Source organism: Pan troglodytes, chromosome 5 (assembly GCF_028858775.2).
Source record: "Pan troglodytes isolate AG18354 chromosome 5, NHGRI_mPanTro3-v2.0_pri, whole genome shotgun sequence".
In the NCBI taxonomy this organism is placed as follows: Eukaryota; Metazoa; Chordata; class Mammalia; order Primates; family Hominidae; genus Pan; species Pan troglodytes.
Window position 1 is genome coordinate 144,556,328 of NC_072403.2, and position 62,115 is coordinate 144,618,442.

The window sequence follows — 62,115 nt, forward strand, 5'->3', positions numbered from 1 at the left end:
ATAAAAATAAAAGTGATACATTTGGAACATGCCCAGTACAACCACAGGACAGCGAAGCAGAGGAAATTCGAGGTATCGGCTTTCAGTATAAAATCAAAGTGATGTGTTTCAGAACAGATTTTGACGTTGACATGACTTTCTAGTTGACTTTTTTAGTATTCCTCTTGCTATTCAGAACATTGTGATTAAGAGTCAGTTTCTTTCACTTTTGTTATATACTTACATATTTATATATTTTTGATATATATTGTGTATAAAACAGATTATTAGGAAAAAAATCTTGGTTTCTTCAAAGAATCCAGTAAAGAGGGTGATGTTTTTAAGACCCTTTTTCCTAGTGGTTGCACTTCATGAATTAATAATTCTGGAACTTATGCTGTTTATTTTATGTTACCTTTTAATGTATGTTCCCCTACAAAGTAAGCTTCATAAAAATGAATGCAAAAGTCCCACGGGCCGGGCATGGTGGCTCACGCCTGTAATCCCAGCACTTTGGGAGGCCTAGATGGGTGGATCACCTGAGCTTGGGTTTTGAGACCAACCTGACCAACATGGAGAAACCCCATCTCTACTAAAAATACAAAATTAGGCAGGCATGGTGGCGCATGCCTGTAATCCCAGCCTGTAATCCTAGCTACATAGGAGGCTCTGGCAGGAGAATCGCTTAAACCCAGGAGACAGAGGTTGCAGTGAGCTGAGATCACGCCATCGCATTCCAGCCTGGGCAATAAGAGCAAAACTCCATCTCAAAAAAAAAAAAAAAAAGTCCCTTGTGTATATTAAAAGGAGATGGTTTTGCCACAAACTGTAGTTAAGGCAAACAGTTAACTTAAATTTACTATGGACCAAAAGTAGAGATTATTAGATTATTTAATTTAATTATTCAATGTATAGAAAGTTTTTTAGTGTAGTGCTTTTCAGACGTAACTATTGGGAGTGTATTTTGAAATACATATCACATATAGCAAAAAGAAAAGGAAAACAATCCTATTTTTTAAATTACATTGCAATATATACAGATATAAATATAAATACATATATTCACTGTGATAGCATCCAAAATGGCCCCCATGAAGTCCCACCTCCTGATATTCTCAACTCTGTTTGATTCTGTCCACGTTGTGCCTTGGTTGGTCCATGTGACCAACATCATGTGGAAGAAGAGATGTCACTTCTGTGATTAGGTTTTCAAAGACTGTGGCTTACATCTAAGTTCCCTCGCTCTTTCTCTCATGTGCTTTCTCTCTCAGTATCATTGCTCTAGGAGAAGCCAGATGACATTTTATGAAAGTTTTTCTAGCATCCTACAGAATCGAGGCCTGGCAACCACCGTGAGTGAGCTGAGAAGCAGATTTTCTCCAGCCCCACCCAAGCCTTGAGATGATGGCAGCCCTGGGGACAAGTTAACTACAACTTTCCAAAGGCCCTGATACAGAACAACTCCACTAAGCCAGTCCCAGATCCTGACCCTCAGAAATGCTATAAGATAATAAATGTTTGTTGTTTTAAGATAATAGTTTGGGGGCAATTCATTACACCACAGGGGAGACCTACTATAGTTGTCAATGTTGAGCAAAAAAGAAACACTTAGGATGTTTTTGAAGTTTTTAATAATTCAAGCCTATCACCAACACATCAATATGTTTTCTGTTTTACATTGAAATTATATGAGAATACGGAGACTTGCTCTGAGGATTCCTGTTTCTAAATACATTATGGGCTTTCTTATTTTCTATTAGGTCTTGAAAAAAAGCAAATGTCAGTTAATGTCACCCAAAAGAACAAGGGATTTTACTCAAATATTTCTTGGATGATATAGTACTTTTTAGGAAAAACATCTGCCACAAAAATGTTTGTCTCAAAATGATGTTTTGCTGGCATAGATCACTACTGCAAGTGCCTTGCTCTCCTGTGCAGAAGGGCATGCTTTGCACAGTGCATGGCTGTTATCGGTGCTATGTAATTGTCCATCATCACAGCACTATGATATTAGTGCTCAGAGTCTATCAATCAGTTGGGAGATATTTTGGCTTAAATGATGTTCTTTGTTTCACTGAGTTGTGTAATGTCAAGAGATTCTGCTGTTACTAAAATAGAACACATAATGCTATATTAAATATCTAATTTCTTAAAATGGGACTCTCTGGTTTTCTAATTCCAGAGGAATTCAATGATCTAATGGTTTCACTATCAATCCATCAGCAATCCTTCTCTAAGAGTGTCTATTGGAGTCTTGAGGACCCACACCAGCTGAATATTCTTATCAGGTAAGCCTTTTGTTGAAGCTTCAGATTACAGTAGAAAACAGTAGTGGTGGGGAGAGGAACAGGAATGGGTCTTTGATTCATTTGCCAGGGCTGCCTAACAAAGTACCATGGACTGGGTGACTTAAACAATAGAAATTTATTTCTCATAGTTTTGGAGGCTGGAAGTCCAAGATCAAGGTGTTGGCAGGGTTGGTTTCTTCTGAGGCCCTCTCTTCTTAGCTTGTAAAGAGTTGTCCTTCCTCTGTGTCTCCTTATGGTCTCCCTTTGTGCCTGTTGTGCCCTACTCACCTCTTCTTTTATGATCATCAGTCATATTGAATTAGGGTCCATCCTAATGACCTTATTTTACCTCTTTAAAGACCCTGTCTCCAAATACAATCACATTCTGAGGTGCTTCAACATGTAAATTTTGGGGAGACATTATCAACCCACAGGAGAATCAAAATGTATTGTTTAGGTAAAAAACTAGAAGAGCAAACAAATAAAATCATTGGAAATTTTCAGCAGAGCTGAATAAGTGATACGTAATATAATAAAAGTGGTAACAAGAGCAGCCTTCTTGTAAGTAAATTTTATGATAGTTCTTATATGTTTTTTACCTGTAGTTTTTATTTCTTCTGCGTAAAAGATTTGTGATACTTATTTGATATAATTAGCTCACTTCCAAGAAAGACCAATGTTCAAATATAGTTTTTTAAATAAAATCTACATTAACAGATAATTTATTAAGTTTATATTATCTGGTGTGTGTGTGTTTGTCTAAATAAAGAGAAACTAGTAATTCACTTATACTAGAGGATAATATTAACCCGGACCAATCTTTCTTTTCTCATCCATCGTTTTTTAAATTATCCCAAATAAAAAAGAGAAAAAGTCAATATTCTACCAACTTAATGAGCATACAATAGGTGCTATAACTATTAGCATTATTATTCTTGCTTGTGCTGTGAGGCCTGATGAAGCATTTGATGCCCAGTCCTTCTCATACAACCTCCCAAACAGAGTTACTGTTAAGACAGGTCCGGATGTTGGCTTCAGACTAAACAAGCGTCCGTCAGTTGACACCTGATTAAAACAAAAAAGTAGGCAAAGGCTACCTTCAAGTTTTACAATCCCATAAATCACTTTTAAAATTTACTATAACAGAATGAAGAAACAAAAATACTGGCCAAATTCCATTCTATCAGAAAAATTTGAAATGTTGCCAAGTACAAGAAAAATTGGAGCTATGAAACTGGCACTGATTCATTTATTAGTGAGATGCCCGTAATCAATGTCTTCTAATTTACTTACCTGTGGAAGCGCCATAAGAGTTAATAAACACAAACCAGTGGATTTGGCAGTATGCAGAAGAGAAACCTAGTCCTCTCAGACAAGATAAAGACTCCCCACAATGGCCCGAAGCAATTGACTAACAGGGATTTGAACTGAGCATCTGTCATCTCCTGTCTCTTGCTCACCACAACCTCCTCACCATTCCATTGTCCTCCCACACCCCAGCAGTGGTTTCTACCAGGAACGGGGAGTGGGAGGAGAACTTGCAGGAAGTCAGCGAAAGAATGTGGCTGGGCAGAGCAAATGTGAAGCAAGGGATTATTTCTGAACTTTAAAAAGTTTTTGCTTTTTTGCCAACATCCGCCACTGTCAAATTCTCTCTTCTTCAGCTTTTCCTTGTCTCTTTTCCTTCTACCATCACACAGAGCCTTGGCTCACTCGACGAGAGGGACTCCTTTCAACTTCCCTAGGCCATCACTCCCCAGTGATCCTAAGGGGCTCCAATGGCACTGGTTCTGAAACTACTCTCGTTGAATCTTCTTTCTACTTGGAAGACTTTAAACTCCCTATAATCCCCAAAATAAGATATATATTTTTTTATTCTCAAGGACACAGTAATTATTATGTTAAGAATTTCCAGACAAGAAATGCAGCCTGCTCAATGTCCTTCATGATCCCCAAGGATAATCTTACCCTTTCTAAATGGAAATTTGTATGATATTTGTAAGCACTTGAGCAGATTTTTATATCAAAAAGTGCTTCCTCTTACATGAAACTAATTGGCAATATTCGAAGATTCTTACCTGAAATTCTCCAGGTGCAAGCTGATTTTCACTCAGCAACACCTCAGGAAAGACATACTGGGTTCCGAAAGTGCCACTGAGGGAGAACATTTCAAACCTGGTAGAAGCTGTTTCAGCTGAGTCACCGCAAGTGTTTAAATTAGTCGTTTTACATTTCAACAGGGTACAAATCTAGGGAAGTCATGAAAACCAGTAAGTCATAAGAAAGTCATGTGGGATATGTGAATTTGCTTGATTTAATCATTTCACGGTGTGTACACATATCAAAACATCACATCATACACTGTAAAGATACACAATTTTCATTTGTTAATGACAATAAAGCTAGGATAAATTTTAAAGATAAAAAATAGAATAAAATAATTAAATAAACTGCTAGATGCTCTTAAAAAAAAACATGAGAAAGTCAACTGAAATACTCTCTTGATCTAGAAAAATGCCTATGCCACTTTATTTGGTAAAATAATGTTACTTCTTCATTAGAGTCATCCAGTTTATCACTGAATAATTAATACAACTAATAATAAAAATAAAGGGCTTTAAGCCCCAGTGCCTCCTGCAATTCACTGTCAAAAAGATTAGCCATGTAAAAGCAATCAGATCCTTGGCCTATAGCCATGAACAGCTATATCTTCATTGTTCTCAAGTTACTAATAATTTTAATTATCAAGAATTTAAAATGTGTTTAAAGGTTTAATTTAGGCACCTGTGTAAATCATATCTTATTGCCTGTTTCACACAATAAAAGAGCTTCAGAGTTGTAATGAGCCCTAGAGTTGACCTAGAGGCAACCCCTGTAATCTGGAAAAGTCATATCCTCTATACTGTGCAAGAACTGAAACACTTCTCCATTAAGTTTTTCTTCCACTATAGTACGTAGCTATTTGAATATAAAATCTAAGTATGTGAGTCACCTCACCATGCAGATGAAAAGTTTCCAAAAGGAGATCCATATTCATTTAATGCCATCTGTAGAGCATATTCCAAGTCACCTTCATCTCTTGCTTGACTAAAGCAGTAGCCGCTAACTGGTCTTATTGTTTCCACTTTGCAGGTGGAAAGTAATCACTTCAGTGCAAGTGTATTAAGATGGGATAGAAGTAACTTTCAGGTAAAGGTAGAATGAACATATGCTTCAATTTTATTTCCTACAATCCTTCAAAAGAACACTAATTTTTTTAACCCACAAAGGTAGGAAAATAGGAGGATAGACCACAACACAGTTTTAAAAACTAGGATGTTGATACAAAAAGTAGTAATTGATTTAGCAGACCCAAGAAAACCAGGTCCTAAACTAGCAGTAGAAGGAGCCAAGAATCCCTATCTACACTGCAAAGCACTCAAATTAATCACTGGGACTGCTCTATACCTAGAGCTAGGAGTAAAGTTGTGGCAGTCAAAGGAAAATAAATGAGCAGAAAGTTGTGAAGGATGCCTTGGATACTAAGTCCTCCAAAAAACCAGGTAACTGATCCTCCCCTACTCCAGTAAATAACGGAGCATGTTTCCAGAGAGGGTAAAGTGGATGGTCTTTAGATGAAAGTTTAAGAGACATAGTTGAAGGGGATTACCTGAATAAATAACACTGAATGTTGAAAACGTTCCCCCTCCACCCCCACCCACACCTTGCAAGGCCATTTTCCTCACTTGGATCCCTAATGCTGTCAGCAAGGATTTATCTTTCAGGAATAGGGTTGCCAGGTAAAACACAGGACAAGACTCCCAGTTAAATTTGAAGTTCAGATACACAACAAATAATTTTTTAGTATAAGCATGTCTTAAATATTGAATGGGACATAATTACACTTTTTAAAAAAAATGTTTATCTGGGCTGGGAGCAGTGGCTCCCACCTGTAATCCTAGCACTTTGGGAGGCCGAGGCAGGTGGATCACTTGAGGTCAGGAGTTCGAGACCAGCCTGGCCAACATGGGGAAACCCCATCTGTACCAAAAATATAAAAAATTAGCTGGGAGTGGTGGCATGAAACTGTAATCCCAGCTACTCGGGAGGCTGAGGCAGGAGAATTGCTTGAACCCGGGAGGCAGAGGTTGCAGTGAGCGGAGATCATGCCACTGCACTCCAGCCTTGGCAACAGAAAGAGACTCTCTAAAAAAAAACAAAGTTTATCTGAACTTCAAATTTACCTGGAGATCCTGTATTTTTATTTCCTAAATTAGGCAACTGATTCAAGAAGGAAATTAGAAGAATCTTGAAACCTGGGAGACCTGACCATCCCAAGAGGAAGTCTCCAAAGACACTTACCTCAGATTTCCCCACAGCAAAAGGTCCAGCTAGATCATTCTATCATGGAGCTCAAAATTGGCAAGTGTTACTCACATGGTCAGAATTTTCTATGAGTTTTTGGTAATCCCCAAGAGTTGCCAGACATGTGAGAAAAACTTATTGCATGAAAAAGCAAATAAAAAAGCAGATAAAAGCAACTTGAAGGAAGCAGGGGGGAGGAGCTTCAATAAAAAATTTCCTAAATAGCCTCAGAGAGAGAAGAAAAAATAATACATGCACAAAACAACAATAAGTGTTGAAACTCCAAAGACAAGAAAAAAGAGTTCTTGGAAATTAAGAACATGTTAACAAAAATAAAAGATTCAGTACAAGATTTGGAAGATCAAGAGGAGGAAATCTCTCAGAAAGTAGAGGAGAAAAATAAAGTAGTAAAAAATAGCCGAGAAAATGTCGGAAAATTAGAGCTCCAATCCAAGAGGCAGAAGATCCCAATAATAAGAGTTTCAGAAAAAGAGAAAAGAAAATAGAAAGGAAGAAATTCTGCTTGCATTCTGGGGAAGGTGTGGAATGAGGAATACACATACAAAGAATCAGGAATCAGGAATCAGAAGAACTTCAGAATTCTCAATAGCAACGTAAGATGGGAGGATATAATACATTCACAATCCTGAAGAAAAGTCATAACCACCTTTGAATTCCATGCTCAGGGAAATACTTAACTAAATTTAAGAGGAAAGGCAATTTCAGACCAGTGAGTCTCAAAAATCTTGCATCCCGATCACTCTCTTTCCGGAAACTGTTAACAACAAGAAAGAGGGCACAAGCCCAAAACAAGGAAGACGGGGAACAGAAAACAGGAAATCCACACAGGGAAGTGGTAAAGAAAAATCTTCACCATGAGGATAAAGGGAGATTCCAAGATGACTCCTATCGTATACAAGGCATGGAGAGCAGCCAGTTCAAATTAGAGCAATGTGACTAGACAGCGTTGACTACAACAGAACAAAGGAGCAAATAAAGGTAGAAGGAGAAAAACAGAGAACCTAAAACAAGGAAATAGCTAAGAGAGCATTCCTAGGATGACAGTAAAGGAAATCTCAATATGACAACTGTGCAGAATGACTAGAGGGAAACCAGTGCAGAGAAAGGTTATTATTTTTAGCTCAAGATAAACTTATGAAAATGATATTGTGGAAAAATTATTCTGAGATGCTGTTGGAAGATATGGGGTTTTAACAAAAAGTTAAAGAAAATTAACGAAATCTAAAAAAACAAGGCAATTAATAACTTTAGGAGAAACAAAGAAAAACTATAAAAGCAAAACTCTGAGTGATGTTTGCAATGACATACTGATATAAACAAAATTATGCATATTTGCTATAAAATGCTTGGAAAATCTGTGTGGCAAGATAGGGGTTTATTTCACTTTTACCTCCCTTTGTGTCTCTTCCCTTGGTTTGGAGGTAGCTTTTGGTGATAATCGAGATTTTTCAAGCATAATATATCATCACAGTTAGACTATGAAAAATTATAAATATAATATTATACCAAAATTCCTTATCTTCAATACCAAAATCCAAAATCTTCTGAAAATAAAGAATTTTTGTAACCCACTGGCACATTGGCATTAAGACCTAACTTCAATTAACATAAGGCTATAACATTTTTATTCAAGCTATTTAAGGTGAATAATCCCATGTTTTCCAATAGATATATTAATATGTTTGATTCTGGGTATTTTCCCAGACTCTGCTGGTAATATCAAGTAATATGTATTATTATCTTTAAATAGGAAGATTCCAAAACATATCTGGTACCAATCGTTTAGATGAAATATCACCGTCTAGCAAGATAAACAGAAAGCTTGGTTTTACTTGACAAAGCTAACCTACCTCACAACACTAAGAAAGAACTTCCCACAACTCTCTTTAGGTAGAGCCAAGACTCTGGAGGAGGTAAAAAGGTAGGAAAAGATTGAGGAGGCAGGAAGGAAAAGGAGGGAAGAAGAGCTAAGAGATTACTCTCTTGTTTTGTGACCAACTTTTTTTAACTTAAAAATAATACATCACAATTTATATTTTAATTTTAAAAATTTATATAGCAATATAATACCACATAAATGTCACATATATAAGGCTATATATGTTAATATACCATATGGTATATGGTAATAATTTTATGGCAATAAATGTTCTTCTACAATATAATTCATTTAATTTCCAGTTGTTGGACATTTTGTACCTGTGTTCATGATACTATTTTTCCCTCTTTCCTCCAGCACCTTGGAACACTGAGTAGGAGTAATGATTCCTTGTATATTTTATTTTATTTTGAGACAGAGTCTCACTCTGTTGCCTAGGCTGGAGTGCAGTGGCACAATTTCAGCTCACTGCAACCTCTATCTCCCAGGATCAAGCAATTCTCCTGTCTCAGCCTTCCAAGTAGCTGGGATTGCAGGCGCCTGCCACCATGCCTGGCTAATTTTTGTATTTTTAGTAGAGACAGGTTTCACCATGTTGGACAGGGGTCACAAACTCCTGATCTCAGATGATCTGCCCGCCTTGACCTCCCAAAGTACTGGGATTACAGGCCACTGCACTGGACCTGATTCCTCTCATATTTTATGTATTTTTTCCTTTTGTAGCTCTTTCTCTTAGACCTACAAAGGCAATCAAGGCTCTTTCGTTTGTTGAGAAACACACACACACACACACATACACACATACACACACATTTCTCCTGACCATGAGTCTCTGTTAAACCATTGTCTTGCTTCTCTTCTTCTTGTCTCAGATAAGATTTCTTGGGGAAAAAAATGCATTCACTTCCCTTTGACTTTTCAACCCAATATAATCTGCCCATCATCCTATCATTATGGGCTCAGAAAATTCTGCCAAATTATACTCAAAAATGCTAATAATGGTCAACGTATTGTGTTAATACACCTCATGATTTCTTTCTTCCAAGAGTCTCTACTTCCTTGGCATCTACCAGATGTTCTCTTTTTAAATTTTCCTTTATTTCTTAATTGTATTTGCAGGTTTCTTGTCCTCTGTCCTTTCCTGCCCCAAATACCAAAGCTCCCAAAGGTTCTACTTTGTCAATAGTTCTTTAATGTCAGTACAGTCTCCTTTGTCGTATCATTCACTGTTGTTTGCTTAATTGCCCCTTGTATCTTGCTGATTTTTGAAACAATATTTCTAATTCTAGTATCTCCCTTAAGCATCAAACCAAAGTATTCAACAGACAACTGACTGGGTCCAGCTGAATGTCTCATAACTACTTCAAAACCAGCACATCTATAACTGAACTCAGCCTCTACCCACCGTCAGTGAGTCTGCTCCTCTCTTGCCTCCTGATCTGTCAGATGCATCTCACCCACCCAGCCATTCTTGCCAGAAACCTGCCACATTCTGGACTCTCCATTCCGTTTTCCTGTTCCACATCAAATTGGCCACTGAGTTCCATTTTCTAAATATGTCTAGACTCCATGCCCTGCTTTTATTCCAACAAACACAACCTTGGTCCAGACCCTTAATAAGACTATTTTAATAATCTAGTCTTTTGGGTCTTTGCTCCATCATCTACAGAGTAGTAAAAATGATATATTCAAAGGTAGATCTGACCACATCATTCCTTCACTGGACCACTTCCACCAGCTGACCATCACCCACAGAATAAAGGCTGAATCTTAAGTGTGCTAGGTAAGATCCTGCAGGACAGGATGTTGCTTCCAGGCTTATTTCCCACCAAACCCAGCTTCGCAAGCCATGCCTCAGTTGCCTTAGTAGCACTGACCTGTTGCTGTTCCCTGCAGACCCTGCTCCTGCCTGCATCCACACCCTTGTTCATGCTCTTCACACCACAAAGAATCCCCTCCTACTCTTTTTCACCTGGATAATAGCATCAGCTCCAGAAACTTCCCTGCATTCCCAAATTAATCTAAGTGGAGCTCTTTAGTACTCCTCCAGCAAAATGTGCATTCTACGGACAATCACATGCCAACCTATGCTGAAATTATCTGTTCAAATGTCTTTCTCCATTACTAAAGACTGAATTCTTCAAGAGGAGGATCTATGCTTATTTATCTTCATATCATTAACACTAAATAAATACCTGGCATATAGTAGGCCTTCATTTGCTAAAACGAAAAAGTATTGTTAGAGTAGTTATCATAGAGCAAACAAAATACTGTGCAGTTGGCATAATTTCAGCACTCAAGGGGTTCTCAGTCTCAAATAAGTAAGTGAATACTATGACATAATATGTCTTTGATAAAGCTAAGCATAGGGTGTCCTGGGAGCACATAAAGGATGTACTTAACTCATCTGGAGAGGTAAGAGTAGCTCTGTGGGAAATATCCAGGAACCCCCCTTGGTGACGATAACACCGGAAAAGTGCTATGAAAGATTAGTAGGTGGGGCTCGCCACGGATAAAGGACCAAACAATCTGTGCAAACACCTTGAGGTTCTGCATATGCTAGCAAATAGGAGATGGGAAAATATTTCAATATTGCAGAAGCCCAGGATATATGTAAGTAGAAGTGAGATTAGAGGATAGAGAATAGGAAGGGACCACACATCTAGACTTTGTGTGTCTTTCATGTTAAGAAATTTGATTTGTCAATTAGAAGTCAGTGAAGAATTTTAAGCCAGACAGTATTATAATCAAAAACAACTTTTTGTGATTTCTGTAACTACAATATGGAGAACTGACTGGATGGAGCTGAGATTGTCAGACTGTCAATAGGAAGCCCTGTTAAGTGAGATAAGATGGGGTCCAGACCAAGGAAGAGAAGAGAAGAATGAGAGGACCATGGAGGCCACTTGCGAGCAATGAGAGTTTGGATCTTTGCAGCAGTAAACCATTCCATTGAACTATCTTGGTGGTCAACCCCATTCATATCCAGGATATACTTAGTGTCAAACTCTTTATAAAGCAAGACAGGCATTTGTGAACATATAAGGAAAATGGCTTAATTTGTTCAGGCAGGAAATAAAATGGGTTTTCAATGAACTCCTGTTATAATGATCTGTAATTTGAATATTTATTTTTAATACTGCTACTGCAAGTAAATGTCCTGCCTTTTCCCAATCAGCTTAAAATTGAACTGACATCTAAGATTTCAAGGTTTAGCAAATAGGCAGGGCACGGTGGCTCATGCCTATAATCTCAACACTTTGGGAGGCTGAGGTGGGCGGATCACCTGAGCTCGGGGAGTTTGAGACCACCCTGGCCAATATGGTGAAACTGTCTCTACTAAAATACAACAACAACAACAAAATTAGCCAGGCGTGGTGGCACTCACCTGTAGTCCCAGCTACTTGGGAGGCTGAGGCGTGAGAATTGCTTGGCCGAGGAGGCAGAGCTTGCAGTGAGCTGATGCACCACTGCACTCCAGCTTGGGCTACAGAGTGAGACTCTGTCTCAAAAAAAAAAAAAAAAAAAAAAAAAAGATTTAGCAAATAAATTTAGCCTGTATTTTTAGGCTTCCCAGCTAAAGTTGAATTTCAAATAAACAACAAAAGTTTTAGCATACATAAATCCCCAAAAGTGTGATATGCTTATACTAAAAAATCATTCATTATTTATCTAAACTGTATATTTAACTGAGTGTCTTTATTTTATCCAGTAACTCTTCTGACATCAAAACATTACCTGTAGATAATAGCGCCCTTCCACAGTGTGCAGTCCGTCAAATGCCCCTAGAGCGTACACTTCATTTGGTATGTTCTCAGACATTTTGTAGCTTAGATGACAGCAGAGATCTTTCTGACAAACTGTATAATTTCCTGCAACTCCTGTGAGCTTCACAAAAGTGAATTCATCGAAAAAGACAGTGCCTTTAAATTCCTTGTTTCCTGACGAGAGCGCTTCTATACTGCTGGCATAGGAAGTCCAGTTCACCACTGCAGAATGGGATGGGTGGGAATCCAGTTGCGAGAGGAGGAGTTTTCCCTCTTCTGTCTTCATATCATAATGAAATGCTCTTGAAGAATTGGGTGCATAGATGCCACTTCCTGGAAGTAATAAGTTGAAAACATCATTTGAAATTGGAAAGTAAAAAGGGATTTCATAATTGTTATTACTATTTTAACCTCATATTCACATTTTACTCTCTCTAAGTTATATGTTTTATTAATTTCAGTAAAACATGCTGATAAAGACAGAGAAGTGAGAGGAAATCAATTAAAGTATGAAACCAAGAAGCCAAGAAGGGAGAGTTGTATGTAAGAAGTCATATATTTTGGAAAAAAAATCAAGTTAAATAAAACCAAATAAATCTACAAAACAATTTAGACTGAGATTGATTCTATAGCATATTAACAGCTAGATGTTCAAAAATTAAGAGCTGGAAAACATTGTATTAAGGAGTATGCGTTAGCTAGAAAAACATGGGTTTTTTTCTTTTCTTTTCTGATTACATCAGCCTGCATATCTTTAAGATCACACATTACCTGTCATTTTCTTTGAGGGGTAATGTATGTTGGATGCAAGGAAATTGACCCTCATGCCCATAGCCCAAGCTGAGTGGAATTCAACAGCTGACAAATGTGGCAAAACATTCATCCAAGCTGTTGGGAATACTATGGTGTCCACGTGGAAATCTTTCACCAAGGTAACAGCAGGATCATGGAAGAGTATATCAAAGCATGTGAAAATGCCAAAACTTCCAAAGGTGGTATTGAAAGTCACAATCTCAGGCTCCTTGGGTACATTGAATTGATTTTCACCCATGAAAAGGTTTTGCTGCAATAAACAGAAGATAAAGAGAAAAAAATTATTTTACGAAGTTGATCTGGACATCACAGTGTGGGAAAAAGTACAAGCTCACATCTTAGTGCCAATTTCATCTATGATCAGTGTTTTCATGGGAAATGAGTTTGCTTTAGAGAATCAGAGGCCATTCTAGCTAAATTGGGCCTTTAGTTCAGTCTCCACATTACAAATATGTACATGGGTATCTTTATCTATAAAGACCCACTGGAATCTTATAAGACATAAAATAGATTACTTCTGTTTGCCAAGTATACTTAACTGTTTTCCTTAGAAAGGAACTTTGTTTGTTCCATTCTCCTCAAGACAGAGTCTATGTGGTAAGCAGTTTTTCATTCTAGCCTTGACCCATTGCCAGGGTATGCCTTTAAAAGGACAAAGTCCAAAAGGCAACATTAGGCAACATAATGCATGTGGCACTTTCTGACTGCTACACACTCCTGAAAACACACTCTTGTGTTCTTATATGTACACGGAACCCCTTAATCCTCTTTATATATAGGAGCTTTCCACACTTTATCATTACTTTCTATGCTTTGCCCCTGCTCGATTTCTAAAGTGTGCTTATCATTATCAATAACATATTTTTCTCCTTGCCCACTTTATTTCATTAGGCATTAACTAATTGGATTATTTGCAAATTAATTTTACCTTATGGTAGCGTGCCACCAGTTTTCCTTGAGAATCAAATACCACATCAGTGTTGTATTGGTAACGGCCATCAGGGGGACACTGAGGATCACTGGTATCGCATGGCTTCTTGTCCCCAATATTTGCCACAACATAGATAGAGTTGTTCTTGGCCAGGCAGCTGAGTCTTTCTTGTACTGGGGTCTGGCCAAATCTGATATATGTTTATTGGAGGAAAAAAATCTTTGTAAATCAATCTTAACTTTCAACAAAATCCTGAATGATAGTTGCCTAAACCTATTATTTGATATATGCAAAAATAAATTCTAAATAACAATAATTAGAAGAGAAGTATTAAGACAAGAAAGGAGTTCAGAGGAAGCCCATGCTTGAGTAAAATTGGTTGTAGAAACCTACTGTAGGATAAGATTCCAGACCACGTATTTTTTCTTCATAGCATTTATCGTAATCTATAGTCATATTTTCACTTACGTGTTTGTCTTATAATGTCTGCAGCATCCTGTGTATATCATAGGTCAATGACTTACATATCCTGTTTACTAAAATTATGTCTAACAAAAGAGAGGCATTAAAAAATATCTTGGGGTGGATGTGGTTGCTCATGCCTGTAATTCCAGCACTTTGGGAGTCCAAGGAGGGAGGATTGCTTGAGCCCAGGAGTTTGAGACCAGCCTGGGCAACAAAGCAAGACTGTCTCTCTACAAAAAATGAAAAAAAAAAAAAAATAGCCAGGCATAGTGGTGTGTGCCTGTAGTCTCAGATATTTGGGAGACTGAGGTGGGATGATTGCTTGAACTTGGGATTTTGAGGCTACAGTGAGTTCCACTGCATTCCAACCTGGGCAACAGAGCAAAACCCTGTCTCAAAAAACAAATTTTGGGGGGCCAGGTGTGGTAGCTCATGCCTGTAATCCCAACATTTTGGGAGGCTGAGGTGGGTGGATCAGCTGAGGTCAGGAGTTCGAGACCAGCCAGACCAACATGAAGAAACCCCGTCTCTACTAAAAATACAAAATTAGCTGGGCCTGGTGGCGTGTGCCTATAATCCCCGCTACTCAAGAGGCTGAGGTGGGAGAATTGCTTGATCTTGGGAGGCAGAGGTTGTGGTGAGCTGAGATCATGCCATTGCACTCCATCCTAGGCAACAAGAGTGAGACTCCATCTCAAAAAAAATTTTTTTTGAATGAGTTAACAAAAATTTAGAGGTAGAGGGATGCTGGGAAGATAGCAGAGCAGGGAATTTTTCTCCCCACCTAGATAACAATTGCACTGTTGGAATCTGTCTAATATTACTATTTTGGAGCTCTAGTGCTTGCAACTTCCAGAAGAATGCTTGGAAGGTAACTTACAGTTAATTTCAGTCCATTTTAGCTCTTAGCTCAATAGTGGTTACCAATTCCTCATCCCCTGTCCCTGTGACAGGCTGCCATGTCTGTGTTCCTAAAGCAGCTTGCAGGCAGCTTATGGGAGCAGGGTGGACAATAATGACCTTGTCTTTCAAATATACGAGATCTGCGTTCTGATCACTAATTGCTGCTTCTGATCATGGAGGTACAAACGCAAAGGCAAGCAGCTATTGTTGTGTATACATACAGACACACCATTTTTGCAGGCCCTCTTTCTGGCTGAAGTGGCTTCCAGGAGATTTAAAGAACCAGTGTCTTATTTATTTATTTATTTTCTCTTTTTCTCCTTTGGATAGTGAGACATTTAAGGAATAAGCAATTAAGTATACAGGGAAATTTAGAAAGTCGCCATACATGCCCAGGGAAAGGCACAGACTCATAAAAGGTCTAAGAAGACCTTAAATTTACATCTCAAGCTGATCCTCAACACAAACATCCTACAACAACAAACAAACAAACAAACATAGCAAACCCAGAGAATCTGATTCCCAGAGTAACCATGTGATAAGATTCAAATGTCTAGTTATCAACCAAAAAAATCACAAATCATACAAAGAAACAGCAAAGTATGACTTACTCAAAAGAAAGGAAAAATAAACCAACTAAAATCATCCCTGAAAAGGACCACATGACAGACCTACTAAACACAGACTTTAAAACAGTGGTTTTACAGAAGCTTAAGAAAATAAAGGAAGATGTGGAGAAAATCAAAAAACAAAACAAAGTAGAAATATCAATAAAAAGATAGAAAACCTAAAAAGAATCTGGAGCTGAAAATTACAATAACTGAAACGAATATTTTATAGGAGGATTCGAAGACCAATTCAGGCATGTAGAAAAAAGAAACAGTGAACTGGAAGACAGGACCATTGAAATTATTGAGTCTGCAGAACAACAACAAAAAATATTAAAGAAAATTGAACAGAGCCTTAGGAACACCATTGAGTGTCCAACACATGCATTGTGGGAGTCTCAGAAGGAGAAGAGAGATTATTTGAAGAAATAATGGCTGAAAACTTCCCAAACTTGAAGAAAGATATGAATATAAAGATCCAAGAAGCTCAACAAACTCCAAGAGAATGAATTCAAAGAGACTCACACTAAGACACACTATAATCAAATTGTAGAAAGCCAAAGACAAAATGAGAATCTTGAAAGCAGCAAGACAGAAGTGACTCATACATACAAGGGATCCCCAATAAGATTATCGGCAGATTTCTCATCAATAACTTTGGAGACCACAAAGCATTGAGCTGATATATTTAAAGTACTGAAAGAAAAAAAAATCTGACAACCAAGAATTCTATATCCATCAGAACTGCCCTTCAAAATTTTGGGAGGGAGATATGAAGACATTCTCAGATTTGAGAAGAAAGGAAAGAGAGAGGGGAGGGGAGGGGAGAGGAGGGGAGGGGAGGAGAGGAGAGGAGAGGGCACAGTGGCTCACGCCTGTAATCCTAGCACTTTGCAAGACCGAGGCCAGTGGAACACCTGAGGTCAGGAGATCGAGACCATCCTGGCTAACACGGTGAAACCCCGTCTCCACTAAAAATACAAAAAATTAGCCGGGCGTGGTGGCAGGTGCCTGTAGTCCCAGCTACTCAGGAGGCTGAGGCAGGAGAATGGCGTGAACTCGGGAGGTGGAGCTTGCAGTGAGCTGAGATTGCGCCCCTGCACTCCAGCCTGGGTGACAGAGTGAGACTCTGTCTCAAAAAAATAAAAAATTTAAAAAAATTTAAAAAAAAGAAAGAAAGAAGGGAGGCAGGGAGGAAGGAAGGAAGGAAGGATGGATATTGAGCTTTGCACAAGAGGCTAAGATTTGTTCCAAATTTAGTAATAAATAGGTACTATTAAAGCCTTTGAAGACAGAAGCAACCTGGTCAAAATTTTCTTCATAAAGATAAATAGAACACGGAGTGCAGAATGTACTGGAACAGTGAGAGACTAAATGCAGGGGATTCATTAGGAAGCTGTTGCCATTGTTCAAATAAGAGGTAACAAGGATTGGCTAGGGCAGTACCAGCTAGTATGAAACTATGGAAATCCTGGAGCATTTGTTAATGCCTGATTTTTTTATTCTTTTTCAAAGTTACCAATAATTGTCCCAGTAAAGCAATTAAAATACAATTTTGAAAATAATATTTAACATATTGCTATATTTATCCTCTATTGCACAACTCTGAAATGATAAATGGTTATTGAAGAATAGCTGAGAAGGCTGAGATAACTGTTGTATGAATAAAAATTTGGTGACATCAAATATTGGCTACTAGATCTACAAACAAATTTGTATAATGAATATAAGGAAAGCCATAGCAATCATCTATAAAACATATCCTTGAAAAAGATTGGAAAAGGATATAATAATACATATAGAAAATTATTATTTCAATGTGTTTGTAAGAAAGAACAACCATTCAATAGTTTAACCCACCTTTGCTTCAATTGATATCTGAAATGCATAGATATAAATTACAACACATTGAACCACTTGAAACATGTTTACCCCCAGGCTTTTTGGATCACCTGAAGTGGTGGAATAAGTAGGTTGGTGTTTTGGATTTCTGAAACAGTTCTGATGACAAACATATTTTCCTACTGTCTCTATTAGTCTTCGTGTATTCTAATATATTTCAATTCAAGCTACATTTCTCAGGCTGTTTGGCGTATACATAAAATGCTCCAAAATTAGACCACATGTCCTAATTTAGGGTTTAAAAATTCAGTTTGCTTATGGTGCCTGAAATCTGCCTGTTGCTTCATCCATGATATTTGCTGAGTCCTTAATCCATGCAGAGTTTTGTCCTGGGCACAGAAGGAGGAGGTGAAAGAGAATAATTGAAATGCATTTTCTAAGGCTGCTTTCAAAGTGTTCAATCTCTAGGTATAACAAAAATCATCAATTATCGGAAAGATATTTACTAATCTAAAATCAGCACATGTTAAATATTCAACAAATATTCATTAGGTTTTGACACAACACAAAGCACTATATTGGACATGTGGGCAACTGGGGGAAGAATATTCCAGGCAGAGCTGTCCAAGCATACAATGTGAGAGACATAGAAATGTCAGATGTGGTTGCTATGCTTATAAAGCATTAGGCTTACTGAAGAAACAATGTGTGCACACAAAACTCTGAAATAACAGTATGAAATAATATGCAATCAAATATCAAAATGCCTTTTCAGCCCTTCAGCTCCAAGCTGACCCTGATGAGGGCAATATGATCTTGGTGGCTCTGCAGAGACATCCACCCAGGAAGGCTCCCCCTCCCTGGGCCTCTCTGTTTGCTTTGTTTCCTAGGCCTCTGAGATTGGATTTCGTGGGGTGAGGTGAGTGCAGGCCCAAGAAGGGTGGTTACCACTGAGGCTCAATCACTATCAAGATGATAGAGGTACTGAAACCTGACTGTCAGAAACTGCTACACCAGCTGAATGCCTTGTTGGAACTGAAGTCTAGATGTCAGTTAAAGATCTGTGGTTTGAGACTAATTGAGTTTGCACATGATAGACAATAGCCTCAGAATGACTGCAAGGCTACAGGACTTTGAAGTACAAGATGTTAGTCTAATTCAGTTCTTTGGCTTTAACACAAAGGCATTTTCTCTGTGAATTTACTGGACAGATTCCTGTGTTAAATGAAGGTGCAGCCCAAGCACCTTGGATGTGTTGAACTGAGCTTCTTCTATTCGGCTGTAAAATCAATAGAAGAGGAAAGGGATGTCCCATTGGCAACTGATGTGTTCCAAATAGGTGAATATAGGTTCACGGTTTCAGACTTGATGAGAATGGAAAAGATTGCATTGGAGAAGGTGTAATGTAAAGTGAAAGCTACTACTGCCTTTCAATTTCTACAACTCCACTATTCACTCATTCAAGAGAACTTGCCATTTGAAAGGAGAAGTGGCCTCAATTTTGACTGGAAGCACAATTTAAGGCATGTCAAGATCAAATGCTCTAAACTTTGGAGTCTAAATCAAAGCCTTCTATGTTGATATTGTCTATAATCATATTGGAGATCCAAAAACAGAAGTGTATACAGTTAATAAAATGAGTAGAATGTCTTCAGAAACATTCCAAGATAAATGGTAGAGATGTGACCTTCTGGAAAGAGTTTGTATCCAAGTGTTTAACTGAATACTCATCAAACAAATGTTCCAAATCAAACATTCAGAAGTTGAAATGGATTGTTTCTGGGCATACTACATTGCAACTAAAGCATAGTTACTGAAGAAAAATTCACCATCCAACAATTCCTGAAATGGTTCCCTAATTGGTAAATTTGGTTCATTGTTATTCTCCATATACAGAAAATTTTCCAATGCTATAATTTTCTTTTGCAATTAAAATATTAATTATCTTCAAAATAAACAAAATGAAGTTGGAATCACAAAGGGGAAAATGACTTAACTGATCTTTCAGTTAATATTTGAAGGCATTTACTATACAGAAAATATAACAACTCAATAGTAAGGAATTATCCAACCTCTGATATGTAAGTTAGCCATTTCATGATCTTTTCAGCTTTGAAAACAGCATCTTTCTTAATAGCATGAATTTTGAAAGTAGCACTAAAATTGTGTTTTTATTACACATCTTGCTGTGTGTAGACCCATGCTCAGGCTCATTTTAAGTTACACAAGCCTGAGTAAGACAATAGGGACAAAAAGTTTAAACCATATGTGAACAAATTTGAAACTATTCATATGTAAGCAAAATCAATATGAATTTGGATATTGTACCTAAAGAAAAAGTAAGATATGGCAGATGGTCTCCACATTGGGTTTCTGAAAACTGTCAGGGTGTTTTGACACTGTAGTTACATATCATTGCTACAGCAGTTAGACGACTCTAAAGTAGTTATATGCTTGGTCACTGCATATATGATATATACTTGTCATCTAAATTTTATTTTAAAAAAATTTTCAGAGGCATTGTCTGCCCAAACTCTCTAGAGCTCTGCCCCTCAGATGCTGTAAGGTGAAAGAGAGGGCCCTGACAAGGATGGGACAATGGCAGCAGGCTGGCCACATGCACAGCCACCACTACCCCTGGCCTGTGGCCACTCCTGGGACAGAAACTGCTGGGCCACCCACTAACACCCATCTTGGCTATCCCCACTGCTTCCCAAACCCTGTTCTAGTCTGGGGCTGAGCCTGAGTGGCATGGGAAGAAGTCAAGACCCCAAGCAGAACACCAGAGGCTGGACACCAAGAAGGGCACCCTGGGGATGAAACTCTGGGGAGGGTGGAGATGGGAAGGATGAAATGGACATGCTCCCTCACACATCTCCATTTAAATTTCTTAACTCACAGTAATGATTTATCTTTTTCTACTGGAAACTAAATGTTGACATTCATATGATTATGAATGTTAGATATAAACACTTCACATTTAACAGTAATATTTAAGCAGACTTCAAATAAGTTTGGGATTTTTTCTGTTTGTTTCTTTAAATAAGGTTATAGTAGCAAAAAAAACTTCTCTGAAGCCTTTCTCCATAGCCCTGCTCTATAGATTCCGTAATGGTATAATGGATTTAAGCTATGAAGCCTCAAAACATCACAACTACATTAAGGCAATGTTCTCAAATTTAGGGAAACTGCCTAATTACTATTATGCTATGGTGGAATTATGTGTTGATTTAAGTTCATCTGTGAAACATTAAAATCAAAGCTAAAACTATAAATATGAAATGCTAATGACAAGTCTGGAAAGGTACACTGTGACTCTTTATTTCTAACATTGATCTAACTTTCTATATTGGATCAATATATTGTATTTAGGTGGTATTAAAAATTATAACCCATTTAATTTAAATGTTAAATTTTAAACTATGAGGTCTACATCAAAACCAACATTTGACTAATGAACTCTTTAGGCATAATAAAGGTTAATATTCTAGGCAGTATAAATAGTTTCTTGGCACCCACAAGGCAAGTAATATATAATTCAGACATGTGCACTTTATTATACAGAAGGAATATACCTCAACATAATAAAGGCTATAGATGGCGTATATGTCATAATCTACAGCTAACATCCTATGGAATGGGGAAAAGCTGAAAGCCTTTGTTCTAAGAACTGTAACAAGACAAGGAAGCCCACCTTCACCACTTCTATTCAACATCATACTGGAAGTCCTAGCCAGAGCAATCAGGCAAGAGGAAGAAATAAAAGATGAGGAGGAAGCAGAGGAAGATGGCCAAATAGAACCTTCCAGCGATTGTCTTCCTGCAGGATCACCAAACTGAACAACCATCCACAACAAGAATGAACCTTCATAAGAACCAAAAATCAGAAGAGTAATCACAGTACCTTGTTTTAAAATCATATCAAGGAAAGAGGCACTGAAGGAGGTAAGAAAGAAAGTCTTTAATTGCCAATACCACTCTCCCCCATCCTCCAGGTTACCACATGGTGTGGAGAGAAAATTTGTGCCCTTGGGGGAAGGAAAGTACAGTGATTGTGGGACTTTACATTGGAAGTCAGTGTTGCCATGTAACAGCAGAAAGCAACATGGCACAGAATTCAGCCAGTGCCCACAGAGGGCACATTTAGAACAGCTCTTGTCAGAGAGGAATTGTCCTACCCAGCAGTCAGAACCTGAGTTCTACCAAGGATCACCAATGTGGGATAAAGTTCTCTGGGGTTCTAAATAAACTTGAAAGGCAGTCTAGGCCAGGGGTTCCCAATCCCTATGCCATGGACTGTGGCCTGTTAGGAATTGGGCTGCACGGCAGTACCAGTCCATGGCCTGTTAGAAACTGGCTGCACAGTAGGAGATGAGTGGCATTACTGCCTGAGCTCCGCCTCCTGTCAGATCAGTTGCAGCATTAGATTCTCATAGGAATGGAAGCCTGTTGTGAACTGTGCATCTGAGGAATCTAGGTTGCATGTTCCTTATGAGAATTTAACTAATGCCTGACGATCTAAGGTGGAACAGTTGTATCCAGAAAGCATACTCCACCCTGTCCATTAAAAAATTGTCTTCCACAAAACTAGTCCCTGGTGTCAAAAATGTTGGGGACAGCTGATTTAGGCCACAAGGACTACAATTCCTAGGCAAGTCCTAGTGCTGTACTGAGCTCAGAACCAGTAGCCTTGGAGCGCACATAACCTAGTGAGACACCAGCTGGAGTAGTCAAAGGAGTGGTTGCATCAACCCTCCTCCAACTCCAGGCAGCACAGCTCACAGCTTTGAGAGAGACTCCGTCCCTCTGCCTTAAGAAAGGAGACAGGAGCATAAAGAGGACTTTGTCTTGTAACTTGAATAACAGCTCAACCACAGTAAAATAAAGCACCAAGTAGAGTACTGAATCCCCCAACCCAGGCCCTAGCTCCCTGATGATATTTCTAGACATACACTGGGCTATAAGGGAACTTCCTGCCTTAAATGGAAGGACCCAGTCCTGGTAAGAATCATCACCTGCTAACTAAAGAGCCCTTGGGCTTTGAATAAACATCAGTGATAGCCAAGCAGTACTCACCACGAGGCTTGGGTGGGACCCAGTACCATGCTGGTTTCAGGTGTGACCCAGCACATTCCCAGCTGTTGTAGCCATGGGGAGGCATGGGGAGGAAAGGAGAGGGAAGGGTAAAAGGACTTTGTCTTACAAATTGGGTACCAACTTAGCCACAGTAACATAGAGCACCAAGCAGACTCCTAAAGTTCTCAATTCCAGGACTTAGCTCCTGGATGGCATTTCTAGACCCACCCTGAGCCAGAAAAGAACCCACTGCCTTCTCCTATAAGAAATGCTAAAGAAATTTCTTCAATCTGAAAGAAAAAGACATCAATAACCAATAAGAAAGCATCTTAAGGTACAAAACTCACTAGTAAGTACACAGACAAACATGGAGTGTTATAACTCTGTAATTGTGGTGTAAACTTCTCATATCTTGAGTAGAAAAACTAAAAGATGAACCAATCAAAAATAATAATTATAAAAGCTTTTTAAGACATAGACAGTATAAGATATAAATAGAAACTATTAAAAATTAAAAGTATGGGGGATGAAGTTAAAGTATGAAGCTTTTATTAGCTTTCTCTTTGCTTGTTAGTTTATACAATCAATGTTAAGTTGTCATCACTTAAAAATAATGAACTATAAGTTGTTATTTACAAGCTGCATAACATCAAATCAAAAAACCTACAACAGATACACAAAAAATGAAAAGCAAAAATTAAAACTTACCATCAGAGAAAAACACCTTCACAAAAAGGAAGACAGGAAGAAAGGAAGACAACACCACAAAACAACCAGAAAACAAAAAAACAAAATGGCAGGAGTATGTCCTTACTTAACAATAAAACATTGAATGTAAATGGTCTAAACTCTCCAATCAAAAGACATAGAGTGGCTAAATGGATAAAAAAGAAAAAAAATCAATGGCAATGGTCTGTTGTGTACAAGAAACACACTTCACTTATAAAGACACACATAGACAGAAAATAAAGGGATAGCAAAGATTTCCATGCAAATGGAAAACAAAAGGAGCAGGGGTAGCTATATTTTTATCAGACAGAATAGATTTCAGGACAAAAACCATAAAAGGAGACAAAGAAATTAATTATATAATGATAAAGAGGTCAATTCTGTCAGAGGATATAACAATTGTAAATATATATGCACCTAACACTTGAGCACACAGATATATAAAGGACATATTACTAGAGCTAAAGAGAGAGATAGATCCCAATGCAATAATAGCTGGAGATTTCAACATCCTACTTTCAGCATTGGACAGATCATCCAGAAGGAAAAAAAAATAAAGAAACATTTGACTTAATCTGCATTACAGACCAAGTGGGCTTAATAGATAGTTACAGAAAATTTCATCCAATGGCTACAGAATAAACATTCTTCTCCCCAGCACATGGGTCATTCTCAAGGAGAGACCATATGTTAGGTCACAAAACAAATCTTAAAACATTTTAAAAAATTGAGATTATATCAAGTATCTTCTCTGACCACAGTGGAATAGTACTAGAAATCAATAGCAAAGGGAATTTTGAAAACTATACAAACATACAGAATTTAAACAATGTGCTCCTGAATTACCAGTGGGTTAATGAAGAAATTAAGAAGAAATTTAAAATTTTTATTGAAACAAATGAAAATGGATATGCAACATATCAAAATTTACGGGATACAGCAAAATCGGTCTAAGAGGAAAGTTTATAGCTATAAGTGCCTACACTAACAAAGAAGAAAACCTTCAAGTAAACAGCCTAATGATATATTTTTTTAAACTAGAAAAGGAAGAGCAAACCAAACCTGAAATTAGTAGAAGAAAAATAATAAACATCTGAACAGAAATAAATGAAATTGAAATAAAAAACATACAAAAAAAACTAAAAAGTTTCTTTTTGAAAAGATAAAATTGACTTTTAGTGAGAATAAGAAAAAAAGATAGAAGAAAAATAAACTCAGAGATGAAAAATGAGACATTATAACCAATACTGCAGAAATTCAAAAGATCATTAGAGATTACTGTGAGCAACTACATGCCGATAAATTGGAAAACCTAAAAGACATGAATAAATTCCTAGACACATACAGCCTACCAAGATCGATCCACAAAGAAATCCAAAACCTGAATAGACAAATAACAAATAATAAGATTGAAGCTGTAATAAAAGATCTCCCAGCAAAAAAAAAGCCCAGGACTTAAAGGCTTCAGTGCTGAATTTTACCAAACAATTAAAGAACTAATACGAATCCTATTCAAACTATTCCAAAAAATAGAGAAAGGAATGCTTCCAAACTCATTCAATGAGGCTAGTATTATACGATACCAAAACCAGGCAAAGACACATAAAAAAGAAAACTACAGCCCAACATCCCTGATGAACATTGATGCAAAAGAAACCTCAACAGAATACTAGCAAACCAAATGCAACAACACATTAAAAAATTATTCATCATGACCAAGTCGGATTTATCCCAAGGGTGCAAGGATGGTTCAACATGCACAAATCAATTGATGTGGCACATCATATCAACAGAATGAAGAACAAACCAAATGGTCATTTCAACTGACACTGAAAAAACATTTGGTAAAATTCAACATTCCTTCATAATAAAAACCCTCAATAACTGGGTATAGAAGGAACATACCTCAACACAATAATAGCCATTTATGACAGACCCATGGCTGGTATCATACTGAATGAGGGAAAACTGAAAGCTTTTCTCTAAGATCTAGAAAAGACAAGGATGTCCATTTTCACCACTATTATTCAACGTAGTAGTGGAGGTTCTCACTAAAGTAATCAGACAAGAGAAAGAAATAAAATGCATCCAAATTGGAAAGGAGGAAAATTATTTTTGTTTGCAGATGCTATTATCTTATACTTGGAAAACCCTAAAGACTCCACCAAAAAACTAATAGAACTGACAAACAAATTCAGTAAAGTTGCAGGATACAAAATCAACATAAAAAATCAGTAGCGTTTCTGTGCCAACAGCAAGCAATCTGAAAAAGAAATCAAGAAAGGAATAGCATTTGTTATAGCTATAAATAAAATACAATACCTAGGAATTAATTTATCCAAAGAAGAGAAAGCTCTCTACAATGAAGTCTGTAAAACATTGATGTAAGAAATTGAAGAGGACACAAAACATGGAAAGATATTCCATGTTCATAGATTGGAAGAATCAATATTGTTAAAATGCCCATACTATCCAAAGCATTCTACAGATTCAATGCAATCTCCATCAAAATACCAATGTCATTCTTCACAGACATAGAAAAAAAAATTCTAAAATTTACATGGAAACACAGAAGATCCAGAAGCCCTCCTAAGCAAAAAGAAAAAAAAACTGGAGAAATCACATTACCTGACTTTAAATTATACTACAGAGCTCTAGTAACCAAAACTGCATGGTACTGGCATAAAAACAGACACATAGACCAATGAAACAGAAGAGAGAACCCAGAAATAAACCCAAATATCTACAGTGAACTCGTCTTCAACAAAGATGCCAAGAGCATATATTGGGGAAAGGACAGTTTTTTCAATAAATGGTGCTGGGAAAACCAGATACCCATATGCGGAAGAATGAAAGTAGACCCCTATCTCTCACCATATACAAAAATCAAATAAAAATGAATTATATACTTAAATATTTGACCTCAAACTATGAAACTACTAAAAGAAAACTTTGGGGAAACTCTCCAGGACATTGGTCTGGACAAAGATTTCTTGAGTAATACCCCACAGGCACAGGCAACCAAAGCAAAAATGGACAAATGAATCACATGAAGGTAAAAAGCTTCTGCACAGCAGGGGAAACTATCAAGAAAGTGAAGAGACAACCCACAGATTGGGATAAAATATTTGCAAACTATCCATCTTATAAGGGATTCATAACCGGAATATGTAAGAAGTCCAAACAACTCTATAGGAAAAAAATCTAATAATCCAATCCAAAAATGGGCAAAATATTTGAACAGACATTTCTCAAAAGAAGTTATACAAATGGCAAACAGGCATGTGAAAAGTTGCTCAACATCACTGATCATCAGAAAACTGCAAATCAACCGGGCACGGTGGTTCACACCTGTAATCCCAGCACTTCTGGAGGCTGAGGCAAGAGGATCACCTGAGGTCAGGAGTTTGAGACCAGCCTGGACAACATGGTGGAACCCCATCTCTACCAAAAATACAAAAATAGACGGGTGTAGTGGCAGGCACCTGTAATCCCAGCTACTCGTGAGGCTGAGGCAGGAGAATTGCTTGAACCCAGGAGGCAGAGGTTGCAGTGAGCCAAGATGGCACCATTGCACTTCAGCCTGGGCGACAAGAGGGAGGCTCTGTCTCAAAAAAAAAAAAAAGCAAATCAAAACTACAATTATATCATCTCACACCTGTTAAAATGACTTATAACAAATGCTGGTGAGGATGTGGAGAAAAGGGAACCCTCATACACTGTTAGTGGGAATGCAAATTAGTACAGTCACTGTAGAGAACAGTTTGAAGGTTTCTCAAAAAACTAAAAATAGAGCCACCATACGATCCAGCAATCCCACTGCTGGGTATATACTCCTCAAAAAGAAAATCAGTATATAGAAAAGATATCTGCACTTTCATGTTTATTGCAACTCTGTTCACAATAGCCAAAATTTGGAAACAACCGTGCGGTACATGTACACAATAAAGTACTATTCAGCTACAAAAAGAATGAGATCCAGTCATTTGCAACAATATGAATGGAACTAGAGATCATTAGGTTATGTGAAATAACGTAAGTTAGGCACAGAAAGGCAAACATCACATGTTCTCACTTATTTGTGGGATCTGAAAATCAAAACAATTGAACTCATGGAGATAGAGATAGAGAATAGAAAGATGGTTACCAGAGGCTGGGAAGGGTAGTTAGGGGAGGGGTGGGGAGAAAGTGAGGAGATTAATGGGTACAAATAAATAGTTAGAATGAATGAATAAGGTCTAGTATTCAATAGCACAACAGGGTGACTATAATCAATAATAACTTAATTGTACATTTTTAAATACCTAAAAGAGCATAATTGAATGGTTTGTAATACAAAGGATAAATGCTTGAGGGGATGGAAACCCCATTCTTCATGATGTGATTGTTACCATTGCATGCTTGTGTACAAACATCAAAACATCTCATGTACCCTATAAATATATACATCTACTATGTACCTATGAAAGTTAAAAATAAAATAATTAACAAAAAAAGTTGAATAAGTAAATTCATCTTTAAGTTAGGTTATTAGACAGTTTGTCTCTGAAGAAATATGCAAGCTTTCTTCTATGATGCAATCAAAGTGTCTGAACAAAATTGTACTTCTCTTAGTTGCTCAGAAACTCTTAGAACTATACTTAACATCCAGTTGTAATGAGCAGCTCTTTACCATGATGCCTCATAACAACTGCTTCCTCTATTCATATGGGTTCTAGTTTGTTGTTAGAACTAAAGTATCCTATTTTTAATTATATTAGATATAATTAGAAACTTCAAATCCTTCTGGAACGATATGACATATAAATGCTAAATAAATTAAATAAAAAAGAAAAGTGATGAGAGCCTGTTCCTTTAACACTCAGTCTAAGAGGTGATGTAGGTCCCAAAAGTTTGGTGAATATGAGAAGAGAAAGCAATCAACTATGTGCATACTTCAAACATACTCAATAAGATGAGATCTGATTCTATGAGAGCAGGGAAGGATATTGAGTCTTCCTTTTCTCTCACATCCTACATCCAGTCTTTCAACAAAACCTGCCAGTGCTACTTTCAAACTTTATTCGGAATCTGTCCACTTCTCAATACCTAAACTTCTACCATTTCTTGGTCTCAGACCCATAATCTCTATGCCATAATGATCACAACAGCTTTTGAACTGCCCTCTGCTTCTTTGGTGACCTATACCCTAGAGTCTATTCTCAACATTGCGCTCCTCCTGCCCTTCTGCCTCCATTTCCTACTTTTCTCCTCTTCTGTCACATCACTGTAACCACACTAACCCTTTTTCTGTTCCATAGGTTAGACACATACTCTGACCACAGGATCTTGGAATTTAGAATTCCTTCAGCCTGGAATGCACTTTTTTCAGATACTCACATGATCTATTGCCTCATTTCTTTCAGGTCTTTGCTGAAATCTCACTGTGATGCCCTCAGACGACCTTTTAAAATTTCAGCCCCATGCTTGCCACCCTATTCACCTTCCCCACTTTATTTTTTCCATAACATTTACTTCCACCTCATATCATAGATAGGTAGACAGATGAAAGATACCTATATAAAGATAGGTAGATAGATAATAGATAGATGATAGATAGATAATTATCTTTTTTAAAAATGTATTACCTCCCCACACTAGAATATAAATTTCAAGGGGACAGGAATTTTTAATCTGTTTTGTTCACTTCATTGCCCAGAACAATGTTTAGACATAATAGGTACTCAAAAAAAAATTGCAGAGTTAATAAATTAAGGCAGCTGGGCGTGATGACTCATACCTGTAATCCCAGCACTTTGGGAGGCCGAGCAGATGGATCACTTGAGGCCAGGAGTTCAAGACCAGCCTGGCCAACATGGTGAAACCCATCTCTACTGAAAATACAAAAAACTACCTGGGTGTTGTGGCTCACACTTGTCATCTTCGGGAGGCTGAGGCATGAGAATTGCTTGGACCTGGGGGATAGAGGTTGCAGTGAGCTGAGATCACGCCACTGCACTCCAGCTTGGGCGACACAGAGTCTCTCTCTCAAAAAAAAAAAAAGAGAGAGAGAGACAGAGAGAATTAAGGCAAGACATTCAGACATCATTAGTTGATGGAAAACATAAATGGGCAACCGTGTTCCTTGAAATGAAGTGAATGGGACATCCTTGTGGGGATGTTCAGGAGGCCCTTGGAGATGAGGTTCTAGGGAAAGGCCATTCAGAAATAAGTCAATTCAATTCATAGTGGAAGTGATAATAGAGTGCTTGCCTTTTAGAAACTGAAGCACTGACATATGACATGATTAAATAAGAAATAATTATGGTACAATTAAATAAGAATAGAGTAAATGATTATGATAAATAACACTGGAATTTATCAAAATCCACCTTGTCAAAATCAAGGTGTCCCTGTAAGTAGTTTTTGTGGGTTTGTTTGTTTGTTTGTTTTTGAGACAGAGTCTAGCTCTGTCACCCAGGCTGGAGTGCAGTGTCACTATCTTGGCTCACTGCAACCTCTGCCTCCCAGGTTCAAGCAGTTCTCCCTGCCTCAGCCTTCCAAGTAGCTGGGATTATAGGTGCCCACCACCACGCCCCACTAATTTTTGTATTTTTAGTAGAGATGGGGTTTTGCCAAATTGGCCAGGCTGGTCTCAAACTCCTGACCTCAGGTGATCCTCCTGCCTCGGCCTCCCAAAGTGTTGGAATTACAGGCATGAGTCACCACACCCAGCCAGTTTCTGTGGGATTTTTAATTTTAGTATTATTATTATTATACTTTAAGTTCTGAGATACATGTGCAGAACATGCAGGCTTGTTACATAGGTATACACGTGCCATGGTGGTTTGCTGCACCCATCAACCCATCATCTACATTAGGTATTTCTCCTAATGCCATCCCTCCCTTAGCCCCCGACTCCCCAACAGGCCCCAGTGTGTGATGTTCCCCTCCTTGTGTCCATGTATTCTCGTTGTTCAACTCCCATTTATGAGCGAGAACATGCAGTGTTTTGTTTTCTGTTCCTGTGTTAGTTTGCTGAGAATGATGGTTTCCAGCTTTATCCATGTGCCTGCAAAGGACATGAACTTATCCTTTTTTACAGCTGCGTAGTGTTCCGTGGTATATATGTGCCACATTTTCTTTATCCAGTCTACCATTGACGGGTATTTGGGTTGGTTCCAAGTCTTTGCTATAGTGAACAGTGCTGCAATAAACATATGTGTGCATGTATCTTTATAGTAAAATGATTTATGATCCTTTGGTATATACCCAGTAATGGGATTGGTGGGTCAAATGGTATTTCTGGTTCTAGATCCTTGAGGAATCACCACACTGTCTTCCACAATGGTTGAACTAATTTACACTCCCACCAACAGTGTAAAAGAGTTCCTCTTTCTCCACATCCTCTCCAGCATCTGTTGTTTCCTGACTTTTTAATGATCACCATTCTAACTGGCGTTGTGCGGTTTTGAGAATAGTTCCAAAAGAGGAATTCCTAAAATAATTTTAGCCATGTGTATTCAGAAAGAAGTACGTGAATCGACATGATTTTCTTAGGTGTATAAGATATTGGTTTCCTTACATTAAAATTAATAGTGCTGCTTTCACCACACTTAATATCTCTGTAGCCGAGACCTAACTTAAACCACTTACAATCCTGCCATATCACCTCTTAGATTACAATCAGCTTACACTTTAAGGACTTTACTACATTAACCTCATCAGCTATCTTAGCAATGAGAAAGGAAAACTATTAATCTTAAACTGATGTCACTCTCTTTTGCCATTTACTCATATAGTTTTCAAATCACAGACCTACACAGGGAAATATTTTTCTGTTCACTGGTGAGGAGTCAGAGACCAGAGATGTTCACACTGAATGTGATGATTTCTAAGCTACTTTCTAGCTCTGATTTCTGTGACTTCATAATTCATATTTGCTCTCCTAGTAAATATACCCATAGTAGATGAAAAATAAGCTATACTGAAACTTAAGAATTGATCGTGGATCTATGCAATGATCATCAACAAAGTTTTCCCAGGTAAATCAAGTTGATGTTTACTAGTGAATTTTTCACAAGTTGTTTCTTTACCTGTTAGGATCATTACAGGGGATCCAGTTTACTTCAGGGTCTGGGATGTCCTCCAAATATGGGTAGAGAGAGTCCCTGTTGAAGTTCCAGCCATAAATAGCATCTTCTGGAGTCACAATAATATGCGCACCCTGTTAAAAATGCAACTTAATCCAAAGGGGGGCCTGCAAGAGGAGCTGAGGAGCTGAGTGGCTGAGTAACAACTATCTGGGCTTCCCCCACACCCCTTAAATCTTATTTTGTTTTCTATATTTTTATAATTTATTTTCTTTTCCAAAGCATTTTAATTTCCTTTTTTTTCAGTGCACTGTCACTTCTTTTTCTTTTTCTTTTCTTTTCTTTATTTCTAATTTTAGATTCAAAGGGTACAAATGCAGTTTTGTTGCATGGATATGTTACATAATGGTGAGGTTTGGGCTTCTAGTCATGCATTTTTTTTTCTCTCTTTTTTTTTTTTTCTGATGGAGTTTCGCTCTTGCTGCCCAGGCTGGAGTGCAATGGCTAGATCTCGGCTTACCACAACCTCCACCTCCCGGGTTCAAGCGATTCTCCCGCCTCAGCCTCATAAGTAGCTAGGATCACAGGCATCCGCCACCACGCCTGGCTAATTTTTGTATTTTTAGTAGAGATGGGGTTTCTCCATATTGGTCAGGATGGTCTTGAACTCCCAACCTCAGGTGATCCGCCTGCCTCAGCCTCCCAAAGTGTTGGAATTACAGACATGAGCCACCGCACCTGGCTTAGTCAAGCATTTTAATTTTCTAATCCTGCCATTGTTGTTTCCTATGGCAGTCGTTAACTATAAACCTAGCTTATCCTGGAACCAAGCCTCTCCTTGAACTTTGGCTGATGACTGTGCCTGTGTCAAGACTGATTAATAACTTAAATATTCTGTTTATTTCCTCCTCTGCCCCAGCTTTCCCCTGCAAACATGATTCCTGCTTCTCAGAAAAAGAGGAGCCACAAACTGGTTACTTGAACTGTCCCATGCCTACAAGTACTGCCTGAGCTAACCTGGGCACCTTCCAATTAGAGAGTCACCTTAAAAAGCTCTGTGACCTTCAAGGAAATAGTTGGACTAAGGATGAAAAAGAACATCAGAACTCCTGATAACCTTTTAAATATTAGTATATATAAGAATATAGGGCAGTCATGGTAGCTCATGCCTGTAATCCCAGCACTTTGGGAGCCCAAGGCAGGTGGATCACCTGAGGTCAGGAGTTCAAGTCCAGCGTGGGCAACATGGCAAAATCCCATCTCTACAAAAAATACAAAACTTAGCTGAGCACGGTGGCATGCATCTGTGGTCCCAGCTACTCTGGAGACTGTAGTGGGAGAATCACCTGAGCCCGGGAAGTCAAGGCTGCAGTGAGACGTGATCACACCACTATACTCCATCCTGGGTGACAGAGTGAGACCCTAACTCAACAACACAAAAGAATATATATTTATAGATATATGTAATACACATTTATCCATGACTTTTATCACACTTCATATATTCCTGGTCTACACCTAATCGATCAATAGCTTTTAAAATAATATTTGTGTAAACCACAATTTATACTATATGATTAACTTCAAACTGAAACCTTCACTCAACTTAAGGACTCACAATGCATTACATATACTTTTATCTTGTAATTAGAATGAAGTATGAAGTATATAGTGCATGCTGGCAAGGAATTGAAAACTTAAATTTGTTTTCAGATTATAAATTTATTCAAAAACCTGCAAAGCCTTAATAGCACATGAGTACATGAAGGCCACTAATACTCTGCAAATAGCACCTAGTCCCTGACCCATTTATCCTCCATCCTCCATCTGTACCAGAAAAGGGGAACAAAGATGTTGAATTTATGGCCAGTTCCTCAAAGGTCTGCTGCTTCTTGATAATGAGCAAATTGTTCTTTTCTTAACTTTGTTCTTACTGTTAGGGAAGTCCTTGCTCTAATTTTGAGAGGAAAGTAGAATTCTAACTGTAAAATAAAGGTTCTTGGCTACTCTGATACATATATCATCTAAAAGTGTAACTGACCCTGACAGTGGCCCTGTCTCCTAGGACCCCCTCCTTTCTCATAGAATCCAGTACACTGGAGAGATGGTAGAGATGGTACCTGATCTGCTGCTGATGTGATCGCTCCTTCCAAAATGTCCAGATTCCGATTCATTAATGCCAAAGCCTCCTCACGAGACACTGGTGTTAGGGTGGCATTGGGCAATATCGCTGCATGCTCATAAACAGCTGCAATGAAAGTGTCCTGGCAGCTGGCTCTTGAGACATAGAAAAGCAAAATTGCCACGTAAGCTGGCAACTGAGTAGTCATGCTGAAGTCCAATGAGTGCTGAAAAACAGAGCATGTCCTGGTATTTATAGAAAGAAGACACGTGGTGTCCAGAGCTTAGTACCTTAAACCACGGAAGTTAATTAAGAAAACGCTATGATTTCATAGCACTGTTACATAACAAAAGACCCTCCCTTATTGCAGTAATTTGTGAAGATTAACTCAAGAACTCTATATACATTAGTGCGCTAGGGCTGCCTAACAAAATACAATAAACTGGGTGGTGTAAAAAATAAAAAATTTATTGCTTTGCAGTTCTGGAGGGTGGGAGTCCCAGATGAAGGTGTCAGCAGAGTTGGTTCCTCCTGAGGGCGGTGAAGGAAAGATGTGTTCCAGGCCTCTCTCCTTGACCCATAGATGGCTGCCTTCTCCCTGTGTCTCTTCATATGCTATTCTCCTCATGTGCGTGCCTGTGTCCAAGTTTTCCCTTTTCGTGAGGACACCACTCTAATCTTTAACACAGGGAAAGGGAAAATCCCAGCTCTAGCTTTTTTTGTCATCATTGTTGTTTGTTTATTGTTGTTGTTGTTTGAGATGGAGTTTCACTCTTGTCACCCAGGCTAGAGTGCAGTGGCGAAATCTCGGCTCACTGCAACCTCCGCCTCTCGGGTTCATGTGATTCTCCTGCCTCAGCCTCCCAAGTAGCTGGGATTACAGGCGCCCGCCACCACGCCAGGCTAATTTTTTGTATTTTTAGTAGAGACAGGGTTTCGCCGTGTTGGGCAGGCTGGTCTCAAATTGCTGACCTCAGGTGATCCACCTGCTTTGTTTTTATGCCAAATAAGGGCAGAAGAAAAAAGCCAACTGAAGGTCATAAACCCAGGGGTACAGGCTCACTGAAAGACTGAGACTCAATCATAGGACCAATTAGATTTAGTGCCCACTGTACTCCAGTATAACTTCATCTTAACTAATTAGATCTGAAATGACCCCTTTTCCAAAAAAGGTTACATTCTAAGATACTGACAGTTAGGACTTCAACATATAAATTTTTGGAATTCATATATTTTGGAATGTCAACACAAGACATTCAAATAATTTTAAAACTTTATTATTATTTTCATGTGAATATTTCAGCTCTACACTTTGATTTACTTTATTTTCCTCAAAATGGGGAAGCCAGGACAAAGAGGAATACAAAAGAGTTACTCATTTTCTATTGCTATATAACAAATTATCCCCAAATTCAGCAGCTTCAAAAAGCAAAAATACATCATCTCCCACTTTCTCTGGGTCAGGAATCCAGGGGCAGTTTAGCTGGTGCCTCTGGCCCAAGGTCTCTTTCACAAGGCTGCAGTCAAGCAGCTGCCAGGGCTAGTTATATCAAGGCTTGACTCCAGAAGGATTCACTTCCGAGCTCCAAGCTCCCTCATGTGGCTGACGGCAGGGATCAAGACCTCATTGGTTGTTGCCCAGAGACATGAGTTCCTAGTGATGCAAACCTCACCATAGGGCAGCCCGCATTATGGTATCTGGATTCCCTTAGAGCCAGACAGCAAGTGAACCCACTGGAGATGGAAGCCACGGATGCTTCCTAATGTAATTGGGGAAGCAACACCTCATCACTTTTGTTGTATTCTATCCAATAAAGCATTAGGAACCATCTTTGAAGCTGCTTATCACAGAGGCAACAGAGGTGTATAAAGAATCAGAGCAAAAAAAAAAAAAAAGAGAGCTGGGGAGCGAGATCCAGACAGAGGAGAGGGAAATGATATAAAATAGAAAAACTGTTCATAGATTTTGATATTGAGTAAGCTGGCAAATTTTGTTTCAGTTGTGCATTAAGTATAATATTTACAGAATTAGTGTTTATGTTTTTCCATTTTATTTTTAGATCTATTTGTCTTTGAATGGTATTTTTATAGTTCAATCTGCAAACAGGCATATCTAATTTTTTACTTTAGTAACTATAATGCATTTATTCTGCAATTGCCAAGGTAACCCAGGAGTTGTGGTTGGCTGGTTCTCCTGAGTTTCCGGTAAACACCAGCTTCTCTAACTGCTTGCTGACCTCTTAGGGCCTTTCCATGCCCAGGTGGGTGGGAATACCACATATTTCACAAAAAGATGTCATTATTATGTAACAATTTGTAAAAGGAAGCACTGAAATAAAAGTTAAAACTGAGATGAGTTGCCAAGAGGTTAAAAAATTACTTCTTGACCTTCTTAGATTAAAAATATTAAACCTCCCATGGAGTTTCTAGTCCAACTCATAAAGAGCTTGGCAGTCATTTTTCCCATGCTCACAGCAAGAAAAAAGCTAAACAAATGAAAATCAACAACTTTTCTAGGATGCATCAGAGAATTGAGATCACAGGATAAACTGCGGTCCTCAGAACTGCAGAGATAGGCAGATACAGAGGTTAAGAGTGTACTGGGAGCAGAGTCCTCTGCGGCTGGCGCCAGTACCGTGGGGTCACTTGAACTGTAATTGACGAATTGGTGGAGGCTCAGGGTGGACAACCTTGAGAGTTCTGGTCTGTTCTTCTTAAAAAAAGCCTGCCCTCAAAGTAAAGTATTTTACCAGAGCCTAACCTACCTAGGGGAAGGAAAAATGCCAACCCCAGCCACTCTAATCTTTAACTTGGAGAAAGGGAAAATCTCATCTCTAGCTTGTTTTTATGCCAACTAATGGCAGAAGAAAAAAGCCAAGTGAAGTTCATAAACCCAGGGGTACAGGCTCACTAAAAGACTGAGACTAAATCATAGGACCAATAACCTTGTCCCTCCTCCAGCATGTCTCTGCCACATGAATCTACGCTTTCTGGCCTACCTAGCATGTACTAGCTGAGAGCAAATCTTCAGATGAAATAATGCAGTTCGGCCGGGCGCGGTGGCTCATGCCTATAATCCCAGCACTTTGCGAGGCCGAGACGGGAGGATCACCAAAGGTCAGGAGTTTGAGATGAGCCTGACCAACATGGAGAAACCCTGTCTCTACTAAAAATACAAAAATTAGCTGGGCATGGAAGGGAGCGGTGTGGGGGGCAGGGGCCCTATAATCCCAGATACTCGGGAGGCTGAAGCAGGAAAATTGCTTGAACCCGGGAGGCGGAGGTTGCCTCGAGCCGAGATTGCGCCATTGCACTCTAGCTTGGTGATAGAGTGAGACTCCGTCTCAAAAAAAAAAAAAAAAAAAAAAGAAAGAAAGAAATAGAAATAGAAAGAGTGCAGTTCTTGCAGTAGAGTATCATCAGCAGGACATGGACCTGGGAGGCACCAGCAGCCTCTACTACAACTCCTAGGCTGGTTCTCTGGATCCTTAACCTTACTGCTACAGCCAGCCAAGGTCCCCAAATGCAGCCCTTCTGCTCACACAAAGTAGAAACTGGGAGAATTGTCTCCAAGGAAATGACTTTGAGTGTAGACAAAAGCCCTAATTGATACCTCCAGACTCCTCCAACCAAACTTGCATAGATGGAGCAGATTGCCTTTTGCAAGGAAAACATGACATCGCACTGTCCAGAATAGGGCAAGACCCACAGTATTCTGGATTTTGCTAGCACAGCAGTGATCACCCCACCCCAGGCAGCAGGTCCCCAGAGGAACTCAGAAGCAAGTCCTGCCCAGCTTACGCAGAGAGAACCAGAAACAAGGGAAAAGGAGGGAAGAGCAAGGACTGAGTGGAGTGGGCACTGCCTCTTGCACTTCACCTGGTGAACTCTGAAAAGCCATGTGCACAGCATGTAAAAGTGTGTCCATATACTTGTGTCTGATAAAAGATTGATTGGCAGTCGGCCTCTGCATTGCTACTCGAAATATACGCCCATATTTTAATATTTAGTGGCTACAACACAATGTCAATTCTTTTGTTGACATTAATCTGGTTTTAGGAAAAACAATCCATTTTTCCTCTGGTCTCATAGCACAACAACTAACACAAAAGACTGGTTACTCCCAAGTAGGTGGAGATTTCTCCCCACTAGAAAGCAAACAATTGACTACATCAGACATCAGCTGGCTATCTTCCAGTTCAATCCAAATACTATTTATCCAAAGATAGCATCAGATCCCGCATGTTAAGGGCTCAGTCCCACAAAACCGCCCCCTCCTTCCCACCAATAACAAGTCTGGGCTTCCAGATCTTCCGACCAAATGGCTCTGGGTTGGGGTTTCCATGACCCCTTTTTTTTGAGTTCAATTAGTTTGCTAGAGTGGCTCACAGAACTCAGGGAAACACTTACCTTTAGTGGCTTATTGTAAAGGATATTACAAAGGATACAAATGAAGAGGTGCATAGAGCAAGGTATGGGGGAAGGACTGGAGAGCCTTCTACGCACCCCTAGGTGTGCCACCCTCCAGGAACCCTCCACGTGTTCAGCTGTAAGGAAACTCTCCGAACCCTGTCCTTTTGTGTTTTTATGGGAGCTTCATTACATAGTCACGATTGACAACCATGTAGAAATGCGACTGGGCAAAAAGGTTATGATCCCATACTAACAGTTTGAGTGGGGAAACCCAGTAAAGCTTGTCTGTTCAGGTTTGTCTTGACATCTCTTTATAGCATTTCTTCTTCTAGGGTATGGGGTGGGACCCTCTCTGAAATGAGGGTCTTTTGAGCCACAATCAGATTATAGTTCTGCCTTAGGTAGGTAAAGGGGGGACAGGGTAAGGTCAGAGAGGGAGATTCTGTTTCATGAGGCCTGCTCCTGAGGCCTAAAACCCCCTAATGTTAAAACAAACAAACAAACAAACAAAAAACCCTAACAAAGGATATGGGAGTTATAAGCCAGGAACTGTAATATCACAAATTGCTAATGTTACAAGAATACATATCTCTGCATAGGACTTAATAAAACTATTTTTGCATTGTTAATGTAGCCTGTAAACATGATGATGTGGCTTGAACTTGCTCTCATGAAAGAAAAAATTTTTTTGTTTACCAGTGAGTTATACTCTGCTGTATCAGAAATATTAATTAAAGCCATAAGAGTGGCTTCGCTATCCATAGAAAGATTTTAGATGAGGAAGATACAGCTGTGAGAGCTGAGTCTAGCAGAGTGCATCATTTATATCAATGACAAACAAAATAAATGTGGTTGGAGGAGGGAGAAGAGACAAAAAGGTCAACGAAAATAAAAAGCGAAAGGCATTAAAGTGTGGGGGGTAAAATTACTCCAAGAAGTACAGGCTTAGTAAGAGCTGAGAACTGACCATGAGATTTGACTTTTTTTTTTTAGACAAGGTCTCACTCTATTGCCCAGGCTGGAGGGCAGTGGTACAATCTTGGCTCACTGCAGCCTCTATCTCCTGGGCTCAAGTAATCCTCCAACTCCTGGGCTCAAGTGATCCTCCCACCCCAGCCTCTCCAGTAGCTGGGATCACACTAGCATACTTGGCTAATTTGCTGTTGTTGTTATTGTTTGTAGAGACAGGGTTTTGCCATATTGTCCAGGCTGGTCTCAAACTCCTTGGCTCAAGCCATCTGCCTGCTTTGTCCTTCCAAAGTGCTGAGATTACAGGTGTGAGTTACGGTAGCCTGCCCCGAGATTTGATTTTAAAGTTCCTTTTAATAAAGAGAGGGGGGCAGGAGTCAGCTTACATAAAAATGCCATGAGGTGAGAGGTGCCAAGGAAGCTGGGGCAACCAGAGTGCATAATGCAGCCTCCAGACAACTGGCTTAGGAAAGAGAAGAAAGAATTCTAGAAGGAACAAATGTAAGGCGATAAAGAGGGAAGATGCCCACCTACTGCACACAGAGGAATCGGGGGCACAAACCTAAGATCCGAGAGTGATAGTCCCTGAAGAGAGAATCCAGGAAAAATGGGAGGGGGAAACCGAGTACATTTTCTGCCACCCAGAATATCTCTGACTTACTGGTACTGGACTGAATTATAGCAGGTGGAAATAAACACCTAGGAAAAGTTCAGAAATGCGTTTGTCAAACATTCTGTGGACATAAGAGGTGTCTCCTACATAACCCAGAGAACCCAGCTGCTCTTCAGCATATCTCTTTCCAGAGTTAATCAGTGACCAACCAGAAAAATGACTAAGAGAGCCAAGACAGTGGGCCAGAGGTATCTGGGGAAAAGGTGACATGGTGGTCCTGTCTAGGAAGCTCCCAGCCTGGCACAGCCTGCAATAAACCCCTGACCACTGAGAAGGGCTCAATCAAGATTGGGTAGATTTCAGAACAGAATAATTTCAGAAGGAAATGAGATGTGATCTGAACGACATAATTTATTTTATTTTATTTTATTTTATTTTATTTTATTTATTTATTTATTTATTTATTTATTTTTTGAGACGGAGTTTTGCTTTTCTTGCCCCAGGCTGGAGTGCAATGATGCGGTCTCAGCTCACTGCAACCTCCGCCTCCTGGATTCAAGTGATTCTCCTGTCTCAGCCTCCCGAGTAGCTGGGATTACAGGCACACACCACCACCCCCAACTAATTTTTGTATTTTTAGTAGAGATGGGGTTTCACAATGTTGGCCAGGCCGGTCTCAAACTCCTGACCTCAGGTGATCTGTCCACCTCAGCTTCCCAAAGTGCTGGAATTACAGGTGTGAGCCACCGCACCCAGCTGACCTAATTTATTTTTTAAAAAATTTCTGTTTTGGCTGGCCCTGTGGCTCACACCTGTAATCTCAGCACTTTGGGAGGCCAAGGATAGCAAATCACTTGAGGTCAGGAGTTCAAGACCAGCCTGGCCTGGCCAACATGATGAAACCCCATCTCTACCAAAAATATAAAAAATTAGCCAGGTGTGGTGGCGTGTGCCTGAAGTCCCAGCTACTTGGGAGGCTGAGGCAAGAGAATCACTTGAACCAGGGATGAAGGGGACCAGCCCCTCCATGCCTATGGGTATTTCTCGTCAGATGGGATAAGAGACTGAGAAAAGAAATAAGACACAGAGACAAAGTATAGAGAAAGGATAGTGGGCCCAGGGGACCGGCGCTCAGCATACAGAGGACCCGCATGGGTACCGGTCTCTGAGTTCCCTCAGTATTTATTGATTACTATTTTCATTATCTCAGCAAGGGGAATGCGGCAGGAGAACAGGGTGATAGTGGGGAGAAGGTCAGCAAGAAAACATGTGAGCAAAGGAATCCGTGTCACAAATAAGTTCAAGGGAAGGTACTATGCCTGGATGTGCATGTAGGCCAGAGTGTAATAAAGAGTAACAGAGCAGCATTGTTGCCAACATGTCTCGCCTCCAGCCACAGGGCGGTTTTCTCCTATCTCAGAATAGAACAAATGTACAATCGGGTTTTATACCGAGACATTCCATTCCCAGGGGCATGCAGGAGACAGAGGCCTTCCTCTTATCTCAACTGCAAGAGGCCTTCCTCTTTTACTAATCTTCCTCAGCACAGACCCTTCACGGGTGTCGGGCTGGGGGACGGTCAGGTCTTTCCCGTCCCAAGAGGCCATATCTCAGGCTCTCTCAGTGGGGAGAAACCTCGGACAATACCCGGCTTTCCTGGGCAGAGGTCCCTGCAGCTTTTCGCAGTGCATTGTGCCCCTGGTTAATCGAGAATGGAGAATGGCGGTGACTTTTACCTAGCGTACTGCCTGTAAACATATTGTTAACAAGGCACACGCCGGACAGCCCTAGATCCTTTAAACCTTGATTCCATACAACACATGTTTCTGTGAGCACAAGGTTGGGGCTAAAGTTACAGATTAACAGCATCTCAAGGCAAAACAATTGTTCAGGATACAGTTCAAAATGGAGTTTCTTATGTCTTCCTTTTCTACACAGACACAGTAACAGTCTGATCTCTCTTTCTTTTCCCTACACAGGGAGGCAGAGGCTGCAGTGAGCCGAGGTCGTGCCACTGCATGCACTCCAGCCTGGGGGACAGAGTGAGACTCGGTCTCAAAAAAATTAAAAAAAAAATCCATTTCAAGTATCCAATTTCCATATAAATAGAACATAGGAGTCAAATTAGTCATGACTAAAGGGACAATACTAGCTAAAAAGTTGTTCATAGTTACTTTAAAAGATGTCCTTATTCTTTAATTTCCTGTATCTTAATTGGCTGGAATCAAATACCCTCTGCATATTCAAAGTTCATCCTATGTATTTACAAATGAAGTGCATTAGTCAGGGTTCTCCAGAGAAACAGAACCAACAGGCGAGAGAGAGAGAAAGAGATTTATGATAAGGTATTGGCTCAGACAGTTATGAAGGCTGAGAAATCCCACGGTCTGGTCTGCCATTTGCAAGCTGGAGATGCAGGAAAGCCAGGGGTGTCATTCGAAGGCCTGAGAGCTGAAGAGTTGATGGTGTCAATTCCAGTCCAGGCCTGAAGGCCTGAGAACCAGGAGCACATGAAGGCAGGAGAAGATCTCTATCCAGCTCAAGTAGTCTGGCAGAAAATGAATTCAAACCTCCTCCTTCTTGTTTTTCTCTGCAGGCCCTCAAGGGACTTGACGATGACCATCCATACTGGGGAGGACCGTCTGCTTTACTCAGTCCACCAATTCAAATGCTGTTCTCTTCCTTGAAACACCCTCACAGACACACCCAGAAACAATGGTTAACCAGCTATCTGGGCATCTCATGACCCAGTCAAATCAACACATAAAATTAACCATCATATGATGGAAACAACACTTGCATACATTAGTGCAGTTACTGCAAAATGATTTTTCTAGGACCTCCTCCTATTTAAATATACGTTCCACTATACATATACATACTTACATATACTTAAACTCACATACATGGAGGATGAATGCGGCTCCCATAAATGAACCTGTGCTATACCAAACATGTAAAATGTGAAATTTGCACACACACTTGTTGCTTTTCAAATCTGCTTCAGTTTATTATATTTGTTTCTGTAAGTTTATGACATCTTTTCTAAACAGACACTAACGGATCTCTTTTCTTTCTTCCTTTCTTAGCCAGGCTAATCCTAAAAGGGCTCGGCTAAAGGAGATCACTGGAATTTCCCAGATCCCTGCCCTAAGCGTGGAGGGTCCTTCTCAAACACTCTTCCATACAGGGCCATAACTAAGACAGGCAAAGGGGCTCCACTTCGGCTCCTCAAGCGTCCATCTCTTGAAATCTGGTCAAAGAAAGCAAAGGGTTAACTTCAGTGCAGAGTTTAGGTTACAACCTAGAGCTCTTCTCTGGCAAGATCACTCCTCCTAAAGCAGTGTAGAATGGTAAAAATCACACAGGATTTGGTGTTGGAAGACCCAGGTTCATGTTTCAAGTCTGAAAGTAGAGGGACTTTGTGTGAAAGTGCAGCCAACAAATTTGTTGCACAGGTGGTCAAATAATATGTATAAAAATATGTTCTTCAAACTCATGAAACACTATACAAAATATTAGTTATTACTATAATTATAACAACTTCTCAAAATAGTATACCCAGAAAATAAGTTGTAGATGCATTATTTAATGTATTTAATTTGCACCTTCTACACCATGCAAATGACATTATTGCCATTATCAGCAGTCAACATTTTTATTTTAGCTTCTCTGTGAATTTCCTGTTGCCTTGAATATCAACATCACATTTATGTTAAAAAAATGAACCCCAAATTCTCCATCACAGCCTAATGGCAATCTAAAACCACAATTTATATTCCATATCATAGTTTCCACATCTTTAAGGTGTTTCTTGTAGAATGTGAACCACGATATTGCTATACTCTCATTATTTCAAAGATTTTCATTATGCTGCGCTACCCATCTGCTCTGCTCAAAGGAATTTACCATCCTGCACACCTCCTACCTCATAATGTCTTTCAGGGACAAGCTGACTCCCACTTAGAATGATCTGTGGGAAAACATAACGCGTTCCAAATGTGCCACTGAGGGAGAAGTCTTCAAACTTGGTAAAAGCTGACCCCACAGGTTCTCCACACGTTTCCAGGTCAGTGGTTTGACACTTCAGTAATGTGCATATCTATGGAAGAAAAGAAAAGAGAAGGAGTCAGAAAACTTGCAAATATTTTCTCAGCTAAATAATGCAATTTCAAACTATAAATGCATATTTAAATTGCCTCATAAGAAGTATTTTTCAAACTGCAGGTAACAACTTATTAGTGAATCCTAAAATCAATATAGTGGGTCAGGATTAACAATTTTTATACTGAAGTCAAATAGAATAGACTAGGATTTTAAAAATCAGAGTGCATTGCACATAATAATAGCTATTTCTAATTCTATTTTACATTATTTCATAAACTATTTCAATTAAATATCTTCTTTTTATTCAGTCACACATCCACTTGGCTACACTGGGTTATGAGGTAAAATATCCTTCTTTCTCTGGATTTAGTTGAAGACAATTTGAAAAACACTGCTCTAAAGTAACCTGATGGGAAAAGAGAATACACAGAAATTGCAGCTTTTGAAACCTGAACCTGGCCTGCTGAGAACTAGTCAATTTGCTTTATGTTTTTGCCTTTCAACTAAAAGAACTAATTCTGTTCTTGCTAAGACTGAACAAATAATGTGTTCTGGGGACAAAATTCAGCGATAAATATAACATTACTAATTATATAATTGGCTAAATCCAGCCCAATTTTCAAAGAAAGGCAATGACAACCTAGAAGGAAAACTGATAATAAGGCCACTCTAACATATTTAAGCATTTCTACCTGTAAGTAATATTGGCCTTCTACTGTGTGCAGTCCGTCAAAAGCACCTAGGGCATAGACCTCATCTGTTCGCTTCTCAGACATCTTGTAAGTTAAGTGACAACACAGATCTTTCTGGCAAGCTGTGTAATTTCCTGTATTTCTCTTAAGCTTGGTGAAGGTAAACTCATCAAAATAAATCATCCCTGGAAAATCTGACTGTTCAGAGGAAAATGGCTTGACACTGCTGGCATACGCATGCCAGTCAACAGCTGCAGGGTAGGTGGGCTCACGGCGGGGCCGAGACTTCAGTTCTGATAGCAACAGCTGACCACTCTCTGTTTCCATGTCATAGTGGTACACCTTGACTGCTTCTGGGGCGTAGATTCCACTCCCTACAAGCAACATAAACACAAACATTGGTTTCAGATTTGTTATGGTGACCAACTAATAGAATATTCCCATGTGAAATTAAATACAAAGTTATTAAAGCATATTTTCAAGATAGTTAAGGAGATAGCTGTTACATTGGCCTAAGTTCCAATTTGACTCTGTGTCCTCCATAAGGTACTACTTGCACTGAAATTATCATTTGACATGCGGGGCATAGTTTTAAGCTAACTTAGCAACAAACTAGAAAATCCCCCCAACGTGAAGAATAATTTTAGCTCTCCACTGACGATTTAGTTTATTTGTGTTTGGGATTTGTTATTCAACAAATAACAAAACAGTTAAAAAGGAAGCCTGCATTACTTTGAACATGGATATGATAAAGGAGAAACTCTAAAAACCTGATTAAGTCAAAAGAGATTTTTATCACTTCAACAAGTTTTTTTTAATGCTTGAAATATTTTTATTTATTTGTATTTTTTTCTTCCAACTGTTATTTTAGGTATAGAAGGGGAACGTGTGAAGGTTTGTTACATGGGTAAATTGCATGTTGCTGGGGTTTGGTGTGCAAACGATTTTGTCACCCAGGTAGTGAGCACAGTATCCAATAGGTAGTTTTTCCATCCTCACCCTCCTCCCACCATCACCCCTCAAGTAAACCCTGGTGTCTATTGTTCCCCTCTTTGTGTTCATGTGTACTCAATGTTTAACTTCAACTCATGAGAACACGCGGTATTTGATTTTCTGTTCCTGTGTTAATTCGCTGAGGATAATGACCTCCAGTTGCATCCATCTTGTTGCAAAGGACATTATTTCATTCTCTGTTATGGCTATGTAGTATTCTACGGTGTATATGTATCACATTTTCTTTATCCACTTCACTGTTGATGAGCACCTGGGTTGATTCCATGTTATTGCTATCGCGAAAAGTGCTGCAATTAATATACAAGTGCATGTGTCTTTATGGTAGAATGATTTATATTCCTTCTGGTATATACCTATTAATGGGATTGCTGAGTCGAATGGCAGTTCTGTTTTAAGTTCTCTGAGAAATCGCCAAACTGCTTTCCACTGTGGCTGAACTAATTTACATTTTCACCAGCAGTGTATAAGTGTTTCCTTTTTCTTCACAACCTCGCCAGCATCTGTTTGATTTTTATTTTTTAATCATAGCCATTCTGACTGGAGCGAGGTGGTATCTCATTGTGATTTTGATTTGCATTTCTGTAATGATTAGTGATGTTGAGCATTTTTACATGCTTGTTGGCCACATGTATGTCTTCTTTTGAGAAGTGTCTGTTCATGTCCTTTGTCCATTTTTTAATGGGATAGTTTGTTTTTTGTTTGTTGATTTGTTTAAGTTCCTTGTGGATTCTAGATATTAGATTTTTATTAAATGCATAGTTTGCAAGTATTTTCTTCTGCTCTGTAGGTTATCTCTTTAAACAACCAGACTTATTTCGATATTACTAATGCACATTGGCTAGGAAGTTTCTTAGAACTCTCTTGGATTTTTTTACGTGACTTCCTCCAGCTCCAATTTCCTTTCAAGTAAAATTGAGATAATAATGTTTGCCTCTTTTATTCACAAGGACAATGAACGTTCCTTAAGTAGGAACAAATGCTATTATTAATTTTGTGATGTTAAAATTGGTAATTAAGTTATTAAACAAAAGTCTGTGGCTTGAAAATCAATGAAGCCTTCCTAAGACTGTCACTCCCACTTGGTGCAGGCCCGCGTGAGTTACCTGTCATGTGCATGCTGGTGTTGTGGGTATTTGCAGCAAGTAGATTGACTCCCATGGCCTTGGCCCATGCTGAATGGAAGGGAACAGCCGAGAGGAGGGGCAGCGTGTTGTACCATGCTGTGGGGTAGAGAATGCTGTCAACTTGAAACTCATCCACCACCACCACAGCTGGGTCATGAGAAAAAATGTCAAAGCAAGTAAAAATGCCAAACTTCCCAAAGGGAGTGTCAAAAGTCACAAGTTCTGAATCCTTGGGGAAATCAAACTGAATTTCAGGTGCAAAAAGATTGTACTGTTAATAAAAAGCAAAGAAGAAGAAAATTAATAAGAAAACTGCCAAATAGATGTGATCAATTAAGTCTTTCCCCATTAAATCTTTCCTCTCATGTATGTTGACATGCAGGTTTAAAAGTGTTACACATAGGCCAGGTGGGGTGGCTTACGCCTGTAATCCCAGCACGTTAGGAGGCTGAAGCGGGTGGATCACTTGAGGTCAGGAGTTCAAGACCAGCCTGGCCAATGTGGTAAAATCCTGTCTGTACTACAAATATAAAAAAAAATTAGCCAGGCATGATGGCATATGCCTGTAATCCTAGCTACTCATAGGCTGAGGCAGGAGGAGCCCCTGAACCCAGGAGGCCGAGGTTGCAGTGAGCCGAGATCGCGCCACTGCACTCCAGCCTGGGCAACAGAGCAAGATTCCATTTCCAAAATCATCAACAACAACAAAATAAAACTGTTACACATACATTTGTAAAAATCATCCCCAATATACCACCATCTATAAATTTGCTTACTGTGACATTAATAAAAAAACTTTATTTTTTTTACAACCAATGAATGAAACCACATGTACAAATGATATTTAAAATGTGAAAATGTGTATCTTAAAATCACAGGTTGAAATCTTGAATCCTACACTTCTCAGATTGTTTTCCACTGTATTCTTTAAATTTCAACAGCACTACCATGTTAATAAAATAAGCTTTGTCATGTGTCCCAATGATACTGCCAGGTTTATAGAAGTGAAGTCCATTGAAAATTAATTTAGACAATGCAGTTGCTACATATTATTAATTAGTAAGCCATTCGTAATTTTATTTTATTTTTCAGCCTGATTCTTTTTCCAAAACTCTACTTAACCTGGGCTCAGGAGTACAGCATATGTTTTGCTCAGGTTTTTGTTTGGCCTGTTGTGTGCATGTGTGTGCTCTGGGGAGAGCTACTTCCCACCTCTGTGGTCCATGGTAGCCTCTTGCTCCTCCTTTCTCCTCCCATGTGGCAGCCTATCCTTCATCCTTTGGTGATTAGCTCAGGAAAGGCACGTCATCTAATTGAATCAAGGAGTGATAAGGCCTTTGCAGGGTTCTAGGAGGGAGAAATACACCCTTCCTGTAGATTTTGTTGATAAAGATGTGAATTTTGTGTTGCTCCAGCAATGTGGCTTCTAAAAGGAGAGTTCCCCTGAGAAAGAAGCTGTAACAAAGGGCTAGGAGAGCTAGAGGGGTGGATGATAACTTTGGAGCCTCTGAGTGTCAGACTGCACTGAAATGAGACCTGTCCTTTCTATGATACACATTTTTACATGTGCATAAGCAAGGAAATTTCCATCTTTTTAAAGCCATTTTCAGTTGAGGTTTTGTTTTCATTGCAATCAAAAAAGTCCTAATGGAATACATGGTAGCTTAGTATGAAATGCTAACAAATTGGGCTAAAAAATGAACCTGATATTAAATCATGAATGAAACAGAATGTTTACTTCTTTTTCAGAGAACATTAAAAGCTTTGTGTGGCTATTGTCACATCCATTTAAATACTCTACCATATTCTGTTTTATGATAAATGCAAACCCAGAACAGTTATATGGAACTGAATTAAATCTCCTTTTCAACTATGATGTAATAATTATAAGATGCATCTATAACAGTTCTCTCCCCAACATTCAACAAACAAACACACATACATACCACAAGCACACAGAAGAAGTAACAAGTTGAGCTAAGGCACAAGTGATGCTCACCTTATGGTAGCGTGCCACCAGTTTTCCCTGAGAATCAAACACCACATCAGTGTTGTACTGGTAACGGCCATCAGGTGGACACTGAGAGTCACTGGCATTGCATGGCTTCTTGTCTCCAATATTAGCCACGACATAGACAGAGTTGTCCTTGGCCAGGCAGCTGAGTCTTTGTTGCACTGGTGTGTTGCCGAATCTAATTCAATAGACATTTCCTCAAACTTACTATATTTTAGTGATTTCTGAAATACCAAAGTGATACTTTATTTGCCCATTGCCCAAAACACAACAGCTCTAGGTCAAGAATCAACAGAAAATATTTTAAAACTCTCATGTGATACAGTGTTTATATTCCTGAAAGCTAACCTAATTTACTATGCCAAACTCCAGATTACAGTACAAGACTGAAGGAAAGAAAAGATGGAGGAGGAAGAGGAGGATGAAAAGAAGCAGCACATTCTCTTATGAAGTGCTCCCAGGAAGATATATGAAGCACTTGAAATTTAGCAGATTCTGCTAATGGAGAGGACCTTTTCTATAATCCAAGCCATAATTTGTACAAGTTTGCTGATATGAGATGTGGTTGGAAACAGAAATGCCAGGTGACAGTAAATAGTTTGTACCCTCCAGATTGTCTCTATAAAAAACAAATATAGCTGTAAGTAGTGGAAATGTTAAAAATTAAAATAAAAAATAAAAAGCACTTCACTGTACTGACTCAGTTTCTTCATCTGTCAAATGTAAAACAATAGCTTCCTTTCTGCCTTAGTGGATCCACATGAGAAATCCTGAGATACGTACAGACATGAAATTGTTTTACCAAGTCCATCCATATTAAAGATATTTATCCTTGGTATAAGAAGAGAATGTAGCATGGTGATAGCTGGCTTCAAATATTTGAAAGGCTTAATTTATAGGAGATGGGTCATATGTGTGAACATAGCATAGAATGCAGGAAAAAGACGAAAGGAAGTTAAAGTGAGGCAGATTTCAGCAGAAAATAAGACAAAAAATGTTTAGCAACCAGCTCACTCTGTCAAATAAGTGGATTTGCTAGTCACTAAAAATTTTATTATAATATGGTTCATCTAGGCCCTTAGAGTCCATTCCGTTAGCACAGTTAAAGGACATAGCTGTTTTAATTCTAGCCAATCTAATGATCAATCATGAGATCATAAGCCTTCCTTTTTTCACATATTTGTAACGCAAATAGTAATGCCAACTACATAAATTGAATGTGATAATGGGTATAGTATACCAGGTACAGTTCTTGGGACCAAGTAAGTGCTCAGTAAATGAAAATTGCTATTATGGATTGTGTGATTAGAGGCCATTCCATGTCTCTCTATGAACTCACAGCCCCTCTGCAATTGAGGTTAAACTAACCTTTGAATAAAAAGGACAGATTAATGGCCTACTGGTTTAGACCTTTTCTTTTTATTTTCTTCTTAAAAAACAGAGAAATACTATTAATATTCATATTCATTAAGACCTTTAATAAGTTTATTATGTCCTTTGTTTAATTTTTCTTTTCTTGACTAAATAATTTGAGTTATGTAATATTTCCTACTAGTTACTCATGAAAAAAGCCCATGGAACTGTTTGACATGTCAGCATTCTAAATATTTAAACACACAAGGATGACCGCATGCCTCTCTACTATTGTCTTCAGGGATAAATATCACCAGGGAGAAAACTGACTTTCTTTTCCAATATTATCATTATATTAAATACTGGATTTCTCCTTTTTGTAACACAAAACTGAAAGGTTGTCATTTGAATAAGTAGGTGTAAGAGTTCATAATGTTGACATTTCATCAGTCACCTACTTTCCCAAATTAAAATAATTTATCGATAGCTAATTATCAAATTTATGGATATCTTTTCCCTGGAAAAGTCAGTTTCATTAGCCCAGTCAAATACAATACATTATCGTGTAAGCCTCATCAACTGCAGCAAATAATGATCCCTTCCTGTTCTGGGAAACGCCTCATAAGCAAGTAGATGTTGAGTCATAGTGACATGGTTTCTGTAAACACAGACCATGCAATGTTTAGAGAATATTTTTCCAAAGGGCAAAATCCCAGAGTGAGGTTTGACTCACATAGCTGAGCCTGAATGTTGCACCATTAAGCATGACTTTCCACTTAATTTCACATCGGTAAAATTATCAAAGAAGTTTCTCTTTTTGCACAATAGGTGTAGTTCTAAACAGGTGCATGTAAATTTAAAATTAGCAAGTTAAATGACTTCTTAACCCATCAATTTTGCCATTTAAAGAAATAATCTTAAACTATTTTTAAAAGTTAATACAACTAAAATAATCTATTTCACAGATATCATATTTATTATGCATATTTTCTTTAAGAAAGTTATGCCTAAATTACATCTACTAATAATTACTAAAGTCTCTCAAAGGACAAGAACACAAAGAAGTTCAGACTCAGTCCCTTCTGTTAAAAAAAAAAAAGGAATAGTGACAGCTAGCAATGGAGATTGCATTACAATGTACAAATTCCATGTGTATTACTTCATTACTCTTGTCTGAGCTGTAAGAGAATTAAGGGACTCTATTATCCCTGTTTTACAGATAAAGAAACAGAAATGTTAAGCATTTAGGTTATACGCTTACATCACTCAGCTAGGTGGTCGTAAAATGTGGTCCCAGAAGTAGGGCTTCCTTTTTCAAGTCCTATACAATTTCCATTGGCCATATTGATTGCATTCTGAATGATAGTGATAGCAAAACTCTTTGGAAACAGGCTCATTCATCTTTTTACTCTTCCTGTGAAGGAGGCAGGTGTCCATGGATGAACCAACTTACTTGTATTTGGGACACAGGTTCTAGATATTCCAACTTTTTCACTTTGTTCACACCCAATTAAACACATTTACTATAAAAATTGTGTATATACCTACTATTTTTCTTTTTGAGATGGAGTCTCACTCTGTTGCCCAGTCTGGAGTGCAGTGGTGTGATCTCGACTCACTGCAACCTCTGCCTCCTGGGTTCAAGTAGTTCTCCTGCCTCAGTCTCCCGAGTAGCTGGGATTATAGGCATGCACAACCACACCCAGCTAATGTTTGTATTTTTTAGTAGAGATGGGGTTTCACCATGTTGGCCAGGCTGGTCTCGAACTCCTGACCTCAGGTGATTTGCCCACCTCCACCTCCTAAAGTTCTGGGATTACAGGCGTGAGCCACCACACCCGGCCTATACCTACTATTTTTTTTAAGACAAGGTCTTACTGTCACCCAGGCTGGAGTGCAGTGGTGCAATCATAGCTCACTGCAGCCTCAAACTCCTGGGCTCCAGTGATCCTCCTGCTTCAGCCTCTCGAGTAGCTGGGATTATGGGTGTGAGCCACCACACCTGGCTAATTTTTTTATTTGCCGAAATAGGGTCTGGCTTTGCTGCGCAGGCTGGTCTCAAACTTCTGGCTTCAAGCAGTCCTCCTGCTTTGGCTTCCCACAGTGATGGGATTACAAGTGTGAGCCACCACGCCTGGTCACACCTACTATTCTTGAAAGACAATTGCAACAAATAACCAACTAGTCATCAGTATCTCAAGTAATTTACCAAACAGGAGATATGCCAGATGATATACACTATGAAACATAAGCAGTATCTGCAGATTCAACACTATTTCTTTTCTTCTTTTTTTGTTTTTTTTTTTGAGACAGAGTCTCACTCTATCGTTCAAGCAATTCTCATGCCTTAGCCTCCCGAGTAGCTGGGATTACAGGCACACACCACCACACTCAGATAATTTTTGTATTTTAGTAGAGATGGGGTTTTACCACGTCGGCCAGGCTGTTCTCAAACTCCTAATCTCAAGTAATCCACCTGCCTTGGCCTCCCAAAGTGCTGGGATTATAGGCATGACCCACAGCACCCAGCCTCAACACTATTTCTAACAAACTACCAATGTCATTTTTTCACAGATTTAGAAACAAATTTCTAAAATTCATATGGAACCAAAAAAGAGCCTGAATCGCCAAACCAATCATAAACAAAAAGAACAAAGCCTGAGGCATCACATTACCCAAGGCTACAGTAATCAAAACAACATGGTACTGTTAGAAAAACAGACACATAGACCAATAGAACAGAATAGAGAGCCTAGAAACAAAGCCGCACACCTACAGCCATCTGTAGCTCAAACAAAGTTCACAAAAATAAGTATGGGGAAAGGACTCCTTATTCAACAAAAGGTGCTGGAATATCTGGCTAGCCATACGCAGAAGATTGAAACTGGACCCCTATCCTTCACCATGTACAAAAATCAACTCAAGATGGATTAAAGATTTAAATGTATGACCTCAAACTATAAGAATCCTAGGAGAAAATCTAAGAAACACCATTCTGGACATGAACCTTGGAAAATAATTTATGACTAAGTCCTCAAAAGCAATGGCAACAAAAACAAAACTTGACACGTAGGACCTAATTTAACTAAAGAGCTCTGTACAGCAAAAGCAACTATCAACAGAGTAAATAGACAACCTACAGAATGGGAGGAAATATTTGCAAACTAGGCATCTAACAAAGGTCTACTATCCAGAATCCATAAGGAACTTAAATCAATAAGCAAAACCAAAACAAATAACCCCATTGAAAAGTGGGCAAAAGACATGAACAGACACTTCTCAAGAGGACATACAAGTGGCCAAAAAACACGTGAACAAACACTCAACATCACTTATCATCAGAGAAATGCCAAGCAAAACCACAATGAGATATCATCTCACACCAGTCAGAATGACTGTTAACAAAAAGTCAAATAATAAAAGATGCTATGGAGAAAAGGGAACACTTACACACTATTGGTGGAAATGTAAATTAGTTCAGCCATTGTGGAAAGCAGTTTGGAGATTTCTCAGAGAACTTAAAACACAGCAACCATTCGACTCACAATCCCATTACTAGGTATATACCCAAAGGAAAGGAAATCATTCTACCAAAAAGACTCGTGCACTTGTATGTTCATTGCAGCACTTTTCACAACAGCAAAGATATGGAATTAACCTAGGTGCCCACAAGAAGGAACAAAATCATGTCTTTTGCAGCAACAAAGGACATTATCCTCAACAAGTTAACACAGGAACAGAAAACCAAATACTGCATGTTCTCACTTATAAGGGGGAGCTAAGCATTGGGAACTCATGGCCATAAAGATGACAGCAATAGACACTGGGAACTAATAGAGGGGAGAGAGAGAGAGGAAGGCAAGGGCTGAAAACCTTCCTGTTGGATACTATGCTGGGTGGTGCAATCATTGTACCCCAATCCTCAGCGTCATGCAATTTGCCCATGTAACAAACCTGCACATGTACTCCCTCAATCTAAACTAAAAGTTGAAATTACAGGGAAAAAAAAGCACCTACATCCTATGCCACAGATTGACTATTTATCAACACAATTACCAGTCAAGTTCAGTGAGTTTACTGTTGGTGTTTTACCAAATCACAACTTTTTGTTTAGAAATTAATGATATGATATTACCTCCAGGGGTCTCTACATGGAATCCAGTTCACTCCAGGGTCTGGTATATCCTCTAGATAGGGGTAAATGCTCTCCCTGGTGAAGATCCAACCATAGATTCCATCTTCTGGGGTCACAATGATATGTGCACCCTGCTTGAAACAAGTGGGGCAAAAAAGTTTGTCATGAATTCCAAATACTCTTTGAACAAACTGCAAGTCTCCTTTACAAGTATAAAAGGGTAATACCTGCTTCGCTGCCAGCTTAACTGCTTTCTCCAAAACATCTATGTTCTTGTTCATCAGGAGCAAAGCTTCTTCTTTTGAAACAGGTGTTTCTGTTCTGTTTGGTAATATCACCGCATGCTCATATACTGCAGCAATAAAAGTGTCCAGTGCACCAACACTCAGGGCAAGGAGGGCAAAAACTGCCACACATTTTGGAAAATGTGATATAATCATAACTAAAATTTAGTGATCTTTGAAAAACAAACTCAGATTCTTACGTTTTGTTTCACTGGAAAAACTTTACATTAAATCCCTCCTGGCAATCAGCTGTTTATATTTTCTTGCACATATATTACACAACACAGCATTGAGAAAGGGTGTTGTGCAAGAAAACTGACAGCCAGGACGTAATTGGATTGATTCAAGTGTACAGTGCAGTTGCTGACATTGTTCAGAGTCAACACAACACTAAAAGATTGAGCCAACCAGATGGATTCACCCCAGTCCAAAACACACTGGCAGTTGAAGTCTTTTCTTTTAATAAAAAAAAATTTTCCTGGTAAGCCAATATTTCTATTAATAGGGCCAATATTGGAAGGTAGTCATCATAGCAACAATTTGTTGAGCACTCTACTTACATATTTGTATGGCCATTTCTATTTGAAAAGCCCTTGTTCTCCATCTGTCTAAGTTCCAGCTCCCCCTAGAGTCCTCCCAAATCCACCCCAGTCCTAAGTGATATTTCTGAACTCCTATAGCATTTTTTTCTGTGCTGCTGAATGTCTCTCACTCCTTGCTGTTGTCTTAACCTTTAATTTAAATATTATACCAATACTTAATATTATATATGTATGTTTTGTCTTCTTAAAGAGATTAAAAAGAAACTTGCTGTTTTCTTTCAGAACATCCATGTCCAATAAACATCTAGATAGAGATGATGTATCCTGGGATGTGGCCCCTGGAGGGTAAGGGAAGTGTCCTGCTCACTGTTGAACCTCATCACCCCAGCACATGTGTGACAGATGGTGAAAGCTCAATATATGAATGAATGTTGAATGACGGAATCTACTACCTGATGGGCCAGTCTATTCCACCTTTGAACATTGCCAATTTTAAGAACATTCTTTCTTGTTATTGAGATGCAATTTACTGGTGGGGGGGGTCAGCCCCCCGCCCGGCCAGCCGCCCCATCCGGGAGGTGAGGGGCGCCTCTACCCGGCTGCCCCTACTGGGAAGTGAAGAGCCCCTCTGCCCGGCCAGCCGCCCCGTCCGGGAGGGAGGTGGTGGGGTCAGCCCCCTGCCCGGCCAGCCACCCCGTCCGGGAGGTGAGGGGCGCCTCTGTCCGGCCGCCCCTACTGGGAAGTGAGGAGCCCCTCTGCCCGGCCACCACCCCGTCTGGGAGGTGTGCCCAACAGCTCATTGAGAACGGGCCAGGATGACAATGGCGGCTTTGTGGAATAGAAAGGCGGGAAAGGTGGGGAAAAGATTGAGAAATCGGATGGTTGCCGTGTCTGTGTAGAAAGAAGTAGACATAGGAGACTTTTCATTTTGTTCCGTACTAAGAAAAATTCTTCTGCCTTGGGATCCTGTTGATCTGTGACCTTACCCCCAACCCTGTGCTCTCTGAAACATGTGCTGTGTCCACTCAGGGTTAAATGGATTAAGGGCGGTGCAAGATGTGCTTTGTTAAACAGATGCTTGAAGGCAGCATGCTCGTTAAGAGTCATCACCACTCCCTAATCTCAAATAACCAGGGACACAAACACTGCGGAGGGCCGCAGGGTCCTCTGCCTAGGAAAACCAGAGACCTTTGTTCACTTGTTTATCTGCTGACCTTCCCTCCACTATTGTCCCATGACCCTGCCAAATCCCCCTCTGTGAGAAACACCCAAGAATTATCAATAAAAAAATAAATTTAAAAAAAAAAAAAGAGAGATGCAATTTACTTCACCTGTCTTCTACAGTTTAAACCCGCTTCCATATGAAGACTAATCAATAATTCAAAAAGTGTTAAGTTCTCCTTTAATTCTTTTATTTTTTAAACATATCATCTTTATAAGTCCCTTAAGGGCAGGGTCACATTATAATTCTCTGCTGCTTGTATAGAATTTTATACTGTGCTAAGCTCTGTAAATGTTTTTTGATTAGTTAAATTCACTTCCCTCGCCTAATTTTGGATTGAATCTCCTTGTTTGAATATCAGTTAATTTAAAATGTAGAATTTTTTTTAAGGTTTAAATCTCTGATTCTAGAACAATTAACACTGCTTCTCCCTCTTGAGATTCTTTCTAAGATCTAAGGAAAATTGTAAGTTATGGAGATTTGTGTCTATTTTGGGTTTGGTTTGGTTCTATAATTCAAAGTCCCTTGGTTTCAATAAACTTTTCCATTATCCAAATATTTCTGCTCCCAGATACCCCACAGTGTTTCCATATGTCCTTATGCCCTGATACCATTTCAGGGAATAAGGACATATGAACATAAATTCAGCCCTAAATTCTGAATTTATGTCTGACATAAATTATTTTCATCAGACATCAGACATAAGTTCTTTTCCAAAAAAATTTCTGAGGAGAAGAGGGAAACTATGTAAAACAGATGGATTGATCTGGGATGAGAAGAAAATAATTTTCATATTTCAAGTTGAAATTCTAACTCTTTTCTTGGTTCACCTGACTTTCTGAATAGAATCAAAAGGAAACATATGGGAATTCCCCTTCATTCTCCCAGCCCCTAGTTCCAGGAAATGTACCAGCTTTTTTTGTGTGTTGAAATCAATAGAAACTTGAGTTAAATATTTTATTACCCAATGTTGTTAGTAATGTCTTTGCTTCCTAGGTGTATAAGGCATGCAGCTATGAGTTATTTGAAACACTGTATTGGTACATAATCTTTATGACAGTCTGGCATTACTGTAGGATTAAGAAGTTTAGAGTCAGAAGTTTTGTATTACAATAAATATAATTCTTCTTTAAATATGTAAGGGACGCATCTTAAAGGAAAGAAGAGGTGCTGTAATAAAATATCTAAGAGTTTACTGGCTTTCCCCAAATCTTTATTTCTAAACTCATTGTAAAACCTCCTCTCCATTCTCCTTATCAAGTTCCTGACCCCATGAATAAGAATTCTTTCAGGCTCTGCATCAGCCTCTCTGATCCCACTCCTCCCACCCTAACCCTCAATACTGTAATCCATTAGAGTTCCCTTGACCATTGCTGTCATTAATTAAGATACTTCCCATGCCTATATTGAATCAAAGCAGACAGTAAGAGCCTTCTTTCTCTTGGTTCCATTTTATATTTTGTGTTCTTAGCTAAAAGTACTCTTCTTATTATAACATGATCACTGTTGCTCTGATCCTGGAATGATTCTGACCAAATCCTGCCTTTTGAGCTCAAATCCATTGCCTCTCCAGTCTTGTTGTTATTCCCTTCTCTAAACTCTTAATGCACTTATGGCCAGTAGCCACATTGTTGTTCACTGACTTTCAGTCCCTTACTCTACCCTCTCCCGTGGCCCCAGGTTTTTTTCTACTTCATACCTTCAACTATCTTCTACAAAAGGATAATGACTGTGTCTCTATCTTTAGCTCAAACTTCCGTTCTGAACTTCAGGCCTATTTATCCAACTCAAAAGAGCTCCCTTTCACAAGCTCCCACCAAGTATCAACCCACCTGCCAGCCATTTGTACCTGTAAATTCTGCCTCCCCCCATCCTTACTATAAATGACTCCTCTTGACCCTACTTAAGCCTAGCCCCTATCCTTGAGCACTGGATCCCAAGGACATTGCTCTAGAAGTTCTTCTCTCTGACTTTGTTTATTTTTTTGTTTGTTTGTTTTTGAGACAGGGTCTCACTCTGCCACCCAGGCTGGAGTGTAGTGGTATAATCTTGGCTCACTGCAACCTCCACTTCCCAGGTTCAAAAGATTCTCCTGCCTCAGCCTCCCAAGTATCTGGGATTACAGGCATCTGCCCCCAACACCTGGCTAATTTTTGTATTTTTAGCAGAGATGGAGTTTTATCATGTTGGCCAGGTGGTCTCAAACTCCTGGCCTCAAGTGATCTGCTCACCTCGGCCTCTCAAAGTGCTGGGATTATAGGCGTGAACCACCAACGCTCGGCCTTTTTTTTTTTTTGAGATGGAATCTTGCTCCATCACCCAGGCTGGAGTGCAGTGGCCCAATCTTGGCTCACTGCAACCTCCGTCTCCCAGGTTCAAGCAATTCTCCTCCCTCAGCCTCCCGAGTAGCTGGGCTTTCAGGCGCACATCGCCATGCCTGGCTGATTTTTGTATTTTCAGTAGAAACGGGGTTTCACCATGTTAGCCAGTCTAGTCTCGAACTCCTGACCTCAAGTGATCCACCCACCTCAGCCTCCCAAAGTGCTGGGATTATAGGCATGAGCCACCGTGCCCGGCCCCGTTACTGTTTATCATCAATTTTTCTTTCTCTATTGGATACAATAAAGAAAACACAAATATCCTATTATATATTCTACAACTATCCTGTAACATTTTCTATCTTAAAAAAAAAGCCTTTTGATCTGACATCCCCTTCCAATTCCTGCTCCATTTCTCAGCTTTATTTTACAACAAAATTCCTTTCCATGATGGTATGTACTCCTTGCCTCAATTCCTGTCCTCCCAATGGACAGGATTTTACCCCCATGACTTCACTGCCTTGTCCAGTTCCCATTAATCTCCCTATTACTAAGTCCGATGGTCAATTCTCAATGTCCTCTTACTCAACGTCTTGGTAGTACTTGACAAAGCTGCCATTATCCCATTCTTAATGTACTTTCTTCTTCACACTCTTTTAGTTTTCCTCTTTCTTTCTTCTTAGTTTTTGTATTTGTTTACTTTGTTTTGTTTCTTTGGACTTTTTCTTCTGGTTTCTACTCATCATCCCTGACTTGGCAACACTGGTGCACCCTGGAGCCCAACCTTTGGAAGTCTTCTGTTCCTATCTACACTCATTTCCTAGGTGATTACATCCACTTCATCTCTTTAAATACCATCTATATATTTAATATTAGTGACTCACAGATTTATATATCTACCTCAAACCTCTCTTGAGAACTCTAGACTCTTATATCTGGCAACAGTCTACTCAAAATCTCCACTTGGCTGTATGAAGACTTATCTGAGCAACATGAACAAAACTGAGCTCCTGACCTTCTCCTCCTGATGCTCTTTCACCAGCAGTCTTTCAGATCTCAATTAACGGCTTCTCTCATCTCCCTTTTGTTCAGGCCAAAACCCTTGGAGTCACCCTTACTTCTTTCTGTCTCTCTCACTCTACACACGTTCAAGCAAGTGGTCTTTTACTACACCAGCTGTGGTCCAAGCCATCATCACTAGTCTGGATTATTCCCAAACCCTTGCACCTGGTTTTCGTACCACTACTTCTACTTTTGCACAACAACAATCAGAGCCATTCTATTAAAATATAAGACTAATCATATCATTCCTCTGCTCAAAATCTATCAATGGCCTGGGTGCAGTGACTCACACCTGTAATCCCAGCACTTTGGGAAGCCAAGGCGGGCGGATCACCTGAGGTCAGGAGTTTGAAACCAGCCTGACCAACATGGAGAAACCCCGTCTCTACTAAAAATACAAAATTAGCTGAGCACAGTGGCATGCACCTGTAATCCCAGCTACTCAGGAGGCTGAGGCAGGAGAATCACTTGAACCCGGGAGTCAGAGGTTGCAGTGAGCCAAGATTGCACCATTACACTCCAGCCTGGGCAACAAGAGTGAAACTCCATCTCAAAAAACAAACAAACAAATAAACAAACAAAAACACCTATCAGTGGCATTCGATTTTACTCAGAGTAAAAGGCCAAGTTCTTACAATGCCTAAAAAAACCACTATAAGCTGTCACTTCTAACAATTCCTACTACTTTTCCCATGTTCACTCGGCTCCAGTTGCATTGACTTCTTTGCTGTTCCTCAAGCATGTCCCTGTACTGTCTCCACTACCCTGAGGGGACTGCTGCAATTGGCTCCTTCCTGGCCACTCTGCCTTTAGAACTTCTTTCTCCACTCCATCCTTCAAAAAGCCATCAAATTTATCTAGTTTTTAAACTGTTAAGTCCCTCATGGCTACTTGACTCTAAAACTCTTCAATGTGTCTTTCTCTCAGCTTCTGGATAAAGTCTAGACTTCATTTGTGTTTCAACACTGACTCTGGACTATCTCTCCAGTCTTATTTTTTACATCGTCTGTCTTTATCCTTCCTCCTTGCATCCTCTTCCTCTGTAATACATTAAACACTTCTTGAAGCATACTTCCATGTCTTTGCATGCATGCCTAACTCTATTGAGAATGCCCTGATTATCTTATTCTGCTTGTCTGTGACATCCTTCTGGTCTTCCAAGGTAGAATTGATCCATTTCTGGTCCTTGTATTGATCATAGCACTAGCATGCCTCAGCCTCCAAAGTGCTGGGATTACAGGCATGAGCCACCACGCCCAGCTAAGTTTTTTTTTTTTTTATATGTGATTGTTAGCTGCATAAATGTCTTCTTTCGAGAAGTGTCTGTTCATGCCCTTTGCCCACTTTTTAATGGGGTTGTTTGTTTTTTTCTTGTAGAAAAGAAGTTCCTTGTAGATTCTGGATATTGGGCCTTTGTCAGGTGGATAGATTGCAAAATTTTTGTTTAAGTTCCTTGTAGATTCTTGGATATTGAACCTTTGTCAGAAGGATAGATTGCAAAAATTTTCTCCCTTTCTGTAGTTTGTCTGTTCACTCTGATGATAGTTTCATTTGCTGTGCAGAAGCTCTTCAGTTTAATTAGATTCCACTTGTCATTTTTCGCTTTTGTTGCAATTGCTTTTGGTGTTTTCGTCATGAAATCTTTGTTCGTGCCTATGTCCTGAATGATATTGTCTAGATTTTCTTCTAAGGTTTTTATAGTTTTGGGTTTTACATTTAAGTCGTTAATCCATCTTCAGTTAATTTTTGTATAAGGTGTAAGGAAGGGGTCCAGTTTCCATTTTCTGCCTGTGGCTAGCCAATTTCCCCAGCACCATTTATTAAATAGGGAATACTTTCCCCATTGCTTGTTTTTGTCCAGTTTGTCAAAGATCAGATGGTAGTAGATGTGCAGTATTTTTAAAATTAATTTCTGAAATGCAAAATGAAACAGAACAGGGAAGAAAAGGTTTATAACATAACTGATCAAAGCTTTTAGCAGGGTTGTTCAATCCATATTCAAACAAAATAAGATGTCACAGAATTCTTGAAGACAGGTAAATTGAAATTAGTCAGTTCACTCTCATTATTTTTCTCCTTTGACTTAGCTTCATGTGGTCTAGAAATTCTCAAATAAATTGTTGATTTTTTTTTTTTTTTTGGACACAAGATCTTGCTCTTTTGTCTAGGCTGGAGTGTAGCAGCGTGATCACAGCTCACTGCAGTCTTGACCTCAGAGGCTCAAGTGATCCTCCCACTTCAGCCTCCCGAGTAGCTGAGAACACAGACACACACCACCACACCTGGCTGGCTTTTTGTATTTTTGGTACAGACAGGGTTTTACCATGTTGCTCAGGCTGGTCTTGAACTCCTGAGCTCAAGCAATCCTCCTTCCTCAGCTTCCCAAAGTACCGGGATTACAGGCATGTTTTCTT

General features: G+C 39.2%; 2 protein-coding genes and 1 pseudogene across 4 annotated transcripts; 1 reads left to right on the plus strand and 2 right to left on the minus strand.

The window, feature by feature from the left end:
- Nucleotides 1-1,593: 1,593 nt before the first annotated feature.
- VNN1 (vanin 1) lies at nt 1,594-34,076 on the minus strand. 2 transcript variants are annotated; one of them, XM_001169280.6, is made up of 7 exons: nt 33,838-34,076; nt 31,721-31,851; nt 14,020-14,212; nt 13,050-13,341; nt 12,250-12,611; nt 4,346-4,516; nt 1,594-3,332 (listed from the first exon to the last, which is right to left on the minus strand). In XM_001169280.6, the coding sequence occupies exons 1-7, from the start codon at nt 34,045-34,047 to the stop codon at nt 3,150-3,152; spliced, it is 1,542 nt and encodes a 513-aa protein (XP_001169280.1). In that variant the 5' UTR covers nt 34,048-34,076; the 3' UTR covers nt 1,594-3,149. The 2 variants fall into 2 exon arrangements, 1 of the variants encoding a protein (XP_001169280.1); XR_008548669.2 differs by lacking the exon at nt 1,594-3,332 and adding an exon at nt 11,900-12,013 and having other exon boundaries at nt 4,424-4,516.
- Nucleotides 18,813-19,699, plus strand: LOC100608182 (cyclin-G1-like; annotated as a pseudogene).
- Nucleotides 34,077-40,929: 6,853 nt separating the features above from the next.
- On the minus strand, nt 40,930-54,790 carry VNN3 (vanin 3). Of its 2 annotated transcripts, none has more exons than XM_009452022.4 (7): nt 54,501-54,790; nt 54,274-54,407; nt 48,771-48,963; nt 46,751-47,042; nt 44,634-45,007; nt 43,763-43,936; nt 40,930-43,087 (listed from the first exon to the last, which is right to left on the minus strand). In XM_009452022.4, the coding sequence occupies exons 1-7, from the start codon at nt 54,711-54,713 to the stop codon at nt 42,959-42,961; spliced, it is 1,509 nt and encodes a 502-aa protein (XP_009450297.1). In that variant the 5' UTR covers nt 54,714-54,790; the 3' UTR covers nt 40,930-42,958. The 2 variants fall into 2 exon arrangements, with proteins under 2 accessions (XP_009450297.1, XP_001169418.1); XM_001169418.7 differs by having other exon boundaries at nt 54,274-54,404; nt 54,501-54,789.
- Between the last annotated feature and the right edge of the window lie 7,325 nt (nt 54,791-62,115).

Bases quoted from the DNA above. Each gene is read 5' to 3' on its own strand.
- VNN1 (XM_001169280.6), bottom strand. From the start codon at position 34,047: ATGACTACTCAGTTGCCAGCTTACGTGGCAATTTTGCTTTTCTATGTC. The intron at 31,852-33,837 runs GTACCATCTCTA...CATTTTTAACAG, and splicing joins TCACATCAGCAGCAGATCAG to GGTGCGCATATTATTGTGAC. The intron at 12,612-13,049 runs GTAATGTGTGAT...TATTACTTCCAG, and splicing joins CCCCTCAAAGAAAATGACAG to GAAGTGGCATCTATGCACCC.
- VNN3 (XM_009452022.4), bottom strand. From the start codon at position 54,713: ATGATTATATCACATTTTCCAAAATGTGTGGCAGTTTTTGCCCTCCTT. The intron at 45,008-46,750 runs GTAACTCACGCG...TGTTGCTTGTAG, and splicing joins CACCAGCATGCACATGACAG to GGAGTGGAATCTACGCCCCA. The intron at 43,088-43,762 runs GTAGGAGGTGTG...TTCTTTGACCAG, and splicing joins TCCCTGAAAGACATTATGAG to ATTTCAAGAGATGGACGCTT.